This window comes from Eulemur rufifrons, chromosome 7 (assembly GCF_041146395.1).
Source record: "Eulemur rufifrons isolate Redbay chromosome 7, OSU_ERuf_1, whole genome shotgun sequence".
Classification (NCBI taxonomy): Eukaryota; Metazoa; Chordata; class Mammalia; order Primates; family Lemuridae; genus Eulemur; species Eulemur rufifrons.
This window is the reverse complement of record NC_090989.1, coordinates 238,774,431-238,846,519: the sequence shown is the minus strand read 5'-3', so window position 1 is coordinate 238,846,519 and position 72,089 is coordinate 238,774,431. Positions and strand designations below refer to the sequence as shown.

Below are 72,089 nucleotides of genomic sequence, written 5' to 3'. Positions count from 1 at the left end.
TGGAAGAGTTTTTGAAGAGCTGATGTTGTATAGAATTCACCATGAAGATATCTGTGCCTAGGCTTTTCTTTGAGGGAAGACTTTCCATTATCAATGAATTTTTTTTTACTTATTTGGTTTTAATTAGATTTTCTATGTCTTCTTCAGTAAGTTTCACTAATTTGTATCATTCTATGAATCTTCCTATTTCATCAAAATTTTCTAATTTGTTAGCTGAATGTTATTCATAGTATGCCCTTATTATCCTTTTAACTGATGTAAGGTTGGTAGTGATGTCTTATCTTCCTGATTTTGTCTTATATTCCTGATGTCTTATATTCCTGATTTTGCTAATTTGTGTCCTCTCTCTCTCTCTCTATTTTTTTTTTTTTTTTTTTTTTGGTGCTTGTTGGTGGTCAGTCTAGATCAGGTTTCTCGAACTCAGTACTATTGATATTTTGGCCCAATAATTTTTGATATGGAGGGGCTGTCTTGCATTGTAGCATATGCAGCGGCAACCCTGCCCACTAGATGTCAGTTACACACACACATACACCTAAGGTATGACAATTAAAAATTCCTCCAGACATTAACAAATCTAGACATTGACAAATGTCTCTTGGAGGGCAAAATTACCACTGGCTCAGAACCACTGGTCTAGACAAAGTTTTGATTTTGTTGACCTTTTTAAAGAATCAACTTTTATTTTCATTGATTTTATCTAATTTTTTGTTTTTCATTTCATTGATATCTGCTCTTATCTTTATTATTTCCTACCTTCTGCTTGCTTTGATTTTACTTCACTCTTTTTTCATTTTCTTCAGTTGGCAGCTTAGGTTAATTTCAGGTATAAAAGATGATTTCAAGACAAATTGTATTTTAGGAAACCTAGCCTCTTAGCTACAAGAACTGTCTATATATTAACAACCAGCAAATGATAAAGGAAAGCTTTTCTCCAGTATTCAAGTTGACTTCCCTAAGCAACATACTGTAAAAGAAATTTAGCTGTGGAATCCTTCTAGTCTTCTCTCTTATCTATCAATCCTGTCCTCCTTAAATTATGGGAATCCTCTGTTTTTACTTGAAACTTCTTTTCCACCTCTCATCCACATCCTGACTTATGGCTCCTTTTTGCATTCACTCACACTGATAGATTAGCTAATCTGATTGAACAATTGTTCCTGGTAATATAAGAGAATATTATCTTTTCTAAGTGCTATAAATAATGAATGGGGCATGTTAGCAATGAATAAACAATAGCTAATTTAATCATTGTCAATGTGGTAGTGATGTAGGTGATAAAGGAAGTATCTTTTTGAAAAATTAGACTTTAAACCAAGGATATTTTCAAGTCATGGAAAGACAGAGGAATTATGGTTGGGCACACCAGAAAGGAAAGCTTAGTTTAGTCAGGCAGATGGTCAACCTCCAGGCCATGAGCAGGTGCTAAAGCAAGGATGGGGCTACCCTCGGGAGCTAGACAGAGAGAGGACATGAAGCCCCCTTAATAAGCAGAAGAGACAACCCATGGAAATCAAATTCAGTTAGTGGGCACCAAGGTCAGGAACAGAGCTGACAACAGACAACTGGACAAAGATGAGGAATAGGGCAGAAAAGGAATATTTGGGGCACAGAAAAGAGGGTCTTGGGTGGAGAATACATCAGTCTGAGTGTTTGAGGTGGGTCTTCAGGGAGAACAAGTGGTCTGTGCTAACCTTGGGTGGTGAGAGGCAGTAGGGACAGTATTTCTCTCATTAAGGTGCTCTCCCCTAGAAGAAGTTCATTAACAGTCTGGAGCAGGAGAGACACAGCCTCCTCAGCATCGCCATGGATGCTCTGGAAAAGGACATTTTGCTGGCAGGTGGGCTGTTTGCAGCTGGAGCAAAGCAGGCTGTGTAGTCAAGGTGTGGGATTCCTGGGACAGTCTAGCCAGGCGGCAACCAGCATCAGGCCCAGATATCAGCACCAGCTGGGGCTGCAGACACCAGAGGACCTGCTTCAGGGCAGTTTCAGGGCTCAGGCTAAAAAGAGAGTTAGCCTTAGCCCGAGTGCAGTTCCTGCCTGAAACAGAGTTAATTGACTCTGGTGAACATGGACATGGACACGACCAGGAGTCCAGGGGAAGCAGTAGTCACGGCAAGAGCCACAGGACCACCATGACTCAAGCAGGTGCAGAGACTCTGGGCCCAGGCCTTGCAGCAGCAGTTATAATCACTAGAAGATGGGGGGAGAACACAGGGCAAAGAGAGAGGATGTGCCAGCAGTGACAGCCAGAGACACAGCTCCCCCAAACACGCACAGACAGCACAGCCTTGGCACAGCTCTTACAAGGATATCCTGTGAGTTTCTGGTTATGTTTATTGGTTATGAGTGTTTTTATGACCATAGACTTTGATTTTTACCCTTTCATGTTGGTAGGGCTAGCAAGTAAACCTGTTAATATTCTCAGACTATTCAGAAAAGCTACCATATTTCATAGAACCTAAGAGACCACATATTGTAAGAAGCACTATTATTTTATATACTACTAATATGGCATAATACTGCTGATTAATTTTAAGATACAACCAATTGTAAGACATTTAGTTGTCATCTGTCTCATTGCCAAATCTCTCCCTGTCTCCCTCCATACTAGGTACATGGTGGGACTGCACCTCCTGACCACTCTGGTTGGGTAAAGTCATATGACTAATTCCCACTAATGAGCTATGAGTGGAAGTGACTCACTACTTGTGGGTTTGAGACCTTCTAGGCTCCTTCATCTAATTCACACAAAGTTACCATGTGGGCTACTGGCAGCCATGGAAATGGTGTCCAAGGTGCATGACTCATGGAGGTCACACAGTGCGATCCAGCCCGAGCTAGGAGTCAGCTCTGACAAGACTTCTTTGTGCTTCTGCCTTTGCATACATTGGAAAAGACCACGGTTGCTGAGGTTAATGAAAAGTACTATCACTCTAGGAAGATGTTTCAGGATATACAACTGTCATCAACTAACACAAGTTTTTAAACAGAGAAGAGCTATGTGTTTTGAAATGAAATGGTAACAAAGCACAACTGTGAGACATAATAAACACACCAGAGTTGTCCAGGGAAAACTTTCAGGACTATGAAAATGAAAGTCACACATTATGTTAGTTACTTTTCCTGTCTACCTTCACTCTCTGTGTTAGGTTTTCTTTTGGAGGGTTGATATTTAGAGCATTTGGGAATTCACATGGAGAGCAAATGCTTTGACAGGGGACTAATGCAGTCCTGAGATACTCAGAATAAGAGACAGCAAGAGAACGCGTAAGTGCATGGAAGCAGAATTTATGAACGTTATTATTGAGAATTAAAGAAGCATAAAAAGTTTAGAAATGTGAACCCTACCCACGTTTGCCATTTCATTTCCTCATGTCTGTGCCCCATTTAAAGAGTGAGGTCTTTGTACTTGTTGATGGATATATTAATAATTTCTAGAAATGCCCTCATTTCAAATATCTAGTTTCATTCTACCCATAAGTATGTTTATGTTTGGGTGGTCATGCATTGCAGTTGCCTAGTCTTGGGTTCAGAACACCTGGTCGCTCTATGCATTATTGGAAAGAAGGGCTGTGGGGAGCTTGCAACCAACTTTGTAGCCACAGGGGGAACAGATATCACTACAAAGATGAGAGCAAATAGGTAGAAGCTTCTTCCTGGAAGACAGGAGGCAGCACATGGGTCCGGACTGGGGTTGGAAAAGTGGACCTTGGGTCTTATGTAGCAGAAAGGCCCAGAAAATTTTCAAGAAGTGATGAAACCAGGGCTTATAAAAGTATCATTTGGAACATCCCAGCAAAAACAAGCAAACATTAACACCCAGATCTTGGTTTCTAAATACTGCTGTCCACTAAAAGGAATCAAGTTTCCTTGAAGAACTGGCTGATTCCAGTAGATCTGGGAAAGTACAAGATAAGCCTGGAATACCTTGCTAGGCCAGAGGATAGAGATGTGGTCAAAGAATGTGGGGATATGTCGAAAGAAAAAAGAGTTAGTTGAAGGTACTCAAACAGGGGCAATCTGAGCTTCAAAACAGATATTGATAGTATAGATTATAGCTCACAGAATACAATAAGGACCCAGGGGTCCATACTTATGTAAATATATAAATAAATAAAGGAGAAAGAAGAGAAATCACTTCCTTGCAGTAGAATGGCAACTGATAGATACAGAAGAAATGATGTAAATGGAATTAGGGAAAAAAATTGCCATTTGGCAACAGCCATAGTAGTAACTATTTTAGGCAGGAATCACTAACTGATGCTAAAACTAAAGTAAAAGAAAGGATTTTTAGATAGTCTGGAAGTATCTTCCCATAAGACTTTTATTAATTACAAATGAAAAATAAAATAATAACTTTACAGTGTAGAAACCTCACTGACTCCACTTGATCCAAGGGTTCAAAGTTGACATAACTTATAAAGCACAATCAATATCCTTTGCCTTCTGAGACAATGCGCCAAGAAAAACACATCATGATTTCTGTGCATAGCTTCCAAAGGGCATGACATCAATCTAATTCTGGGGAAGCATCAGACAAACCAAAATGCAAGACATGCTACAAATTAACTAGCCAGTGCTCTTCAAAGATGTCTAGGTCATGAAGAAGACTGAGGAACTGAAAGGAGACAGAAGAGACATGACAACCAAATGCATCATGTGATCCTAGATTGGAGCCCACCCAGAAAAATATATTATTCTTTTGCTATAAAGCATATTAGAGTGACGATTGGTGAAATTTGAATAGGTCTGTAGATTGGATAATAGCTGTGTGAATGTTAATTTCCTGGTTTTGATAATTGTGCTATGGTTATGTAAGAGAGTACCCTTGTTTCAAGAAATGCACACTGATGAATTTAAGCATAAAGAGGCATTGTATCTTCAATGTATTTTCAAATAATTCAGAGAGAAAATGATAAATCATCCCTGCGAAATGTTAATATGTTGGGCATCTGGGCTAAAAGTATATAGGAATCCATCACAATATTTTTCCAACTTTGCTGTAAGTCTGAAATTATTCCAAAATAAAAGATTTTTTTTTAATATTTAAAAATAAATCGCAAATAATTAAATAAAAAGTGTCCACGGGGTTTCTTCTGAACAACAACAACAAAAGTTTCACAGAATCCCATTTGGAAGGATGGGAGTAAGGCTGGAGGTAGGAAAAGATTTCTTCTCCTTATACCCCTTGTGGGTCCAGAGTGGTGATTTTGCCCAGCCACATTTCCTGTTTCCTCATGTTTCCTGGTCTGACTCCCAGGTACAACAGCCCAGAAACACTGGTTCTCCACCTCCATCCACATAGGCACCCACATACGCAGTGCCCAGATGGCACACCTGGAACCACCTCCGAGCATCCCTGAGATCCCATTACCTAAAAGGCAGAAAAAACAACACTTACCTCTAACTAAAGGCTCTGATTATTTTGCTGAGAGCATTACCTCTCCAACTTCCAACTTCTCCCCACCCCAAGAACCTAACCAGAGTTCTACAAGGTTTCAATTAGGCCAATGCACAACCTTTTCTGAGTTTTAATCATAATCTAATGGGAAAAAAATACTAAATTGGGAGAAACCACATGCTATTGTGGGGAGAGCATTGAACTGGGAGTCTGACCTCTACCACTTAGTAGCTGTGTGAGCTTGAGTGACATCTATAAAATCAGAAATATTAACCAAATCTTCTTAAAAATGATCTCTTCAACCCATTGATGATTATTTAAGAAAAGGTCTCTGTGGCTTTAGATAGGCTGCACCACCATGAGAACAAAACTTTTCTTTCTGTAGTAAAGAGATGCTCAAGGTTGACCCTGGTTTCAGTTCACAGCACTGACACTGCTTGCCCAAGGGAAGGATTACAGTTGAGAGGCAGCATTCCCACACCCAAGTTCTATTTTATAACAAACCCTGCCAGCTTTGCTATGTTTAGCATAAACTATTTCTGGATGCACAACAGTTAATCACCTCCTCCAGTGAAAAATTAAAGGAGGGAAAAAAAGCAAAAATTAAAAAGTCCTATAATCAGTCCTAAATGCCCCTAAGTCTTCTTCTGGATCCCTGTCTCCCATACCCTTCATCTCTAAGATTTCTCTGCTGTCACTGCAGCAGTGTGCACACGAGCTGTCCCCTGTGTCTGGTGTGCTCAGCTATCTATTCCTTTAGTCCTGGCTCAGATTCAGCAACTCCACATTGCCAGGGAGTTGGGAGAGAGAGCCTGGCTGTGCCCAGTTTTACATGAAAGCAGGACTTGGACATCCACATTTTAGAATCATTCTCCAGGCTTTGCCTCTCCATCTGGGCTAGTCATCCATGCTAAAGTCTTTGGCTCTTTTTTCCAAACTTCCAGAACATCGTCTCTTCTCTCAGTGACTTAAACACAATTCCATTTATTTTTTCAGATTTCACTTTGATCTGATTGTTCCTTCACTTAAAGAAAAAAAAAAAATCCAAATTAGCGAGAGAAAGTTATGCTCAATTTCCCTTATGAGGCCAGACAAGGGAATACAATGGGAGTCTTATATCCTGGAGGAATGCAAAGAATCCCAAAGATGGGCACAGTCTGCCTGAGCTGAGTGCTTTTTATAACAGAAAACACAAGAGCAATGAGAGAGTGGACTATATCCAGTTGGCGCAAGCAAGATAGATAGACACTGAGACTCAGGGGGCCGGCTGAGGTCATGAAATTTCTATACAGGTGAAAATATTTTAAGTCCTCTAACATGTCAATTTTGTAAAGTCATAAAAATAACAAAATATGAAAAATGCCAAACACACAAAAAAGTAAAAAGGTTAGTATAATGAACACCCACAGCATTTTTCCATATTTGCTTTCTCATATTTTCATATATATTTCCATATTTGCTCTATTCTTATACATCTATGTATATATGTATGTATATTTATATTGCTGAAGCATTTTAAAGGAAATTACAGACTTCAGGATACATGATTTCTACATACTTAAGCTTTTATTTCCCCAAAAAGGACATTTTATGATTTAACATCAATATTACTACTCTTAAAATTAACAATAATTTCATAGTATCATGTAACAACCTGGTGTGTAGTCAATTGCCCAGTCATACTAAAAATGTGTTTTATAGTTGGCTTCTTCAAAATAGGACTCAATCAGAACAAGCCAGTTGCCTGCATTTATCTAATTGTTTCCTCTTGGTGTCACTTAACTTATCTGCCTCCCGCTTTTCTTTACCATGGCCATAAAGGCTTGGCTACATTCAGATTCGAGATAGTTGGTAAGAACTCTTCCTAGGTGATACTGTATAGTTCCTATTACAACATATTGGGAGGCACATAGTTTCTGACTGGGACGCTAAATTTGACCACTTGGTAAAGTGCAGTCAGTTCTGGTCTAATGTCACATATACATTCTTAAAAATCACTGTGCTATGCACAATTGCACAGTATAAACCGCAGGCTTATGAGGACAATGGGATTAGGGGTACAAGATTCAAAAACTTTGTCAGTGACACATAAAAATAAAAAGAGATACGGACCTATTAAAAATAGCACTACAGTTTTACATAAGTAAAGTGGTTAAGAAACACATAAATACAACAACAAATATGACCCCTTGCCTTTAAAAGACCTGAAGTTTGCTTGTGGAAGTGGGAATCAGAATTGTTGCAGCCTGTGAGTTATTGTGAGGTGGTGGAAGGAGAGTCGTCTGAAATTGGATGCAAAGTTCCAACACTCCATGTGGGTGGGTGTGGCTCACCACACATGCAGTGAATGGGGGTAGCTGGTACATGTCTAAGGTGTGCACATGTGTGCATTTTGTGTATTCCTACATGGCTTGGTTCAGCTGGGTATAGTTTTCTGCACTTGGTGTTTCTTGTGTACAAAATTACACATAACCATACATAAAAATATATTATGCTGAAAGTGTTCCCTAGTATATCAATTGTGCTGGAAAGAATTTACATTTCAAAACAAATATTATATGAGAACTGACTTATTTGGTAATTTACATCTTCTGTCTTTTTTTCTTGATCAGTCTAGCTTGAAGTTTATTACTTTTGTTGATCTTGTCAAAGAATGAACCCTACTTGTTTCATTGAATTTTTCTATTCTTTTGTTCCCTGGTTCATTTATTATGCTCTTATCTTTATTATCTCCTTCTTTCTAGTTACTATGGGTTTACTTTGCTTTTTCCCCCTAGTTTTCTAAGGTGGAGGTTTAGATTACCAATTATAGAGTATTTTTTTGTAAGTTTTTAGGAGATATATTTCTCATGAAATGCTGCTTTATCTGCATCTCACAAATCCTGATAGGTTGTGTTTTCAGCAGCATTGAGTTCAAATATTTTCTAAGATTTTCACATCTGAAAAGATAGAGTGGACATAGTTTTTTCTATTCTTTCTGTCAATTACAGCTAAAATTCCTGGGCATTATATATAAAAGAAACATAAGAAGACTCTGAAGGGTAGAGAGCAAAAGGCAGACAGGCTAGGGACCTTGATAGCTGAGGAAGGACATGGCATCACAGCGATACCCATGATGTCAGCAGAGGCTTGGTGGGGATGCTGAATTCCCACCTCTGCCCAGAAGTAATGAGGAGGCACCTGCCCCCTGCTGCCCAGCAATGAAGGCCAAATGGGAAACCTGGACTTTCATCCCCACGTGTCAGCAACAAGCCAGGCTGTCTTCCCCACTGGAGCAGTGTCAAAGGAAACCTGCTAAATAAAATAGATTATTTAAGTAAGATCCAGAAGCTCATAATATAATACCCAAATGTTCAGGTTTCAATTGAAAAGCACTTGCCTTACCAAGAACCAGGAAAATGATGACTTGAATGAGAAAAGACAATAAATAGATGCCAACAACAAGATAACACAGATGTTAGAATTCTCTGACAAGGACTTTAAAGCACCAGTCATGAAAATGCTTTAACAAGAAATTATGCTCTTGAAACAAAAGAAAAAAAAAGAAAGACTCTGCAAAGAAAGAGAAAGCCTCAGCAAAACATATATAGAACTAAAGATACAATGAGTGAAATAAAGAACTCAATAAATGAGCTCAACAAAAGAACAGACCAGAGAAAATCATAAGTGAACTCAAAGATAGAAAAATAAAATTATCCCATATAAACAACAGAGAAAAATAGAGTGGGGAAAAAAAAAAAAAGGAAACAGACCCAGGGGACTTATAGCACTATGACAAAAGATCTAATATTCATGCCACTGGAGTTCCAGAAGGAGAGGAGAAAGATGATAGGGCTGAAAAGTATTTAAAGAAATAATGGCTGAAGGTATAAACCTACAGATTCAAGAAGCTGAATGAGTCCCAAACAGGGTAAACCCAAAGAATTTTATGCCAACACACTTTGCGGTCAAACTTCTGCAAACTAAAGACAAAGAAAAGTTCTTGAAAGTAGTGAGAAGGGAATGACACCTTACCAATTGGAGGATAACCATTCAAATGACAGTAGATTTCTCTTCAGAACCATGGAAGTCAGAAGGAAGTTATACACAATTTTCAAGTGCTGAAAGGAAGTGGCTGTCAGCCAAGAATTCTGTATCCAGTAAAAAATACCTTCCAGGAATGAAGGGGAAATCAAGACACACTCAGCTGAAGGAAGACCGAGAGGATTTGTTACCAGTAGACCTACCCTAAAATAACAGCTAAAGGAATTTCACTAAACAGAAAAAAATGATAAAAGAGGAATCTTGAAACATCAGGCAAAAAGAAAGAACAATGGAAAGAGCAAAAATATGGGTAAACAGAACTTTGCTTCTCTCGAGTTTTCTAAATTATGTTTGACAGTTGAAGCAAAAATTGAAACACTCTGTGATTTGGTTCTCAATGTATGTAGAGGAATTTTTAATTTAATATTTATTTTAGATGATTGTATTATAAATGGAAGAGGGTAAACAGATGTAAAGTGAGGTAAGCTTTCTACACTTCATTGTAACTGGTAAAATACTGACAACAGTAGAATGTGATAAGGGGGTGTGTGTGTGTGTGTGTGTGTGTATTCTCTTTAGCAATAGACATATTCCAGGTAGACTCAAAGCTGAAGCATTTAACATTTACCAATTTACAGTCCTGTAAAAAAAAAAAAAGCTGATGTACATTAAATAGCTGTTGTGTGGTCATTAATCTTCTGAAGATCTAAAGAGTTATACACTTGATTGCCTCCAGGTCTGGGAAAACCAGATTTATTCACTGCAAAAGAGGACTAAGAATATAAGTAATGAATAGATTATGTAAGCGCTCAGAAATTAGAGAGTACTTTGCTTGATCAGGTGTTCAGAGAAGACTTCATCAAATATAAGAGACATAAAATGGGCCTAAAGAATAGTTGGGATATAGAACGGAACATGGAGAAAGGCCTGGCAGAGCACAGCGCAGTTCTCATGCCTGGCTAACATCAGAAGGACCTAGTAACTGTGACAACTACAGATTTCCAAGCATCAACCAGAAAGCTCCCCAGGTGTCTGCAGTGATTAGCCAGGTTTGGGCAGCCACAGCAGTGACACGTGTTCACTGCTTCAATAACTGTAGAACAACATTTGGCTGTTTCCATACAATTATTTGATTCCTATATAGCATATTTCATCAAAAACTACACAGTCCATTACGAATATAATGCCAACTATAGAAATAATTGATGTGGTAATATGAATTATTTTTCCTATTTACAAGTAAGCCCAGGAACAGCACCATTTTTTAGGAAAAAGCTTTGTATGAAGAAACAATTATTATTTTTGTTGGCTTGCTTTCCAGTGCCATTTTTTTGCTTCCTTTTTTGTTTCCATCAGCTCCCACCACCCTGGCAGCCCTATGGACTTCCTGCCTCAACAGCCTCCTTCAGATGATTGAGGATCTCTTGCTTATAAAGCTTCCCACAGCATTCAGCTTCTTCTCTTTCTTGGGATACTTTTCCTTGGGCTTTCCTCCTCTTCACTGTGAAAGGTAAGCTTCAGAGATCCAGGATTTCACTGTGGACTTGGGAAAATGGAGTCCAGGAAGTCTCCTCTTCTGCTGTGGAACTAGATGTTAGGCTACCGCACTCCAGGTGAGAGACATTCTCCGAGTCCATGGCAGCTGGCTGAGCCAGATGCCAGGTTAGACCCTTTGCTGTCCTCATCCTCTCCTCCCTCAGGTTCAGGGGGATCAGAGGCTGTGGCAAGATGGGATCTGAAGTTTCTGGGTCATCTAACCACCTATAAATCTCTCTTTACAAGATGCAAGATATTTTGTAGAAGCTTAGATGTTAGAGACTTGCAAACCTCATAGAAACCTTAATCACCATAATTAAATCATTGAAATCTAATTACTTTTAAAGTAATTTAGCATAGTAGGGTAATTGTGGAGTGCTGAAAAACAGCTGTAGACTAAGACAATTCCACCCTAGCACATGCTAAAATAACTACAGCATGGTAAAATGTTCTCATCATTCTGGAATCAGAAGAACTTGTCAACTAATTTATAATTATCCTAGAAATAAGAGTTAGGGTGTGTGTGTGTGTGTGTGTGTGTGTGTGTGTGTTTAACAGAGGTCCCATTCAGGGATTTTCTAAAGTCCATCTGTAGGAGTAAGTTATCTCCAAGTTACTCAGGAAACATAAGGATGCTTAGCACACAAATACGCTTCTCCCAAGCTCTCTTCCTTTGGTTTCCAACCACATGGATACTGGGTCTGAATGTATAAACTATGTCCACAACTTTCTGTTCCTGTACACTATTATGTGCTTGTCTGTATTCGGGGTTTGCTTATATGAAACCTAAATTGTGCTCACAAATGTTTTGATGATGGTGATGATGAAGAACACAAGCTTATGATGAAAAAAAGCAAACAAAACAAAAAATACAACAGTCCTCTGCATAATCTGTACTGAATTTCAGATAGATACAGTCACCTGCATAATCTGTACTGAATTTCAGATAGATACCCATGGGTCTCCCAACAGGCATTCCCTCATGCTCTCTTTGGCCCCTCTATTCCCAGAGCCTGAAAATCATATAACTATTGGATGAAAGAGTAGGATCAGAGGTGGCGGTGCCTTGATCCAGTATCAGAGCTGTGGGAGGCTGGGCTGAATGTGCAGGGGGCATCTGATGGCACGAGTCAAAAAACAGTCTGTCTCGTGCCCACTGAAATGGCCTGTCAACCATGAATTAGGACCTTTCTAGCCCCACCTGAAAAGATACGCAATTATTCTTAATCCTGCACCTTTAAAATGCAGAGGATTACACTAGCGGTAAGCTTTCTCAGAGATCACAGAAATAACCTTTTAGAAAGCAGCATATGGAGTCAGACTTCAGTGGCAGAGAGAGGGCCAAACCACGTCTTGATTCATCTGCTGATCAATTCATAAATTCATTCACTCACCAGGATTTGTTGATAAACCAGCAAGCCAGGTTCTGAGTCAGGTTCTACAGGTATAAAAATGCATAATTCATGCTTCTTTCTCCCGAGTAGTTCACAGTCTAGCAAGAGATGTAGACACACAAACAACAAATCACAATACAACACAGAACAGCCCAGGAAATGCTTCCGCTACACCCTCTCCCAATGCTGCACGCACCAGATCAGTCAACACGACCCAAGTCTAGGCAAGATGGGCAGCACACCTTATGGATAAGTTTTTCAGTGTGTTGTGTTTTTATGCATTTCCTATGCTTCCTTAATCTTTAAATAAGAAACCTATGTCTAGCTTCCCTTGGAAACCAGTAAAATGAGTAGAAGTCTAAGCCCCCTGAAGCTCCTCTCACCGTAGGTTGGTCCCATTTCACTGCCCCCAAAGTGGCCATTGAGAGGCTCCTGGTACCACTGGGGAGCAGCTGCTCATGCTCTTCCACCACCACTTTCCCATTCTGGAGTGGGCGGGGAAGGCTTCCTCGTGCACCAAGCTTTGTGGCTCCTAATTAGGCTCCCGGATAGGAATATGCCCCTGCTGGTACTTTAGTCTCCTGTCTTGAATTTAGGTCCACATTTCCTGGGGTTTGTCTATAAGACATTTGAATGGTACTACCTGTATCTAGCTTTACATTAAAAATTACTCCCTCCCACCCCCAACCCTGAACTAGATCATACTAGATCATAGCACTCTGGCTGTCAGCCCAGAGGAAGGCATTAATTGTGAACTCCTAACATTGTTTAAGAGTCTTAATCTGGGTACCGAAGGGCTTGACTATATATCTATCAATCAATTTATCATCTAACTACCTACATTTTTCTTTTGCCTTCTCCTTCTCTCATGAAAAGAATATTTCTTCACACCCCAGGGCTCCCATGGTAGCATTTAGATTAGACTCTTCCCCCTGAAGATACAGGACCAAGCAGGTGTTTGCAGATGTTACACCCTTCTGGGTCCAAAGCAGCATGAGAAGAAAGCTGAATCCATGCAATGCTCTATATTTGTAACTTTCTTAATTCAAACAGAGTGTATAGAAAATGCTTCACTTCCTTTCTATTTTTATACCAGAACTCTCAAAACATTTTAAATTGCACAAGGGAGAAGGGGAAGGTAAGACAAAAATGGAGTTCTTTATTTAGCACATATGTGACTAGAACTTTACAACACATTGGGTAAATTAATTACATTTAATCTTATTCATCTTATCCAAAACATGTTAAATCTACAATTAATGCCAGAAAGTTCGAAGTGCTCTTGATAGGAGAGACGGGCAATTTGATTTACTGTCTGTGGTGAATTGGGGCATAGCCCATGGTTTATAAAGTGAGGTGTCCCCAAACCTCATCCCAGTGAAAAGGGACATTTAGTCATTCCTAACATTACAGGAACTCTTACAATCATCAGGAGGTGCTTGAGGACCAACAAAGTCAAAAACAAAATCTTTGGGTCTTTACTGATGAATGATGCATAAGCATGAATTATGCCTCTGGTACATAACTCACCCCTGACATGTGACAGGAGGTAAACAAAACCTGATCCTCGAGTAGTCTCGTATGCAAGACATATATTCATATCATCGTAAATAGAAGAGGGTTAAAGGCATCCTGGCACACAGAAATCCCTTAACAAATAAAAGCTTTGGTTATTAGCTGCACTATAACAGGGGCACATGAGGTCTTAAAGATCGCTGTGGCAGCAGAGAGGATCGGATGTGGGGAGGCTGCGTGCGCTCTTACAGAGGAGGTGCTTTCAGATGAGATTGACAGATCAGTAAGGAGTTTCCCAGGGAAAAAAAGAAAGAGAATTCCAGAAAGGAGGAGCAGCACAGAGAAAAGCAAAGGCTTGAATTTACATTTGTACTAAAGGAATCCCGAGTGTGTCCAATGTCAGTAGAACACAGGGTTGAAAAGACAAGACGGGGTGGGGAGAAAATGCAAATGTAAAGGCATGTTGGGCCCAGATTATGAAGGACGTTAAAGTTCACGCTTTATTCTGTAGACAGTGGGAGCAAAAACTTTGAGGGGGAGAGTGGTATTATCAAACCTGTGATTTAGAAAGATCACCGTGGGGTTTAAAAAAAGAAAGAAGGACTGGGTGACAGAGGTGAGGGTCAGGGACTGCAATTAGGAGGCTCCTCTTGAGGAGGGAGACATGGGGCGGGGGTACCCCAAACAGGCAGCGCAGCAGAGAAGGTGAGAGACGCAGGAAACATCGAAATGACAGGCTTTTTCATTATGAATTCCTATGCAAATACTCTTTCCAAGTTATTAGGCATAATTCTTAATGAAGTTCATAGCCATAAACTGCAAGTTCTTTTTATATAAAAGACGTGACTGGATTTTGCATTCTACTCCTGCCAGCTCTGTTACCCAAGCCTGGGCGGCTAGCTGTTGTGCTTTGCAGGCGCCGCTTGGTGGCAGCTCACTGAAGTACAGGCACAGGACCCAAAAGCAGCAGCATCAGCCCAGACCAAGGGGTTTTGCCAACCTGTCTTGAAGTAAGAACAAATGCCACACTGAGGTTTCATTGCACTTTCTCGGAAGGGACAGAAAATTTTCTTTAATGCTTCAGCTAACAAAATAAAGTGCTGTCATTCCAGATAAAAGAGTAGAAACAAAGTGGAGGTAGGAGGCGGACACAGGACACTAAAAGCATGAGCAGGTGCCTGGTGCTTGTGTTGCACCTGCAGATCACCTGAAGCTGACTAACGGACACTGTCAATCACAGGGCAGTGAAGGAAGCCTCCATTCTGTAGTCCTGCTGTTTGAAATCACAGGTCCTCATTGTTAACAGCGTAAACAACATTTGTTCAGTGCTAGGCTTAGTGTTAGGAGTCAAAAGAGTGTCAGGTGGATGGCTGGTTCAGCCTCTGTTTCAACTGCACCCTCAGGAAAGAAAAACAATTGAAGCTCTGGATTTGGCAACTCCCTTTCTCTCATGCCCTTTGTATAATCCATTGAAAATCCTGGCAACTCAATCTTTAAAATCTTTCCAGTGAAGCCTCATTTGAGCACTACGTGCCACTTCTCTACTTCCTACAAACATGAAGCGGCGTTATATTCAAATCCTCTTACGGCCGGGGCACCAGTGCCTGTGGCCTGGACCCTGCACTAGCCACCTGGCCACGCAGCCTGCGTCCACGGCTGACCACCCTCTCCCACAGTCAACGGGATTTTCTTTTTAAATAAATTAGATCAAGTCAGTCTCTGCTCACAGTCCTCCCACAGCTTCCTAGCACACCGAGAAGAAAACCCCATTCCTCACCAGGACCATCCAGGCCCCCCTCATCCACTGCGCTACTTCTCCCGCCTTACCTGCCACCCGCCCACCCCATGCCCCTGCTCCAGCTCCTGGAGCCCTCTGTGATCCCTTGAACATGCCAGGCACTCTCTTGGTTTGGGTCTTTGCACTTGCTGAACCCTCTGCCTAGAACATTCTTCCTTCTGTGGCACGTATCTGAAACAGCACCCTCCCCATACCCCCAACCCCTTATTATGCCTTAGTTTTTTTCAGAGGAGTTTTCCTGTTATTATATATTTATTTGTCTCCTTTCCTGGAATGTAAGCTCCGTGAAGTCATAGACTTAATGTTTAATTTCACTGCTGTGACCCAATACCTAGAATAGTACCAGCACATGATAGGTTCTCAAATATTTATCAAATGCATGAAAGACTAAACCAGTGAGTGAATGATACACTATCCTCACTTCCTAATCCCAGATTCATTCCCTCTCCATTTCTGAAATAACACTCCTCTTTCCCCTCCAACTTCCGAGGCCAAACTGTCCTGATTTCCCACACAGTGAGGAAATAACAGGCTTTGAAGCAGGTGAAAAGTTAGTATTTTCAAGACACCAGATTATGCTCTTCAGAGCAACCACTTTAGCGCCTTTCAAGAACTCAGCAGCTGCAGCCACTCTGCCTACGGAGGGGAATTTACAGTCTGCATCATTTTAGCAACAAACTTCAGAAGACTAAGTGGAGGTACGCCCCAACTCTGAATGAGCTCAATATATTCCTTGGATGCATTATACAAACAAAATATAACTTTAAATAACTAATGCATGAGTTCAGTCCTTTGATTAAAATACTCAAAATCAGTACTTCTTTCGAAGCAAGTAAAAATAAACGCAGACAATGCTACAGGAACCAAACTGCCTCCAAAGGGCACTGTAGCCAAAGGCCAGAGTGCCCTCTACTGGCCATTGGTAGCTAACAAAACCATGGGGAAAAACATCACAGAGAGGAAGCAGCTTTATATTCTAATCTATTAATGCACTTACTAAAAAGAAATAGTCCCTTCAAAGAAAATGGTCTGTGGCTATCATAGGGGAAAGACTCAGTTTCTATTTTCAAGGGGGTTGAAGATTAATATGAGAAACAGATATGTGGCATTACAATAGAGTAGGATAAACAATGCAATCTAGAACACAAGATGGACATGTAGTCCAGCACGTCGGGGTCTGGGGTAATGCCTGCGCTGAGGCTTGACAAAGCGGAAGGAGTCAGCCAGGTGAAAGGAGGGGTGTGTACATGGGGAGTTACATTCCAGGTGATGGGTCCACAGACAGAGAGGCATAGATGTGAGAGAGACTGTGTTTAGGGACTCCAGGAGCTGAAATTTAGGACAATTACTTTTGGCTGCCTACACAGCAACCATTCCCTGACTTGTTTTTCCTTCTGGTCTGCTTTCATGTTAGTGGCTAAAGTACCAGGTACAGATTTTCTCAGCTGCTTTATGGCGAGAGATAGCCATGTGACCCAATCCTGGCCAAACAGAGAGAAGGGGACATTTGCTAGGAAGGTGGCCAAAATAGAGTTTCTTTGATGATACAAGAGGAGACACCCATGAAGAGAACCCACCACTTTCAATGTGCTTGTCAAAGCTGTCACGTAAAGATGTGGTCCTTGTTGCTGTTGCAGCTATCTGGTGACCATGAAACGGAGCATTGCACACCCTGTGAAGATGGCAGTCCTTGATGACATCCCAGAGCTACTGAACCACACCTGGAACCACCTGTCTCTGGACTTCTTTTTATGAGAGAAAAAAAATAACCCTTATGGCTTAAGTCACTCTTGGTTAATTAAGCATTCTGGTATTTGTAGCCAAACACACTCATTGATATGCTCACATTCTATGACATGAGGAACCAGTGGGTGACTTTGAGGAAGGTTGTAATGCAATGGAATTTGCATTTCAGAAAGATCAGGCTGAAAACAATCAGATAATGAATCAAAAGAGAGCAAGACAAGAGGCAAGAAGACCAAATAGATACTTATAATGGCGTAAGGAGGCATGGAGGGAGACAGGGAGAGATTAGAGCCTGACCTACGAATGAAACAGAAGGGAGAAATAAATATTTAGAGAGTAAGATGGACAAGGTTTGGTCATTCTGGGGGAAACTGGAAGATGAGATGAAGGGAGGAGACAAGAATGAATCCCAAGTTTGGGGCGTGAATAACGAGGTAGGCGGATGGGCCACTTCTTGATATACAGAATTTAGGAGAAACAACAGATTTAGAATGGGATGGAAATGATGAATTCTGTTTACACACTGGGTTTGAGGAGCCACATGGAGATGTCCAGTGGGCACTTGAATTTTATACATGGAAACCAGAAAATCTGGACTTAAGACAAAGATTTTTGATATAGCAATATGAACAAGGTAACTAAAGATATGAAAGTAGATCTGGTTAGCCTTTTTGGAATACACATATATAAATGACAGAGAGAGAGAGAGAGAGAGAGAGAGAAGAAAAGAGGGTTAGGGAAAGCCCTCACATCACAATGACCAAGACTCATGGACAGACAGGAAGAAAAGCCACATAGAGATGATGAAATAGCAAAGGGAGAAAGCAAAGGATGAAATATCTCCAATGGCAAAAAAAAAAAAAAAAACACCCCACAAAGTTTCCAGAGGGAAACTTCCTACTTCAGAGGAGATGAGTGAAATAGGGTCGGAAAAGGACACCCTGGTGATCTTAACCAAGTGATTCTGCAGAGCTCTGAGTACAGAAGTCAGAGTCAGTTAAGTTGAAGAGATGAAGTGGATATGACAAAAGTAGATTCTTCTTGCAAGAAGATGCCTGAGAAAGGAAGGAGGAAGACTGAAGGATAGGTAGGGAGTGCATGGGGCAGTGTATCTTTTCAAGATACGAGACATTTGAATATATTTACACTACACATTGCAGGGAAAGAACCAGCAGAGGCAGCGGGTCAGAGGGATGAGAGGGGAGACGGGTGACAACTGGTGGATGAGATCCCTGAGGTTTCAGGGACAGTTGTAGGCATGGTCCTTGCAAATAAATTCAGATCACAGTTCCTTCAAAAACAAATTAAATCCAGATTTTTGGTGGAAAATTCAATCCCCATTAATACTGGGGTTCTCGTACCTCCCAAGGATCATGCAAAGGTCCTAGCGCAGAACTAAAACATCTGGTTGGACACTCCGGTGTTACCACAGAGATGCTCTGTCTTCCAGCCTGCAAGGACTGACCTGCTCTGGGGGAGAGTGGGAGCCCACGGCCTGGGGAGTCAGCATTATGAGACTCACATGTCACCCCAGCACCCCCGGGTACTACCACTGAGTCCCCATTAGTGGTCAGAATTCCCCTTTCCTTTCCACCTCTAACCCCCTCCTACAGAAACTCATTCCACTCCTACAAATGGTGGCCTAATTGTATCACTTTTTAACCCAAATAAACTCCCTCTCCACCATAGAGGAGAAGTGAAAGAAAGTTCTGTGTTCCTCCAGAGACAAAAGCCTGTAGCCAAACTCCTCAGTAAAAAATATCACACAGATATGCCTTCTCATGCTTGTACTTGCTAGAGAGACTTTAAAACATGATATTGGCACCACTTAAGATTTGCATTGCTTTAATATTAGCCAGAAAATGACACAATGTCACACTATCTCAGGGTCAGACCACCAATTGGATTTAGTCACTCCATATCCTTAGCCTTATCTGATGATCAGATACGCAAACATGCAACTGTAATCTATTGTTCTCACCCAGCAATCAGCTCTGTGAGTCAGGTGTTCCTTCTGACTGAATATTCCACTGCCCATCTTTAAGTTGGAATGAAGTGCATCAACTTTGGAAACCAAAGTCAACAAACCTCTTCAGATGTGTGGACAAGGCTAAAGTCTTCATGCATTTAAACAAATGCTGAGTGCAAAGCAAGCAAGAATTCCTTCAGCTAAATATTCTAGGACCCTCTAGTTGACTTGCATCATAAAAACGCATAAAACACCATATTTCTAAGACAGCAGGGGAGGTGGTGGTGTTAACTCATTTATAAAGAGGAGTCGTGCTCTTTACACAACCTGGAGGGTCTCCAGCCATGTCCAGGGAAGGGGGAGCTTGACTAGTGCAAAAGTGCATTCCAGACCTCCTGGTAGGAATGCCCCCATGGTGGAAATAATCATATCTAGCTCTCCCAGCATGGTGAAGCTGAACGTTATGATTAACAACTAGCTGAACTGAGATAAAGCACACTGAGCTTTAAATTGAGTTTTCTGCGCAGCTCACCTGCACTAAGAACATGCAGATTGGATGATAGGGCCTTTTCAGCCTATGTGATAGTTTTCCCACCAGCTGGCATCCCACATTGCTTGGGTGAATGTTTAACCTTCATTAAATAAATAAATCCTCGCTGCTAGTTCTCCGGAGGCCTATTATAATACATAGGGCTGCCCATGTGAGAAACAGCTTGCTCACACAAATCAATGACCGACATTTGAAGCATCTGGCCCAGTGACTTCAATTTTAGGCTTATATTTGAAAGCACAGTTTGATTTCTCTGTTCATTTAGCATATCTCACGTGAAAGCAGTTCCCCAGGCCTTTTGTTGGATCTCAGCCTCAGCTCCTAAGAGGAGATAAGGAGGGGCAGGGGGGGTGGGGAGTCCACAAAACTATTTAAACATATCTATGTTGCCAAACATACCGTGAAAATTTTCTGAAAATTCATACAGCCTTTTCATGGAATTAGTAAATCAGAGATTATATATTACTTTTATAGATTATAATTGAATATATTAGCATTCCTATAAATTCAGAAAATAAAATAACCCCCTAGCACCTAGGGTATGGTCTTAAAATTCTATCTCCTGCCTAACAGAACCAGAACTCCATGAAGAAATGTCCGATTCCAGTTCTGGGACAAGAAACCTACCAGAGGAGGCTGGTACCTCTCATCTCACCAGAAAGCAAGGAAGTTAGAAGAGACACATAGAGTTGTATCCAAAGGGCTTATAATTCAACTTGAATGGATTCACACTGGCCAAACAGGGACAATTTGAATATCAATCAGGAGGACTCCAATGGAGAAAAACATATTAGATATGTTTACACCCATGAGTTCATAATGATACTTTAAGAAAATTATTGGTCACCATTGGAGATGCTAGTGAATTAATTCTGTTTTGAAAATAGGAAAATTGAAGAAAAAAATCATGATTTTATCTTGCCTTTCCTATATAGATTGTACCACTGAAAAACAAGTAGCAGACAAAAGGAAGTTTCTCTGTATACAAGTATTTTAGCCAATAAATGAAGGAATGATAAAATTAAAATATAATTACTTTGTAACTCCTAACAAATTAATGCATCTAAGGAATGACCATCAATGGCTGCCAAAATCACAAAAAGATACATTATCAAAGATTAAACGCCTCCTGATGGAAGAACACACTATGAAAGAGGTAAAAACTTGCTAAAAACTCAAGGCACTTCCCTAGATCTAACTATCAAACTATTGGAAACAGAGAGAACGTTAGGAACAAGTAAAACAATACCATGGGGATACAATAAGTGGCACAATAAGTGTGCCAGACTGTGGCACATTCTACAGAATGAATAATCTTGTATCTTCAACAAATTGCAAGAAAAAAAGAAAGACATGGAGAAGCAACCAATAGATTCTTAAGAGACATATCAACCCTTCCCCACATAAAAGGAAATTAAAGATGCCCCATGTTTCTGATTGACCCTGGAGTGATCCTGCTCCCTTTAACCTCAAAGCCCAACAGTTTCCCAGGACTTGAGCTATAGCAATGCTCTTACTCTGATACACTGTTTGTCCTCAGGTCCTACCTCCTACTCCAATGCTTCTCCTCCTTCTACTCTAATATTCTTGAGATCCCACCTCTCAGTTCTTTCAGTGCATTTATATAAACTGGAGCCTTACTACTTACTACTGGCGACATAAGCTCTAAATACAACCCTGATGTCACACAACATCTCTAGTTCTGTGAAGCTCAAGGAGACTGGAAAGGTGAAACTGGTGCTAGGAGTTGGGTCTTTAGGGCTGGGTAGTCGTCCAAAGCAGAAAGAGTGGTAGAGCATATCTGAACCGCAATCCTTGAGGTGCAGCAAAGAGTCAAGAGTCAGGGGATCATGTATATAAACATTAAGTCTAAGGACAGATGCTATTGTAAAAGATAAACCAAAAGCCAGAAGCCAGTTTGTACCTAGACTGGAGGGGAAAGAGGAGGAGAACAATTGAGAGAGCCTGAGATTGGATACAAGGGGCAGGATGGACATCAATTGATTATTGTCTGTCCAGCAGTCCTCTTTCAATGTGGGAGCTGCTGTGTCTCCAGCCTAAAGCCTTGCGTCTCTTACTGACCAAGGCTGGGACTGTCATGAGGCCCTGTCCACCTAACCATAGTGACGGGCCCAAGGACACAGATCCAAGCAGGGCTAATTGGGCTTCTTCCATGAGATTTTCCTATTGGGATATTGGAGAGAAAGGGCCCCTCTTCCTATAAGGATAAAGACTTGCATCTGTCAGCAATCATCTTTCCCATGATGTGCAAAGAGTTGTCTGTGGCAGGACAGAATTAAGCCAAAACATTAAGACAAGTGGAAACAAGCACAGCTGAGATTTTTTTTTTTTTTTTTTTAAAGAGCAATAAGCTCCAATGACTTTGCTTGAGCCCCTAGATCTAGTCTTGCCTGAAGTGAGCTCCATCCTTGAGCTTGCCCATTACATGTACCAACTCATTCTTTTTTTTTGTTTTTGTTTTAGTGTGTTAGGTCACTGTCATTTACAACCAGGATGTTCACTACTATACTATGCAGGACAGTTATGAGCTGGACCCATTACTAAGCCTCATAGGCTTGTCTTGCTCGGTCTCCATTTATTTGGTCTCCCCAGTTTACCTCTTCCAATCTTTAAAGTCCCTTTGGCTCCAACCTTATGAGCTCCTGCTCTTTCCCTGGTCTGAATTTGAATTATTCTATAATAAATGAATTTGCATTATTCTACATTGGTTGCAGTCTCCGAATTTTAGAAAGCCACAAATTGTCACTATTCAATGCTATCATTGCTGAAAAGAGCATTTTGGAAAATGCAACCCATTTTCCCACTGACTTAAATGACCATTTCAGAAATGTCCCAGACTTTGGAGCAGGAGTCTGTGAACCCACTGTGTCTTATGCTATTGTAAACATTTCTCATATATTAACTTATTTAATTCCTAACAACCTGCCATAACAATTAGGTAGGTACTATTATATCCCCATTTTTACAGTTAAAGAAAAGGAAGCACAGAGAGTTAAATAATTTACCCAACATAACAGAAATATTTAATGGTGGGGAGAGGGGAGGGTCATGTGTTTTGAACTTGGGGACTTGTGTTCCTCATCCACCAATATTAGTTATTTGAAATGCTATCTACTATAGTGCAAAGAGAGCATGAGTTTTGGAGTCAAAAAAAGGTGCTAGAATTCTGAGCCTCAGTTCCTTTGCATATAAAATCGACATCTTTCTCTTGGGTTTGTTGTGTGGATTAAATGAGATAATATAGGTCAAGCAGCTATGAAAACCCTTGGGAATATCTCTTCCTCCGGTGAAGCAAATGGGATTAACAGACTGTTGCCTATAGATTTTTAAGCAAGATACTTGAAGCATTCGAGTCCTTTCCTGGGACAGGGAGCTATGTGCCACAAATGAGGTAAGAGAGTGACAATTAGATAGCACCAGGGGCCTTTAATTTCTACCCTGAGGAAAAATAGTAGAAGATGTCAGAACACGTACTCCTTCTCCCGCAAAATACTCACCTGGTGGCCACCGCAGAGGCTTTAGCTGTGTGTGCAGACAAAACAGCTCTGTGTCCACAGTCATCAAGGGTGCCTCACCAGCTTTGGGGGTGGGATTGTGAAGATGATGGACACATCCTGGCTTCAGCAGGAGGCTACAATCAACAGAGCGGATATCTGAATAGTGTTTGGCCTTGAGTGGACAGGAACAGAGAGGAGAGTAAAACCTTCTGACTTGTCTCTCCCAACACTTCCATCTCCTTGTGATTAAAAGGATTGGAGTAGGAATTCTGGTAAGAACATGGCAGCATGACAGAAATTTCCCACTTCTCTTCTAGGATGTCATACAAAACAAGATTAATAGAAACAAAATCAGAAGGGACAATGCCATTTTGAGCAAAGCTAGGAGAGCGAGAAAAAATCTTCAGGCTCAAAAAACTTCTAAGGGCTACCCAAAGTAGCCAAATGAGGTGCAGCAGCTACACAGGAAGAAGCTGTGCAAGGGGGAAGCTCAGTGAGCTGGCTCAGGAGCTCACAAGATGCCTGTAAAAATACACTTCCTCCAGGTGAGGGGTTCCCCCTGATGTGATAAACATCCTTGACTATAACAGGAGCTGCAAAATCTGGGGAGAGAAAGGCAGAAAGGGACTGTGCAGAAGCTGCATGGTGAAGGGGAGTGCACAGTGTGCGTTACTTCAACGTCCTCTTGGCCCTACTTCTTGCTCCAGCCAAAACTTCAGCACCCACATCCATGCACATTTTGACTTGCTTGCGCAGATGCAGTTAGACAGTGCTTTGCTCTGGGTTAAGGCTTCCTACCTCACTTCCTGGGAATCCACTCATGTATGCAGCCACGTGAAACCCAGAAGTGTGTGGGACGGGAGTCAGTAGATGAATGCTTCCCCCTTCCATTCCCCAAGTGCATACGCATTTCTCCTCAGTAGATTCCAGTAGGGAGAAGTACTATTTGCAAAGCAGGAGGATACCTCAAAAATGTTCCTTTGTTGGCTATTTGGCTTCCCTGTGCCAATTATCTCCTTCTTGGGGTCAGTTAAAAAAAAAAAAAAAATCTACTCACATGCAAGCCTTTATCTCAGCTCTGCCTGTTGGGGGCCCAAACTAAGAAAGTACTGAAAATGGCCCTAAAACGCAAATACTCAGAATGGGTTTTGGGGCTGGTTACCAACCAGTAACATGGCAATAAGAACACCATTTACGGTGGCCATTGAGGGACACAGCATCACAATGATCAACTTTTTCCTGTGGTGGTTAGGATTAGGTGCAGGTGGGAGGTGAAGAGTGAGACATGGAACTCGGACAGTACAGGACAGTAGTAATTATAAGGTTTGTGACGTTGACCAATTTGATAATTGCTTTATCTTGAAAAAAGAAAATGATAGCTATAGGTCAGTCCACCATAAGCTGTGAAAACCAAAAGACCTCTAGGGAAGTGCTAGGAGACCCTTACTTTCTGCAGCTGCAGGAAAGACTATGTTAGAAATCAAGCTCAGAACCTGTCAAGGAGGCAATAAAATGTATAAAATGGAATACACAGTCTTGACAGTTCTCTGTCAGAGTCAGGAAGAATGGGACACAGAAAACAGTGATGGAGCTGTCTAGGGGGACGAGGCTAAGAATCTTGAAGTCTTGGATTCCCCGGGAACATCCCATCTGAAAGGGGCAAAACTTTCCTCCACTTTGCTGGAGAACAGCTTCCCCTTGCTTGGAGACTGCAGAGACTTCACCTGCCTCTTGGCTGATAAAGTGTCACAGCTCCAGACACCCAGGGCAGGGGCACACACTGCCTGCTCTGGAGAAATGGTCTATGCACTGAAGGAAGAGTAGGTGAACACGTACCACCAGGAACTGAGGGAGACTACTGGGAGTGACCCCCAAGTGCTAAAATGGGGATGGATGTGAGGAATGTAAGGCTGAATCAGGGAAGAATTCCTGACACGGGAGGACTCTCCTGTGACTCAGCACTCAACACCTGGAGCCAGGCCTGACATGTTGCTGGGAGAGTTCCTTGAAGCTTGGATGTGGTGATAGCCCGAAGTAAACAAGCCAGAGATGCTGGCGCTACCTTGCACAGCACTAAGGAAGTGTTGAGAAGATTCATGGAAGTGAGCATGTTAAATATTTTTCCAGTTGGATATCCAATTATGCCAGTACCATTTATCAACTAAACCATTAGATTTTCCACTTAACTAAAATGTCTCCATTTTTGTACTTTAAAACATTACTTACAAATTAGTGGCTGCCTGGAGACGCAGGTAGAAGCAGGGACTGACTGCAAATCGGCACACTGTGTGTATGGGCCAGGGGCGGGGGGAGGGGGGGGTGATGAAAATGTTCTAACCACTGGATTTCAGTGATGATTGCACAATTCTATATATTGACTGAAAACCATTAAACTGTACATTTCTTTTTTTTTTTTTTTTTTTTTTTTTTTTTTTGAGACAGAGTCTCACTCTGTTGCCCAGGCTGGAGTGAGTGCCGTGGCGTAGCTCACAGCAACCTCAAACTTCTGAGCTCAAAGGATCCTCCTGTCTCAGCCTCCCGAGTAGCTGGGACTACAGGCATGTGCCACCATGCCCGGCTAATTTTTTCTACATATATTTTTAGCTGTCTATATAATTTCTTTCTATTTTTAGTAGAGATGGGGTCTCGCTCTTGCTCAGGCTGGTCTCGAACTCCTGAGCTCAAACGATCCACCCACCTCGGCCTCCCAGAGTGCTAGGATTACAGGCGTGAGCCACCGCGCCCGGCCTTAAACTGTACATTTCAAATGAGCAAACTTTATCGTATGTAAATTGTACCTGAAAAAATTACTGGTAAGAACACTGTTAATACTTTGTAACTTTTATCACTGTCTCTGAAGATGGCTGCTGTCCAAGGTGAAATCCTGTGACCGAGAATGTCCTTTTTAGCTTAGTTTCTGAAAGCTGAGTGAGACTGCAGAGCTACACTGCATCAGGCAACTCAGTCCGGGTAATTCTTATACTGCGTACACACAGCCATTCCAACTTGCCGGTCACTTGTGTCTGAACTGGGCAACTGTACCAGATGATCCCTAATCGTGTTTTCTTATTAGAAGAGCAGAAACTTGGTTCTCTTCCTTAAGATCACATATTATCAACCTGACACCCAGACTTGCTAAAGATGACTGTTTAGAAGAGGAGTGGCCAGAGCAGCATGCCATGGGACAAAGGGGGATCTTATGCTCTGCTTAGGTGCATGATTATAAAATAACCATGCAAATCTGTCCGATTTTTAACTGATTAAAAAATATATATTTTTTGACCAGCAGAGGGCAATCCAGGTCCCATGAAACTAGGAAAAAGAAAAAGAAAAAAGAACATAAAAGGCAATATACAACAGATGGCACCAACATTTTGACGATTGGGCATGGTGAAGCAGTCAGTCCAGGTTTCCCCAGACTCATGAACAGTCTTCCTCCTCCCATCCCTACTTCGTATGTAACAAACTCAGATCTTCTGATATTCCGGAAAAGAAGAATCAAGAGAAAAGGCTGTGTTACCGCTGATGCCAGGTGTTAACCTGCACATTCTGCAATACTTTTAACTGCCTGTTTCTTCAAGGGAAGCATTACAAGGCGGGAGGAAGCTGGTTCCTCCTTTCCCCTTGCTGGTTGCCAACCTATGTCTATTAACGGATCCTCTTCTGTGGTAGTCACAAATCAAGAACTCCCAAGTCTGAACTCAGAATGTGGCCTTCAAGATGCAAAGAACTATGGGGTGGGCAGGATGCCTGTTAAACACACAGATCCTGGCCCCACTCTAGACAACAGTATCCTAATCTCTGGTGTCGGGACCCAGGAATCTGCACTTCAGTACGTGCCCCTCGGGATTCTGATAGGAACTCAAGTGTGAAACCCGTTGATCTAAGAAAAGCAAAAGCTCTTAGAGCAGCCTCATCTGAGGAGTTTGGGTCTAACTGTAGACACTCCTCTCTGATTCCCTCACAAGACATAAGTGAGCAGCAAAACATAAATGACCAGGATGAAGGTGGGAATTCCAAGTCAGCGCATTTAATGTGTCTTTTATGTCATCAGCAAAGTTGGAAAAAACACCAGGATGTCCTGGATTTTCAAGATCTTGCTGAGAGTGGAAACACATGTGTCAAATGTTATTGAATCAATCAGTAAATGTCTTAAAGCAAAAATAGTAAATAAGAAAAAGTTGGTGAGCAGTTGGCTGCTTATTTAAGACAAATTAATATATATAGACAAGTGCTTCCCCAACTTGTCTGAATCTGGGAGTCGCTTGGGAAGTTTGCTACCAATACTGATGCAGACTCTCCAGGGCATGTTTTACGCAGCCACCAGAGCACAACCCAAGTGGGACTTCTCTAGTCTGCAAAAATGCCTGGCTTTCCCCAAGCCATCGTTCTCCACAAGCTCTATTCAATGAGTGCAAAGAACAATTTAGTTGGGGAAAATAACCGAACGATGTGCCTATGCTCTCTCATCATTCTCAAGACCAAAGGCAGGGTCTAAACATCGGAAACAGCTGGCTCTTCCTAAGAAATTTACTTGCTGGAGCAGCAATACTCCAAGTGTGGTCCAGGGACCAGCAACATCATTATGGAACTTGTCAGAAATGCACATTCTTGGGCCCCGCTCCAGACCTATTGAATGAGAATACCTGGACTGGTGCCCAGGCATCTGTTTTAACAAGACCCAGGCGATTCTGATGCATTGCAGAATTTTAGATGCACTGTAGATTTTTTCTTAAACTTTTCTGATGGTAAATAACAACTTTTAGGCCTGTGGGCAATTCTGATTGAGCCGCTGGAATGAGAGCCTCAAAATGCAATTTGTGCAGTTATCCCAGGTGACTGTTATCATCAGGTAAGTTTAGGAGACTCTAAGTCCCTTCCTGATTTCTTATCTCCATGAATCCTGATAGACGCAGATGTTTTGATAAGAGATGCACATAAAAATCACTGGTGGAGCTTTTTAAAAATGGATTCTCTGGCCTTTTCCCAAACTCTAGTGAATCACTGTCTTCACTTTCCTTTCTGAGAAAATGGTATTGAGATGCTCTTCTCCACTCTTTTGCTTCCAAAGCTGACAACGTGCTCCATTCCTGTCAAGAATTACAGTTGTCCCCTGCCCTAAGTGGAAGGCTGCCATCACTTAGACGCATGTGATAGCTGAGTGACATTCAACTGCCTGATCTTTAAGTGGTTAACATTCAATGGGCCCTTAAAAAATAGCTTTGTTCTTCTCCTTGACAGCTCCTTTAACCTGGGTGCTTATAACAGGTCCCCAATAGGTGGGCCTAGAAATCGCTGGTATGTCCTGGCAGCACCACAAGTCTTCACCAGCCACCACCCAGACCTAATGGGGCTTTGGCTGCCTCCTTGTTCAGCATGAAGTCCCTCCTACATCCCCTCCCCATCCCCGTGGCAGGAAAGGCAGCCTGCGAGTGAAGCAGTAACTCTTAACCTGGCTAATGAAACTCAGGCTCGAATAGCGCCCACGCAGCATTTCCTGCTATCTCAGTGGGGAAAAAAGTGCCCACATAGTTCCATCCAGAACACTAGAAGCTGTCTTGAAAACAAAGCCTTAGGATGATCCTGATTCCTAAACAATGTATGCAGAATAGGACTTAGCACAGTCCAGAATATATGTTGTATACTATACACAGTCCCAGGGAAATTTCCATTCTTGGTCATATCACTCTTAGTGTCTACTTCCTTATAGCCCAACGAAACTAAGCGAAAACAACTATTTTCCTAGAATATTCTCTTTAAGATCTATTGAACCTATTAGAAAAATAAAAAGAAACAATTGCCCCACTGAACTTATTTACCATTTTAGTTCCGTTTAATTTAGTTCTGCTTCTGTTTCCACTTCAGACAGTTTGTTCCTGTGATTAGACTCAGAAGAACAAGTTGGGTAAGGTCAACTTTCAGTGATGGTCCACGGAGTTCCATGTTTTTGTATATTTAAGGTTTTGTAATAAGGTATTTACTGTATGTCAACAGAAATAAAAGAATTCAAATGGTACTGAATCTGGTAAGTGCATTAGTAATGGTCTCCAAAAGACTCCTTTAAATAAAGTTCTTCCTGGAATCTGTGGTCATGACACTTCTGTTTCATTTGATATTGACTCATAATGAGATTACGGTACTGGTGCAGGGTCTTGATGTTAGTTTTCCTTTGGGGTTATGGAACTAATATTAAACAGATATGGTTGATAGGAATGATAATGGAATTAAAGATAATGGAATACTTTTGGTTCAAATAGGCTGAATGCCTGTATGTCTCTTTCCAGACTTGCTATTCTATACAGATCATCTATTCTATCAGAGCATCAATAGTATACTTAAAAATTTTTTTTCTTGTTTTTAGAGACAGGGTCTTGCTCTACCATCCAGGCTGGAGCATAGTAGCCCAACCATTCTCACTGTAACCTCAAACTCCTGGGCTCAAGAGATCCTCCCATCTCACAGTCTCTCACATAGCTGGGATTATAGGTGTATGCCACCATGCGTGGCTAATTTTTGTAAAGTTTTTTGTAGAGACGGTATCTCACTCTTGCTCAGGCTGGTCTTAAACTCTTGGCCTCAAGCGATCCTCCCACCTCGGCCTCCCAAAGAGCTGGAATCATAGGTGTGAGCCACAGCGCCGTGCCAATAGCATACTATCTTAATTACTATAACTTTATAATGTTTTATCTATAGAAAGAGTTTTTATTCTTCAAATAAAAATAACCCTTTGCTTTTCCACATAAATTTTACAATAGGCTTAGAAAACTGAACTTGTGAATTCCTAAACCCATACAGAAATAAACTTCCTGAGATTTTGGTTCAAACTGCACTGACTTGACAGCTAATTTTGGGGAAAAAAATGATACCTTTACAAGACTGAGTTTTCTGATCCGTAAATAAACAACATCTATTCACTTACTAAGATCTCGTTTTCTCAAACATGTTTTACAATTTACTATGGAGAGATATTGTACAATCTTGCTAGATTTATATCTATGGGTTTGAGTTTTTGATGTCTTTGTAAACATTTTTTAAAAATTGCATTTTCTAGTTATTGGTATACAGAAATAAAAGATTTTTATATATTCATCTTATATCTAGTAATCCCATTAAATTCACTTATTTATTCTAATAGCTTACCTTTGGATTCTTGATTTTCTACATTCACAATGTCATTGGTAATTTATTTTTAAAACTGGTTTAAAGAATTGATCTGTAATACTCTAGAGCTCATGCAGCTAGCAAAATTATTCTCATGTTAGACTAGTTCACATATAAAACTTAGTATATTAAAACTATTCATGTTAGATTAGAAAATCTGAACTACTGTCATTAGCATAAAAGAATAGAAAGGTACCTAATACAGAAACAGCGTGTTTACCCTCTTACTTAGGAGCTTGGGAAATACACTGAGTGTGCGCTGCTCCTCTGCTCCCACCCACCACCCGCACCCCCCACACACACATCACGAGAAAGGAATGCTGGCTTTTGACCGAACTGTATTTCCACGTCTATTGCTTCCTCTTCAAGTATGAAAGAAAACAAAAGACTGGTTGAAATGATATGTTTTATTCACTCCTCCTAATGTTATATTCTCTGATGTTATCACCGTTGCGATCTCATTTAACTTTTAGAAGACCTCTTCTCCCCACTTTCTTATCTTCTTTCCCAAATTCTCCTCCTTCCTGGGGTTACCAAGAAGTTGCCACTGTCCAGGCTAGCTCGCTCCTTGCTGTTTGGACTTTTCCTACGTACAGAGAGAGAGAGAGGTCTGGTTTGGTTGCATCAGAAGGCAATGGAGACGGAAATGAATCCTAATCCACCCATCGTCAGACCCAAAGAACTGACACAAAATGAAGGAGCGGAGCCTTTGGTTCTGTCTTTAGCAATGTTTATTGGAAACAGCGATGCTTCCCATGGTAAGAGTTTATACAATAAGCAGTAAGATTTGCCTTTCACTCCACAGGATCCACTACTGCAGGTGGCACATCGGAAGCAGCACATTACACCTCTGAAAGAGCCTGTACAGCTAGATAAATAGAACTCTGAATACCTAACAGGACTTTCATGGCTCATACAAAAAAACAAAACAAAACAAAACAAAACAAAACAAAAAAAAACACTGGTAAGTATACACACGGCACTGTACACACAAAATGAAGATGGAAGAGAAGGGAGTGAAGAAAAAGTAACGACCGAATTGGGAAAGAGTTTTGCATATGCAGCCACATATCTTAAGCTGCTAAGCACAAAAATCATCTTTATTTGGTCCTCATTGAGGGCAGAATATGCACAAACGATGTTCAAAGAACACAAAGTAAAAGTGGAAAGAAAAGATACTGTTTCTTGGTCTGTGAACTAGTGGGAAAATGGTTACTAGTGTTTTTCCCCTTGCGTCTCTGCCAAATGGATTCATGAAACATGTAACTTACAAATAATACTAAAGTGAAGATATCTGTTCCCCTTCGCTGAACCCCTCAGAAATGGCCTAAGCACATACATAGTTTCTATACAGCAAGAAATTTAAGCTTAGACACCAGATTTCGTCCCGATTCCACATAACGGAGAATTTCCTCTTTTCAGCCCCTCCCACAACGTGCTGATTGCTGTCTTACTTAAAAATCAGTTGGAATCGCCCCTCTGGCTTTAATAGCAAGGAGGGAAGAAAACTGGCTGGACCTCAGAAATAGGTATGAGGGTGGGGAACAAATATGACTGTTTTCAGAGAATGCTTTCAACCCACAGTCAACATTTTTCTATTGATAGCATCAAGAGACAAATTCATTCAGACCAGAAGACAATTTGCTGGTGAGGGAGGCTTTCTTTGACAATTCTGTGACTCACATATTTGGGAAGGGGCAGTGGGAAAGCAAGCACTTTCTCCTCTTTGCATGGAGACCTTGGGACGGCCCCTGGGTGATAGACGCTATCTTCGGTAGGATGGTTTCTCTGTGATGTGGCTCAAGGTCATATTCTAAGAAGCCACAGCCTCCTGAGAACTGTGCAAACAGCAGTTCTGGGACTACTGGCTGGTCTCAGAGGGTGTTTAAAAAGCATATGTCATGTCCACCAGGCTAGGAAGATACCATCCATCACCATGACCCTTGCAGGTACACACAAGTCAACCAAAGACACTTGGTGGGGCTTGATGACGTGGACCACTGCAGCCTGCACTTGGGATGTGTTGTAAGCAGCGTTACCAAAGCAGTGGTTTAACCATAACTATCTGGGCCAAGAGGAGATGAGCCAGCCAGCGTAACACCCTAATGGGGCAGGGCAACCAGAATCTCCACATAATTGATGGGGAAGAAGCCTGACTGGCCACGAAGCATCCCCTCATACCAGTTCTCATCAATTTGGTTAGTGAGAGTGATGATATCACCCTCTTTAAAACCCAACTCCCCTTCATTTTCAGGTTCAAAGTCGTACAGGGCTCGGCAGCAGGGCTGATCCATTGGGGCACCTGGGAGCAAGAGTAGGAGAGACACAAAAGGACAAGGAGCATTTAACTCACAGCATCACTGCCTGTGGCACCCCCTCCTTTCCTCCCTCATTCCTCTTCCTGCTGCAGCTTCCTCTTGCGGCGAGGCCCCAGCGTGTGTGGCCACGGGCACCTTGCCCAATACCAGTCTTCGGGAGCTGTCTCAGGTTTTTGGAAGTTGTTGGATATTCCTGTTTCTGTGTCCAGTGTGAAAAATGGTCACATCTATTCTTGTGATACATACAACAGAGTTCATTAAGGTTTGCCTTCCTGAGAATGCCCAGATATGGGAGACCCAATGCTTAGATGTTTATGATGATTTAGGTTATTAACACAGCATGGCCAGAGTTCTTTCATGTTAGCACTTTAACATCTCTGTATATTTGAAATAACACAGTTAATTACAGGGACAATGCTTTGCAACCTCAGAATAGCAGCTCACTATCAGAAAAGCAGTTTTCACTCTTTGAAACAATAAATCTAGCCTCTGGAAAACTTCTGTAATGTGGTGAAAACAAAATACTGTAAAACACTGGGTTCAAGTTCTAAACTCTACATAACCTTGCACAAGGCACTTACTCCTCAGTTTCTTTATTTGACATTGGAAGTAACCACAGAATAACTTACTTTGCATTCCTATTTTGTGGTTATTAAATGAGATTATGTAAAAAATTATATAATTTATACTTGGTAAGTTGTTACATATATCAGTAGTGCATTGGAGCTATGTCATATAAAAAATAATGTACTCTACCTTGAGTAAAATAACAAAGGATGGAATCATATCTTAAAAGGGTTATACTTTAAATGACCAAATATATTAATATAACATGCATACACATTTATATAGACTCAGACAAGTGTACACAGCTCCTATGCCATTTTTAGGTGGCTTGGAGGGAAAACAATATGATTTATTTTTTGATTTAGAGACAGCAGCAAATTAATGAGTCTCCAGATGAAAAGTGAAATATATGGATGGTTTCTGGGCAAGGAGAAGCACAGTTATACATAATTTAGATGACTAGTCCTGGTCGCCAGCTAACTTCAGAGAGCCACTGTTTTTTATGCCACACACAGAGGCTCTGAGCACAAAAGACAGAGAGCTCCACCTGCTGGCTCAGACCTCACTTTTTTTCTTCCTATTTTCCTGAGAGCATCTGGTAAAAAATTTTCTACTGTAGAGCATCAAGCACTGAAGATATAAAAGGTAAAGAAGACTGCATATCTTTAAAATCCATATCCAGGATAAGACAGTTCCCACCTTTTTGACCAAATAAATGTTAAAGTTGGAAATGTCTCAAACATAGGCTGTTGTCTAATCTGCATGTAGGGGGTGGAGAATAATCATGACACCAGAAAGAATGCATTATTAGGTATGCAGCAATATTCCTGAGAGAAAATAAAATTTAGCTTTTATTATACCAACCTCAGTACCACAGCATGATGAACTGGTCAGGGACTTGGGGGGTGGTTGGGAAAGGAAACCTAGCAGGTGTTGTAATTCAAAATATATTCTTCTGCAACGATATACTTCTGTGACTGAAGAAATCCAACTCCACATGTTCCTGAAGCTGCCTGCTGTCTGTGGGTTGTATGTGAATTGCACACGGGCACACATCGCCCAGCGCCATTCATTCTCGTGCACGCTGGATCCATGGAAGGGAAAAACCAGGAAAAAGGATGCCACTTCCAGCACCAAACTGACAAGTAAAAGGGATCTATGACCACAAAGGAGAATCAAAACCAAATCTGGGTGTTAGGAAGTTAGTGTGTGCTGATGACTGAGTGTGAGAAAAAGGGACACACAAAGAAAGTCTTATGGAAAAGGAGGGAAAGATAAGGTGGATGAGAAAAGTGAAAAGGGTTCCTTTAACAGAGTTTCAACCTGACAAACTATCCTGGAAGACATGTATCACTGTATGTTTCCTGTGCAGCCAGACTAGATTGCTCCTAGAATTGATGGAGAAGCGTCCACAGACGTGTCCAAGGCCCTTGTAATGGGATCTGCAGGTCTGAGTTCCTTACCTGAAGGTTTGGGAGTGCCCGTGTGGGAGAGACCCCCGTTGGGCTGAGTACTGTCTCCAGTTGGGAACTCCAGGCTCATTCGTGGTTTAGGCTGATACTCCCTCCTGGGCTGAGATGAAGCTTGTCTTATTCTGTATTGAAAAGAAAAGGGGGGAAAAACTATGTATCCAATTAAGAAGGGGAAAGAGAAGCAGTAGGATTCAGGAAATGCCTGGATCGCCCACCTATCTACCATGATGAAGAGTGGAAAATCAGAATAGGACCCTTAGTTTTCTTATATGTGTATGTCCTTGCTATTGGAGACGTCCATCTACAGCCATGTCCTCACTATCTTCATTCTTTCTCTCAACCCCTTCTCTCCCTCCCTCATTTTTTCAGAGCTCTTTATGCAAATATGCATAGTGCTAAGTTCCAGGAACACAAAGATGAATTAAGACACAGTCCTTGCCCTCAAGCAGCTTATGTTCTGTAGGGGAGACAGAACACAAACAACAGATTACCATAAATTCTAGGAAGTGCTCTTATAGAGAAACCTACAAAGTGCCACCGGAATACGGGCTGGGACTGAGGGGGAGGAGTCTACCTCTCCTTGGGGAAACTGAGGAAGGTTTAAAGAAAGAGGTAAAAGATATGTAGGAGTTGTTTCCAGATGAACATGTGCAAGAAGGCAATTTCATGTGAACGTGAGGAGATCTGGAAGGAGGGAAGGAGGTAATATGTGCTCTGAGAAAAGTGAGCAGTTTGAGATTGGAAGGGGGGAGCAAGGGGCAAGGAACGAGGGAAGACAGGAGGAAAGGCGGAAAGGTATGGTCAATAAATGCATTCTACACACCCCCAACTATGTCCCACAGTTTCAGGTATTCAATAAGCAAAACGTACAATAGATTTACAAGAGCGGGCAGGGTTTAGGATATGGTGATTTGAATGATACTGACTTTAAAAAAGAAAATTTATTGCCTGTTTTCTTTTAGTGAATTGACACGTTTGACAACGAAACACCTTTACATTTGTGACCTGAACCACCTGCTGCAAAAACATGTTTCTTTGCCTACTGGTAACTATAAGGTGAAGTTGAATATCTGGCTCTAATACACAAATGAAAGCATACTTGTCAAAAGATGCCTCATTATCTGATTTCTGATACTGACTTTGAACATATTTCAGAGGAAAAAGGAAAGTGGCTCCTTTATGCTCAACAGATGCATAAAGACATACTATTTCTTGAGTATTTTGAAGTATATGGTTTTAAAATCTTTCTGGAGGCTTCAGTGTTACGCACATTTCCACAAGGGTGTGCCGAAGGAAGATCTCAATCCAAGCACTAATCAAAGACGACACTGAGAAGAGGAGACCAGCCAGACGGAAACAATGGAAATGGGTGGCATTTCCAGTAGTGTGGCATCGTAGGACTGGAGTCTGCATTACGAATGCAGCCATCCGATCCCCTGTGAGCGTCTGACCTGGCCATGATCTAAGAGTAAAGGCTGCTAAGGTGGGTAGATCCTCTGAGGTATATATGTTTATCAAAAATCACCCTGCTTAATCTGGCCAAATAAAATAACACGTATTATAATGCAGGGCCACCGCAGAGCTGTGCAGGCTGTGCCCACAACTCCAGGGGCACCATTCACCCAGGAAACCCCTGCAGCCCCACTGGGAGGTGCATCTCGAGGCTGAACAGGCACATGAAAGCAGCTCTCTCTCAGGGTGGAGGACTTTACCACCATTCAGAGAAACACAATGTGTGAATAGAAACAGGCTTTCAAATAGGTGATGCTTGGTTGTGCATCCCAGTCACAGCAATGAGTGACCCTGGGCTAGTCACTTCACCTCCCTGAGCCAGTCACTTCAACTCCCTGAGCCTCAGTCTGCTCATCTGTGAGCTAGGGCTAAGAATACGTGGCTTACAGGGATGTTAAAAGATTGAGGATGACATGCATTTAGCACCCACACACCATATGTGGTCAGCAAATCGCATCCACTATCGTCAGAAGTATCCTGGTGTCCCATCTGCAGCAGCCAAAATATAATCCGAGTATCAACCTCTTGTAAACATTAGATGAGATTCAACAGAACAATGTAAAAAAAAAGCACAAGACAAAATAAAATCAAAACATATAATCCACAAGGTGCCTGTGTAGGATAAGCAGGAATTCTGGCAGATGTTTGTCTCCAAATGTAGTCTATTATTTCCACTTCTTTATGTATCATTTTATAGCAAGAAAATGCATGCATGAAATGCAGGGAACTGTAAAATACCTTTCTTCCAATCTGACAGTGACTTGCTGCAGGATCTGGACTGCCTGCTTGTGGTACTCCAGCTGGGCTTGCACCAGCGCAGAGAGCTGGCTCACTTGTTCAATCTGCAGATGGATGGGGAAATTGTGCCTTAGTTACCAAGCTACTGGCCTTAAGCAGCTACCACCGCCCTGTACATACAGCAGAGCTGCCCTCCACACACAGCCCGGGGCTTGGGGAAGCTGTGCATGGGGTAAGCCAGGCCAAGACAGACAGTCCTTCAGGTTTCACATCGGTTAAGGATAAGAAAGCATCCTTAGGTGTGGAAGTGTGCCTGTCAGTGTCGTGAGGAGAGGGGCATCAGTAAGGCTCCTCGTGGAGATCACACAGCTCTCTAATTAAACAACTCACGTTTAGCTACAAACTGGCATTTACGATTTGGCTTCTTTTATTGATTTCCTGTAGAAAAAAGGAATACTGACCAAAGGACTCATTGTTCCTTTTACTTTCCTTGCTAAGAAAATAAAAATGTCAATATTGACTTCTCACGTAAGGCACCAGGAGAGGCAGCATGCTATGATGGAAATTCTTTTGTCCTCTCTGAGCCTCATCTATAACAAACAGGGGTTGAATCAGGAGACGTCTGGAGTTCATTCCAGCTCTATTATTCTAGGCATCCTTGACTGCTCTTCATTTTGTGTCTCCTATTGTGACCTAGCTGAGTAGCAGCTTCCAAGTCAACAGAGCCTATGGTCCTCTGAGTCTAGGGGTGGAGTGTGCCCTGGGTGCAGGGAAGCAGCACAGTGATTCAGATCACCCCTCATGTCCATAGCCTTCCTCTCGAGCAGTTACGTGGATACAAATGTCTTACGCAAACACAAACCTACGCTATTTCTGGGTGGTGGGAAAGTCTGGATATGTTCAACATGCCTCCCTTGCCACAGTCAGGAGTAAGGCAATTAAGCAATGTATTGGTTAATTTTAGCCGTCAACTGGACTAGATTAAGGGATACCCAGGCAGCTGGTAGAGCATTATTTCTGGGTAGGTCAGTGAGGGTGTTTCTGGAAGGGACTGGCATTTGAATCAGTGGGCTGAGTAAGGCAGATATGCCCTTAGCCAGTGTGGACAGACACCATCCAACAGGCTGAGGGCAGGGATAGAACAAAAAGGCAGAGGAAAGGCAAATTCTCCCTCTCTCCCCACCATTTTCTCTGTCTCTCTCCTGGGGCTGGGACACCCATCTTCTCCTGCCCTTGGATATCAGAGCTCCAGGTTCTCCAGCACTCAGACTTCAGGACTTGCGTAAGTGGTTCCCTTGCCCACACCGGGTTCTCAGGCTTCCACCCTCAGACTGAGAGCTACACCTGCAGCTCCCCTGGTTCTCAGGCCTTCAGACTGGGCCTCAGCCATGCTCCTGACTCCCCTGGTTCTCCAGCTTGGAGACTGGAGATGACATATTGTGGGACTTCCCATCCTCCATAATCACATGAGCCAATCCCCCTAATAAATTGCCTCTCATATGTCTACATCTATACCCTACTGGCTTTGTTTCTCTGGAGAACTCCAATACAAGCAATAAGCACATAAAGACTCTATAAACATGTTGGCAGAAGTTGATCATCCACTGATGGGGTATAAGGTGGAGATGCATAAGGACAGGGAAGATGGTTTGACAGGTCTCACTACTTAAGTGGCCAGAAGGAGGGACTGTCCTCATGGCTTTGAAGGTAAAAGGACACAGCAAAATGTGATCTCTAAAGCCATAAATAATAATTTAGTGCTCTGGAAACATGAACGTAATTTTTAACATCTATTCTCAAAATGTAGTACCTATGCTACAATCATCAATCTCAATAAAAATTACTTTTTCAATGAAAATGTCAACTTGACTTCAAAATACAGAACACCTTAATCTACGCTGGGCACTCAGTTTTGAGTGTATTTTAGTTGATATTCATTTATAATCTGAAGTCAATCTGCCCTATATTTCAACAGACTATTTTTTAAAGCTATTGCATTTATACACAGATCATCAGAAACATTCTTTATCTTCCTCCTATTGGTAAGACAGACCGTCCCCAACTTAAGCTGGTTCAATTTAGGATTTTTCGACTTTATGACGGCGCAAAAGTGATATGCATTCAGTAGAAACTGTACTTTGAGTACTCATATAACCATTCTGCTTTTTCCTGTCAGTGAAGTATTCAATAAATGAGATACTCAACACTTTATTATAAAATCAGCTTTGTGGTAGATGATTTTGGCCAACTGTAGGCTAATGTAAGTGTTCTGAGCATGTTTAAGGTAGGCAAGGCTAAGCCATGATGCTTGGTAGGTTAGGTGTATTAAATATATTTTTGACTTAACAATATTTTGAACTTACAATGGATTATCGGGCCATAACCCACCCCATAGTCAGTTGAGAAGCATGTGTACTTTAAGATTCATTAGTAGACAAAAACCCGGTTAAAACAAACGATGAGAATGCAGGAAAAATGTTACCATTTCTCAACCTATTTTATCACTTAAAATTACTTAAAAGAAACAACTATCTACTGAAGTTCTTACCATACAGTTTAATCAGATACTAACACTTTTAATGACATACCCTTTATTACATTAATTTTGTGCCTCAATGATTAAATTAAAAAGCACAAGGGAATCACTTACATCCATCTCTAAGAGATTGAACATGCTTGACTCAGCAATTTCTTTAGATTCATCAAATTTCTCCAGAGCTTGACGAAGCTCTTCATCTGGAATCTTGCCTTGTCGTTTCTTCTTATAATCAAAATCCAGGCGTCGACCTTCCAACTTCTTTAGATGATGCTGAAAAAGTCAAGGGCAGGAATATGCTTTGAAAGGACTTATGGAAAAGGCCTGTTTGCAGCTTACTTCTCTATCACATCTACTAGCTTCCAAAACAGAGATAGGCTAAGTTTTGAAATATGTCACCAGAGAAATAAGGAACATGCATAAGCAGAGCAAGCACTTCTAATGGCTAACTGTGGGGAAGTATCTTTAAAAATAAGAACAAGAAAGAAACTGTGGGAAACACCAGTGCCCTTTATTTTGGCCTTGCCAGGCCAAAGCCAAGCTGGACTACGCCTGTCCATCCCATGAAGACAGCAGGGAGGCACGTACACACCCTACACACGCTGAAAGGACACACTCACGGGGCCCACCAGTCCTCACATGCAAGAGAAATCATGAGAAGGTAGATGAAAAGCACTTTCCTTGCGATCAAGCGAGACAGAATGGCATTCTTGCTTTTTGAATCACCCGGGCTGTTAGAATCACCTAAGCTGCTTATTAAAAATATGCATTTCTGATTACTGGAATCAGAATGTGCAGGGCTGGGGCCTAGGAATCTATACCTTAGCACTCGTCCTGGTTGACTGACGCAGCTTTTGGGGAGTCACTGATTTAGGTTAAACCTCTTACTTAATGATGAAACCCAAGCACAGAGACCCCCCGGGAAGCAAGCGCAGAAGGGATTCCACCTAATGCTCCACACGGAGCTTCAGTCCCTCCGTGCACCACCCCCAGCAGGTGGCTGCCCGGCCTCTGGCCAACATCGCCAGTGACCAGGTAGGAAAGTAGCTTTCCAAAGCTACAAAGTATTTTTTTTCCTGATAGCCACAGTCTTCCACTACTAATGGGTAGGATAAAATGCTGAATTCTCCCTTGGTCCTGGTGTGTATGGCAGGGAAAGGAAAGGGATTAAAACAGAGTTGGCAGTGGTAAAGAAATGAGAAGGAAAGGAGGGAGAATAATATCCTAGATCTTCCCACACGCACAGCTTCACCAAGCACTGGGCATCTCTGCCCCCAACCCATGCCCGGATCCAAACCAAATGTTTGCTCCTTTGGAAGGATTATTCTTTTAAGATGTTTGAACTTACAGTCAGCTGTAGGGCAGAGCACTGGAGTCAGAGTTATATTTTGGATTTAAGGTGAGTGTGCCACTTACTGTCTGTGTCATCTTTAGCGGTCAGGCTGAAGGGGACTTAAGCTGGGGTAAGCAGAACTAGGAGGCCTCAGTTCAAGCCATAGCAGTCCACTTTTCAGTCAACAAAATTAAATTTCAAACAGGTTCAACAAATGTTTGCTGAATGAACGAATGAGCAAACATTACGCACAGAGACAAAGCCTGTTGAACTTTTTTTTTTATTAGAAATAACTCAACTGTCCTACATGTTTTAGAAAGAGGACAGCTGGGTATTCTTCCTCAATCCTAATGGTCATTATGAAAATACAAAAACATATGTTTACAGAGTGATAGAATATTTATTTAAGCTAAGAACTAATACAACTAGCATTTTAGGTGCTGAAATCAGCCCAGCAAACCATGGAATAATTAATAAAATTGTGTGTTCTCAGAGAAAGAACGTTATCCTTCTTTTTCTGGGAGAGAAAAAGTTTGAGAAAACTATTCAATGTGGAAATTGAATGCAGAGAAATCAAATATAATACTCATGAGTGGCACAGTCCTAACAGCAGGCAGAAAGGCATCACATTTCTTGTTTCTCTCAATTTGTCTTGCTGGGTGGTTTTGCAATTCATGTGCCCAGCACTGACAACATGCACAGTAAGCTACAAAGGAATTTCTAAAGGAAATGGGCATCTGTACTTGTATGATTTCAACTGCCCACTTTCCAGAGAATGAGTTGCACATACTTGAATTTCCCTGAGATCTTTGTCATGAAGATTCTGAAGAGGGTCAATGAAGTTTTGCTTCACTTCCATGTCCAAAGAGTCTTTCACCTCTGAGAGTTCTCGCATGGCCTCCCCCACCTCACCAAGAGCTGGCCCTGGAAGGGGAGAATGAAGCTCTTTTATACTAAAGAATAAAGATGACTTCATCATTTGCAGTAATAGGGCCCTTCACAGATGAAAACCCAAGGATTACTCTGTCTTCTGAAGGCAACACCGATAAGAGAGAATACATGATGCTGTCCAGGGAATAGTGACTTTTCCACTTAACAACAGTTAATTCTGGGCAACTGACTCAGTGCCCCCCAAGGGCATTCTTTTATCAAGAATATGAGATTATGCTTTCCCTTTAAAAAGCCATTTGGGAGGGTCCCTTGGGAAGGTGAGTGTCCCTCCCCTTCTTTCTAAGTACTATCATTCCCTAATATGGCACCAGCTTAAGAGCATTGCATTTAGCAGAAGCAAATACCAGGGATAGAGAACATGGTTCAACAAGGAAGGACAGTCATTTGCTGAGACCCCACATGACAAAGGGGTGAAAACAGAAGGTGTTTAGTGTGGTATCCGAATGTCACAGGAGAGGGGATGAAGGAATATACCGTACCTCATCTGGGGCAGGAGAATTCGGTACCACATACAAATAAGCAAAAGATCTAAGAGAAAGCTCATGTGGCAGGGAGTTGAATCATGCCCACTGTGACTGTTCACTCCGTGTCAATACTCAGCTACTGCCAGACACACCCAACAGAAAGTGCAGAGGCATCTAGATAGGTCAACCAAAACTGTTGTAAAGACTGGGGTCTCACGGGAGGGATGAAACTCCTAAGACAAACTACCTTAAAAATGATTAAACAATTCTGAAAATGAATTTGTGGCCAATATAGACAAGATTTAAAACTGAGAATCAAAATACCAAATGGTTTGCCTGACTTCCTGCAGAGCTTCTCACTGGACTGAAATCCCCGGGCAGATGCAGGAACTACGGGGTGCGGAAGCACTCTTACCGAAGTTGCAGTCGTCTCCCAGCTCTCTTCCAAACTTGAGCATGGCCTCTGCCAGCAGCGCCTCCGCCTGCGGGTAGCCTGGGCCCTTCTCCTGGCCGCGGATTTTTGACATGGTGTTGATCATGCTGAGCTTAGCTCTGGAGGCTGAAGGCAAAGAGAGAAGAGGCTTTCAGAGCAAGCAATGTGACACGGTGGAGACAGGACTGGATGCAAGACCCAGCTGCAAGCCAGCCTGCAAACCAGCCCGACCGCTGGAAACTGGGCCTTCTCTTCCCAGGCTTCAGTGTCCTCACCTTAAATACACATATAAACTCTCCCTGTCCCTCAAACTGTTATGAGGAATTATACAGAAAAGGCACAGCTGTCCTGGGGGAAGCATGTATAGGGGGCGCACAGAGCCCATCCCGGTGTGCTCTTCTGTGTCCCCCTTCATTCTGGTGGCCCTGGCAGTCTCTCTGTGGAGCTGGATGGTTCCACGGAAAGCAGTTTAGAAACTCCTGGATTCCACGGTGATCTCTAAGTTTTATTCTAGTTGTTTATTTCAGTTCTAGGAGTCTGTGGATTAAGCTAAGGAATCAATGGTAAATTCTTACAGTGTGGGCCTTATGCCATGTTTCACTTATACTATGTATGAAACAGAACTATTTTCAAAATCATGTCTCAACTGAGATTCTGACGGTAAAGACCCATGAAGAACAAAAATAATGTGTTCATTAAAAAGACTTAATCATTTCTCTAGCACCTAACTGCATCGGCAAATTAGTTTGTGCCTCAAAGATAGCATCTCAATTTCTTTTTTGCTTTTGTTTTTATAAAAGAAGATGCCTAGAAAGGAATTAAAGTTTTAGTGGAAGAAACAATTTTATTAACAAATTGATAAAGCCTATGAATTAATGGATGCTACTATACCTGGGTTCCTCTGGTTCAAAATTAGAGTTGGGGTTTCACATTAACCTGGGACTATGCCCAAGATCCCATCTGCATGTGCACCCCTGATAGAATCACAGCTTAAAGTATGTCTAGCACTTAATGACTGACATTTCATCTGAACATCTATTTCAAATTAGCTTTTTTTAAACTTTAAGCCTCAAAGGGATAGACTAGAGATGAAGAGAGTTATCAGGAGAGGACCCCGACCCACCACCGCCAACCCTGTCCTAGGGATATTATAATGAGCAAGACAATTATAGTTCCTGTTTTCACAAAGTTTATAACAAACTGACAGCAGAGTCTATTTTAAAAGCAATTAGAGCAAAGCATATATACTAAGTGGCATGATGGGGGATTGCAGCAAGTCACAGAAATATGGCACTGGGCTGTCTGTGAGGGTAGGGTATTACAAAAGAAAACATTCCTGAAGGGAAGTATCTTTACACTTAGAACCATATAGTAGAACTTAGGCTAACAGCAGATGCAAAAGCTGGTAGTGACTGGACCAAATGTCTGTTTTTGTTTTAATTTTTAATTATTATGGATACATAATAGCAGTATACATTTATTTTCACAGAAAAGTATATCATATATGTTAAATTTCAAAAATTGAAAATGCCACATAATCATTTAGGTGACAATATTGTTTTCTGCAGTAAGTCGTATCTGAGATCCAGGAAAGGCACAATCCCTGCTTTCCAGGTCCTCACAGTATAGTGAGGAGTCAGATAAACAGACAACGGCCACAAACATGGTAAATATTATAATGGCTAATATGCACGAGGTACTAGGGGAACACAGAGAAGTAACACCAGCACAAATCAAACGAGCAAACACCAGACAAAAAGTACGGAATAAATATAACGAAAGGAGATAAATGGAGATCAAAGAAATAATGAAACCATACCTGGTAGGTAATCCCTTCAAATCTTATTCTGACCATTTTACTTTTAAAGATATGTTCCTTTTATAAAAGCTGGTATTGGTGTGTGCTTTTATCTCTGTTAAGAGTTGTCTACTGAGTGTGTAATTTTAAACAGTCTAATATACTGTGGCTGATTTTCAAATTCATCATTTTGAATGTTCAATTATGAAGAGCTTTACTCTCTTACTAATTACTGAAGAACATCTTTTCATGAGATGGAAGAAGAAAGCTATATTATATTAGCTTATCTATTTCTTCCAACGATTCAGAAAAACCTATTAATTCTCATATTTGAAGAGACTGTTTTTTAAATTCATTCACAAATTCATTAAGTTTTTATTAAGACTCTTGGGTTACTAAAACTTCTGTGTTCTTGAAAAATATCATCAGGCCTCTGAATTAACCATCTATAAATGTGAACACAATTCGTTTAAAATGACTGTTTAAAGCAGTACTTTAAGAAACTAAAGGTGAACCTGGAAAATACAAATTTAAGACACTCAAATTCCTATAACAATATGGGGTCTCAGCCTGGATTGCCTTACCAAGTTGTATGTGCCCTTAGAGCCCTAAATTCCTTCTCCTCTAAAAAGACCTAACTCCTCTCCTTCAAACTCTTTTTTTCTCCATAGTTTTGCTCTTTCTTACAAATCGTCATCTCTCTGAATATGACCCCGTCTTTACTCTCCCACCATCACTATCCCAGCTCAAGCTGCCCCCACTTGGTTGACTGCAGATAAAGCAATAAAGAGCAATCTCTGCTCCCCAGAGGGATCAAGCCACAGGTGCCCACCACTGGACCTTGCTTTACACAATGCACCTTTTATTGGCTTCCTCACCTCCCAAATCATCCACTATGCTCAAATCCTTGCTTCACTGTTGGTTTCTAGGGGAATCCAAACTAAGACAGCAACCAATCCAGAATGCGTTATCGGATGTCCCAAAGGGGGTAAACACCTGACATGTTTCAATGCAATGAGAAGAAATTCTTATGTGTGGCGGAGGGTTTGGGAAAGAATTAGTGGAAGTTACACAAAACTTTAAAAAATAAAAAACAAGACAAAGATTAACTCCAGGAAAAACAAAAAGGTTATACAAGAAAGGAAACATAATCACACTATCTTACCTGTGTCATCTTTGCACAAAGTTTACCAGAACATAAAATATAAACACTGAATACTGACTTAACAAAAACTATGTTGCAAACATACTGGGAAAATGAGAGAAGGGAAGTATGTCGAAGAATGGGAAGATAGGAAAAGAGCAAACAATTTCCATCTTCCAAATCGGGGATCAAACAGAGAACACCTAAAACAGGAAAACCAAGCAGGAGCAATAAAAGGATATTGTTTCAAGACTGGAAGCAAAAACCAAGGAAACAGCCCAAGGGTCTCGGAGGTAGAAATGAGGCAGGGGAAGCAACCTGGGGGGTCTGCTATTTATTGTAAAACACTTTACAAAACTATTTGTTTTTTTATAATGTGTTCATATATTATGTCCATTATTAAAAAAAAACTAAATTTAAAATATTTCCCACTTCTTCTTTCCTCAGGAGAAAAGATGTTTAAAATAAGACCTAACCTTATGGCAGATGCGATAAAAAATACTCCTAGTGTCCATCAATACATGAATGGATTAGTAAACTGTGGTATATGTATACCATGGAATATTACTCAGCTATAAGAAATAACGGAGATACGACATCTCTATGGTTCTCCTGGAGAGAGTTGGAACCCATTGTATTAAGCGAAGTATCCCAAGAATGGAAAAACAAGCATCACATGTACTCACCAGAAAATTGGTTTCCCTGATCATCACCTAAATTCACATCTGGGAACGATACCAATCGGATATCACACTGAGGTGGGGGGTTGGGGAGGGGATGGGTGTATACCTACATGATGAGTGCGTTGCGCACAATCTGGGGAATGATCATGCTTGAAGGTGCTGACTCGGGGAGGGGGGGAATGTGAGGAGGGGATGGGATATATACCTACATGATGGGTGCAATGCGCACTATCTGGGGAACGGATACGCCTGGAGCTTTGACTTGGGGGAACAGGCGGTACATGGGCAACGTATGTAACCTGAAATTCTGTATCCCCCATAAGAAGATGAAATAAACAAAAAAAATACTCCTAGTGTCTTGATAATCTGCCCATTGCCCTAACCTTTAGGATCTTTCAACCTGAAAGTTTTACTAAGAAATGTGTTCACTGGTATGAAGAGAATAGGCCAGGAAAAGTTAATGAGGATTAACAGGTGAAATGCTATCAGAAAACGCCACAAAAGAAAAGGGTTTGATCAATCTATATCTAGGTGATTTCTGGAAGGAAATTTATTAGGTGAACGGAAACAGCAAGAAGTGAAACTAGGATGACCATAAAAAGCTGATCTATTCTCCAAAGGGCTCCCACTGTTTTGTCCTCTAACAAAAAGAAGTTTCTTTTTTTTGAGACAGAGTCTTGCTCTGTTGCTCTGGCTAGAGTGCAGTGGCATCATCATAGCTCACTGCAACCTCAAAGTGCTGGTCTCAAGCAATCCTCCTACCCTAGCCTCCCAAGTAGCTGAGACTACAAGTGTGCACCACCATGCCTAGCTACTTTTTTCTATTTTTAGTAGAGACAGGGTCTCACTCTTGCTCAGGCTGGTCTCGAACTCCTGAGATCTCAAGCAATCCTCCTGCCTTTGCCTCCCAAAGTGCCAGGATTACAGGTGTGAGCCACCATGCCTGGCCTTATGCTCTCTTTTAAGGGAGAAAAATGCAGCCAAGGCTGAATCTTAATGAACTCCCAAATCTAAAGCATAATCTGTAGCATCCCTGGCAAAGTTTCCAATTCTGGGAACAGCCAAAGGGAAGTCCAAGCTTTGCTGAGGATAAAACAGAAGCTCTAAATTCACACCTAATGGGTACAATGCACACTATCTGGGTGATGGACACCCTTAGAACTTTGACTCAAACTGTACAAAAGTAATTCATGTAACCAAAATGTTTATACCCCCATAATATTCTGAAATTTAAAAAAAGCCTAAAATGGTAAATTTTATGGTATATATATTTTACCACTAAGAAAAGATATCATTTAAAAGAGAAACAAAAATTTTAAAATACCTAACAGGAAATTTAAGATGAAAAAAAATTATAAAATCAATTGAAAATCATTAAAGTAGAGAAAATAAATAGAAAGATACATCATATTCACGATAAGGGAGAGGTTCAATAAAGATATCAGTTATTCCCAAATTAATCTGCAGATTTCATGAAAATGCAATTAAAACTCAAACAGGCAAAAAAAAAAAAAAAATAGGCAAAACAAAACAAAACAAATGAACAAACCAGAAGCGCTGCTAGCCATGCCCTAGTTACTTTCCTCTGACATAAAAGCAGTGTCCATGTGAGTCACTGCTTAGTCTCTCCCAAGGCTGCTCATCTAGTGTGGCAACTAGCTGGAAATGCTGCAAACTCAGTACTTCCGGTCAGTCTTAGTTTTTTACATTTTTTATTTCTAAATCCAAACAAACAGAAAAATAAACCATCAGGTCTTGCCTTTCACAGAAAGCAACAGAGTGCATTAAAGTAAACATGAGCTTTGAGCTCACATGGACATAGGTAAAAATCCAGGCTGTAAGTCTTGCCAGCCAGCTGTGCACCCCTGAGAACTAAATCATTTATAAGACTGTCAGTCAGCCTCAGTGATAACCTGCAACAAGAGTAACCAGCACAGATGACATGCCAGGCACTGGACACAGGCTGGAGCCTCCTTCCTTCCCTCTTCCAGGCTCTGTTTTCTGAGTGTGTGTTCTGGAATGCTCTACTGACAACTTGGTTGTGCAGGGAACTTCATTTCCTAGAGTCCCTTCCCTGTCTGTTCCCATGGACCAAGGTAGAAGTGGTCCCAAGGGAGGCTGGGCAAGATCTGGGCGGGAAAGGGGACGCAGCAGCCTCCACATTCTGAAAGCTGCGCTGTTAGAGGGGTGAGGGGCAGACGCAGAGGTGCTGGTGGACTCCCGCCTGCCTGACTCCTGCCCACGGTGGCTGGATTATTCCATTAGAAGTTTTAATTTTTTACAAAATGCTTACATATACATCATTTTTTCTAATCCTTACATAAAACTTCTCTGTTTGAAAGCACGAAGACCTCCCTCTGTGATCTGCAAAGGCGCTAGAGGCTGCTGATAAAATCTGCTCACACCACTCACTGTGGGGTCTGATGGGAGAGAGCAGGTCATGCTGCTGGTGGCCGCCTGCTTTGCCCCTACACTAATTAAATGTTCAGGAGTCCGAGGCTGCTGGGCCTTTTCACTCCTGACTCCATTTCGTAAAGAGCAGAAGGGTACAGTCCCACTTCTCAGGTGGTCCAAGGGGCTGTGATCTGCCCCCCATTCACTCCAATCTCCCTCAGTAACCTGGCACCTTGGAGGCACTGCATAAGTGCGAAAACCTGCATTATGTGAGAATGACAGAAACTGATCGCCTCTCCCAGCATCAGGAAATCGCTTCTCATTTTCCTCAACAAAAGAGGGTTCCCTAAGCTAAACTATGAGCCCTAGCTAAAGAGTTACAAAAAGATCAAATTAATGAAAATCAATAAGTAGGTTACATTGCAAACAATTATGTATTCCCTGTACCAAAAAATTTTAAAGTTCCAGTGCCTGATTCAATTGTTATTTACCAAAATTCTATTTAATCTGTTTTTAAAAGATTTCCTATGTGGTAAAATGAACAAAACAAATATGTATTAAGCACTTATGTGAAAGGGAATGCTAGGGAGGCTCTGGAAGAAGTAAGACCCAGCCTTTGTATGTTACAGATCAATAAAAACATTCAGAAAAAAGTGTTAATACCTGTGTCCCACTCCCAGGGATTGTGATATAATTGGTTTGGCATGTGGCCTGGACACTGATGGTTTTTAAAGTCCCTTAGGTGATTCTAAGGTGCAGCCAAGGTTGAGGACGACTGTGTTAAAGTGTCTAGACTACCTGGGAGGTGATGATGTCAGTCTGAGAGGAAGAACACAGGACGAAGAGAAGGTTTTGGAAAGGAGTGAGGACTTCAATTTCAGCAAACACAGTCTAACAGCATATCCGTGCAGTTGTACAGCAGATAACTAAGCAGATGGGTCTTCAGCACAAAAGGGGGGGCTAGATAAAGGGAGGTGGCTTATCTGACAACATCTGGACTCCTGAAAGCTAGGCCATTAGATAACAGAAAGGAAAAGAAAACCCCCTGAAATAGAGATGAAACAAAATTCTAGAACAGTTTTGTCTTCAGGTGGTTTTATATTTAGCAGGTGAGATTAACCTTTAACTAGTGTCTACCATAAACCAGGAACTTTACATAAACAATTTAACTTAATCTTTACAACAACTCTGTCGTATTGTTCATATTTGTAGAAAGAGGATGGGCTGTATCCATAAAGGGAGGATATGGAGGCTCAGAGAGGCTGAGAGACCTGTCCAAGTTTTCATAAGTTACTAACAGGCAAACACAGATTCAGACTCTGGTCTGAGTCACTCTAAAGCCCATTCTCTTCCCTACTCCATCAAATTTTCCATGTGACTAAAAGTTGCAGGTGGAAAGTCTTCACAAGGCTCAAAGAAAAAATAAAACAACCTCATGCATGTAAGAATTACTCAGAAAACTTTCTAAAACCATTGATTTAAGGACCCCATCTCCGTCTTGCTGATTTAGAATATCTAGCAGATTAGGCCAAAGAACATGTCTCTGAGGGTACTCGGACATACGAGCAAGTCTGGGTATTGGGGTCCCTCCTCTTATTGGCTACCCGATCCCAGAATCTCCCTGAGGTCGTAAGCGGGTGATTCTCAAATGCACCTCTCCAGACCAGCCCTTTCCACCATACTACAGACTCATGTAGTGCAATACCCACTCGCCTGCACTAGGATATGTAGGCATGTCAAACTTAACATTTGCAAACTAAACTTCAGATTTCCCACCATCATCCCATACCTGCTCCTCCTATAGTACTCTCGATATTAATGAACACAATTCCACTCATTCTTCTATTTGCTCAGCCCCTAACTTTACAGTCATCTTTGCTGCCTCTCTGTCTCACACTCCATATCCAATTAGTCAGTGAATTCAGCACTACATTCAAAACTTACCCAAGAGCAGACCACTTCTCACTCTGGTCCCAGCCACCATCATCTCTAGCCTGGATTACTAAAATAGGCTCCTACTGGCCTCCCTGCTTCCACTCCTGTCCCCTAAAATCTATTCTCCTTGTCAGCGTCAGGGAAGTCCTATTCAATTTAAGTTAGATCATGTCACTCTGCTCCTCAAAGCCCTTGATATGTTCCCATGTCATCCAGAGTAGGAGCCAAAGTCCCAACAATGGTGACAAGGTCCTGTGTGCTCTGGCCCCTCTGACCTCCCCTTGCTGTCGTGGCTCTTGCTGTTCCCTGAACACACCGAGCATATTATCTTCCCAGACCCAGTCACTCTCCCCTCCCAACCCCCCGCTTACTCTTCATTTCCCTTCACTGCACTGGTCACTGCCTGACATTAGGCGATTATTCTCCATCAATCTCTTTCCGCTAGAGCATCAGCTCCAGGAGGGCAGGGGCTCTGTCCACTCCATTCATTGACGTAGTAATAATAATATATCCAGGGCTTAGAACACTGCCTTAGAAGAAATGTGGCAGATAATTGGGGAAAAAAAATGAATGGGCTTCTTACCTACAGAACGGATAAAACCAAAGCTACCTTGCTGGATTATATGAGAATTAGAAATGTTATTTGTAGAATACCTGGCACTGTGCTTGGCACTTACAGAAATAATAAAATGGAGGCTATGAACAATATGATAAATTATTTGTATTATGGAAGTAGGTTAACCAAGAGGTATACTGAATGAATACATATGGCATTCCCAGATTATCATGGCCAAGAGCAAAGTTTCTCAGAGTTTGTGAGCAGAGATATAAATATCTAATGTTGCCCCTAGTATAACACTAAGGATGAGATAAGAGAGTCCAATTTAGGCCAAAGGAATAGAAGTAGTAAGTGATGAAGGTAAAAAAAGTAAGAAGACTGCTATGGATTGAATTATGGCCCCCCACCCCAATTCATATGTTGAAGCCCTAATCCCCAATGTGACCGACTGTATTTGGAAATAACGCTGTTAGGAGGTAATCAAGGTTAAATAAGGCCATAAGGTTGGGGTCCTAATCCAACAGGACTAGTGGCCTTATGAGAAGAGGGAGGTAAGATCTCTCTCTCTACACACACATGCACCAAGAAAAGGCTACGTGAGGACACAGTGAGAAGGTGGCCACCTGCAAGCCAGGAAGAAAGCCCTCATCAGAAATTAAATTGGCCAGCACCTTGATCTGGGACTGCCTAGCCTTCCAATCTGCAAGAAAATTAATTTCTGTTGTTTAAGCCACCCAATCTATGGTATTTTGTTATGGCAGCCCAAGATGACAGAGGTCACATTCTGAGGTTCTGAGGGGACAAGAGTTTTGACATTATTCAACCCCTTATCTTGTCTTTTTATATCTGATTATTTTAACAAACTTTATATCAAAGTAATTTTTACAAACTAGTTGAATTCCTACATTTATGAGCAAATCATTTATTAAATACTTTTCATTTCACATGGATTTCTGAAGCTTTTATCTTTATAAAGATTTCATCTGGGTTTATTCTTCCTGAATAAGGTTACTTAGAAAAATAACTCTGAAAGAAGCCTCATAGAAATACACGATTTCTTGACTGCATGATTTACTGAATGCTTGCATGATGGTATTTTATTGACACAGTGCTTTATATTGACAAGACAAAAGGATGAGATCAACTGATCAATGTATAATCTTAGATGTTCAGAAATAAAGAAGAGGCAGGTTCCTAACATCCTCCATCCTACAAAGGTCTCGCTGCCTCCATCTACAGGTATTTGCTGAGCACTCACTGCCTGCCTACCTGTTGGAGCTACTCTTTCTTGGCAGTTTCACCCAGTGATGTGCCAGATTCAGCCAGCACTGCTCATGGGAGCAAAACGTGAGCTGCTTTCTGCAAGTTTAAGTTCAGTGACGTCACATTGGTAGCTTGAAAATGGCCACGAGAGATTTTGCAACACAAAAATTGGCAAACGTTATAAGTTAAGGTTTTCCTTCCAGAGCGACAGCTGCTAAACCTTCAGCAGCACAATGCTGGTTAACCTCCCAGCTCAGGGGGAACTTCACTGCACTCCAATTCTCATCTGTGGTGGCTAAGTAAAGTACTATTATACTTCTTGGCTTAAAAAAGATGAAACAACTTGAACATCTGAAGAAGTATAGAGCATAACGTAGCACACTGATACATATACCATTCAGATTTCTCGTTGTTGAATACAATGTTCCTGATAATCTCTGGGTGGGTACTTCTGAGCTACCGTTTCTGTCCAATGTGTCTATATAACAGGGATGCAGCACACCACCAAAGTGGATATTGATGTTTTGACAGACATTTGTAGGAAAACCCTTGAGATTCTTGTTCTAGAAAGGTTCTGTGAAATGTCAGGACCTATATAGCTCACAGACCTCTGAAGACCCGACAAAAGGTGTTTTTTTGAGGGGGTTTGGTCCCAAGGACAATGAGTCCAGAACATGGAGCGTTCCTTTTCCTAAGGAAAAAAATAGGGGGTTTCAATGTCATTTTTTTAAATTTAGTTTCATATACAATAATTCAAAATCAAGGTTTGTAACAAATGGGATTTCTGTAACTCTGGAAACCAGCAGTCGCTGTGGAGGAGGAAGCTGGAGTGGAGAGGCCTGAGCACGGCTGGGGGTGGGGGTGGGGGCTAGGGGAGGTGAGAATGAGTGTTCACTGCTAGAGGGGCAGCGAGGGGGAGTAAATCTGCCCTTCTTCACGCCATTTTCCTCCCCACCCTCAATGATTATGACAGGAGTGTTTGGGGTAAATAAAAGAAAAAATGCAATCTGACTGAAACTGCTATGTTATGTTCTCAAGAGTGGCTTCCTTCCTTCTTTAAATAAGGAAACATATTGACAGGGCATCTGTCTGTCACAACAGGGAAGAAGAAAATCCAGCCCCCACCCTGGGTTGGTGTTGATGAACACAGTTGACACACTGAGGCAGAACAGGTGGCCACAGTATTCCAAGTCATGCTCATGTCCTTTTAGGGGAAACCTAATGTATTTAGCATCCATGAGGGAAAATCACAGACATGAAACAGGTGTTTTGGAAGCTTTTCACTGCTTTTAGCGACTTAATTCCTTTGTTATCTCTACCCACCTCATAGAAACCAAACCTCGCTGCCCAAGAGAACGGAGATCTTTAGCAGGACAAATGCTGAATGATTTGTACTAGTATTCACAATTGCTACTATCTGGTCTGAAAACACAGAAAGAGTCCTGAAATGTTTTTGAAAAACTAAAGATCAGAACCACATTTCATCCTACAGCTATCATTTCAGAAGTATCTATTATATACAATTCACATACATTATCTCTTTAATCCTTGCAGTAACAAAAGGACAGATTTTGTTCCTCCATCTTACAGATAAGGAAAATGAACCAAAGAAAAATGAGGTAACTTGCCCAAGGACACATAGCAACAAAAAGCTGAGCCAGAATTTGAATCATAGTTGTGTCTCAAAAGCCCGTTCTCTTCCCAGAATGCTACACTGGCTCTCGCTGCTTTATCACATCCTTCATTAAAATAGGTCAAATTAGTACTTCTCAGCAGCAAAATGTAAAGCTTTAGCTATATTTACACCGGTTAGGTGTTTAAGAATACAGAGGTGAGGCAGTGTGGATGACTCAGGAAACAGGATGGGCACTACACTGTGAGGTAGGAGTTTGGAGATCGTTCCACGTCCATGACCTTGGATGAGCTGTCTAACCTCTTGAACCTCTGCTTCCTCACTCAACATAAGAAGAGTGATTTACCCAATTTCTGCAATGCCTTTCAAATCTAAAAATCTCGGATGCATGCATTAGAATCCACTAGGACAAGTGAATTAGATCTTTTGCAAATGAGTAAACGGTATCTATTGCAGAGTACACAGAATTTTAATGTACATTTTCAAAACCAAAGAAACTCACTCTTTTACAAAACCATTACTGAAATCAAAACCAATAGGTCTTACTTTAAAATACCAATGAAAAGATTTTATTTTTTTTTAATCCTTCCTCTTTTTTTATTTCTACAAAAATGTATACTACAGCTAGATCATGTCCTAATGATCTGATTTCTGTTTATGGGTCTGTGCAAAAATAAGAATTTTTTTAAAAGATCAAATGAATATTTCAAGGAAAACAAAAAAGTAAGTTATTCTCCCTTCTTGCAGAAAATTGTCAAATTTCATTAAGTATTATTAATTCTTAAACACAACTAACAGAGGATCAACAACACTTAAATTTGAAACCAGAACTTCTTTTTGAAGATTAAAAAAATTAGAACTGTATTCTGCTGTGACAGAATCCATTATAATTTCCTACTAATTAAGGCAAGGATACATGGTAACAAAGGAATAACACAGGGCAGGGTTCAAAATGTCGTGATGGTGAAATGAGATGATGTGTAAAATCAAAGTAGGTACTAGACAAATATCAGCTTCTTTCTCTTCTTTCCTATTTTGGCTGGAGAAAATTGTAGGTGATATCCATTTCATTGAAATGGCCACCAACAGCTAAAAAATACTCACCTCTTTATCACCTATCAAGGCTCAATCACGTCTTTAGTTGATGGGAAAAATTAAAAGTTGGCTCTTGGAAAAGATCAGCAACATTAACAAACATTTAGCTACATGAACTAAAGAAAACCGAGAAGACTCAAATTACTAAAGTCAGAAATGAAAATAGGGACATGACTACTGATTCCACAGAAATAAAAAAGATTATTAAGAGAGTACTCTGAACAACTATATACCAACAAACTGTATAACCTAGATAAAACGGACAAACTCTTAGAAACATGAAACATACCAAGACTAACTGAAGAAGAAAGAGACCTATAACTAGTAAGGAGACTGAATCAATAATGAAAAGATCTCCCAACAAAAACAAGCCCTGGATCAGATGGCTTCACCAGTGAAATCCACCAAACACACACCAGTCCTTCCTCAAACTTTTCCGAAAAACTGAAGAAAAAGAAATAGTTCCTAAATCATTTTACAAGGATAGCATCACCCTGATACCGAAGCCAGACAAAGAGACTATGAGAAAACTACAGATCGATAACCCTTATAAATACTGTTGTAAAAATTCTCAGCAAACACTAGCAAGCAGAATTCAATACCATATTTAAAAAAATTATACCCCATGACCAAGTAGGATTTATTTCCAGCATACAAGGATATTGTTCAACATATAAAAATTGATCAATATAACATACCACATTAACAAAATGAAGTTTAAAAAACTACTGATCATCTCAATTGATACAGAAAAAACATTCGACAAAATTCAACACCTTTTCATGAAAAAAAAAAAAAAACTCAACAAACTAGGAATAGGAAGAAACTAGCTCAACATAAGATAAGCCATGTATGAAAACCCTACAATGGACATCATACTCAATGGTGAAAGACTGAAAGCTTTTCCTCTAAGATCAGAAACAAGGCAACAATGCCCACTTTCACCATTTCTATTCATCACAGTACTGAAAGTTCTAGCCTAGGCAAATGAGGCAAGAAAAAGGAATCTAAATTGGATATGAAGAGGTAAAATCATCTCTGTTCATAGATGATATGATTTTATGTGTAGAAAACTCTAAGGATTCTACACACAAAAAAACCGTGTTAGAACTAATAAACGAATTCAGCAAAGTAGTAGGATACAGAGTCAACACAGAAAAATCAGCTGCACCTCTACACACTGAAAATGAACAATCCGAAGAGGAAATTAAGAAATGAATTCCATTTGCAATAGCATTAAAAAGAATAAATACTTAGGAATTAACTTAACCAAGGAGGTGAAAGATGTGTACAACAAAAACTATAAAACAGTACTGAAAGAAATTAAAGATGACAAATAAATGGAAAGACATCCCATGTTCATGAATTGGAAGACAATACTGTTAAGATGTCATTATTACTAAAGGCAATCTAAAGATTCAATTCAATGCCTATCAAAATTTCAATGACATTTTTTGCAGGAATAGAAAAACCCATCCTAAAATTCATATGGAATCTCAAGAGACCCCAAATAGCAAAGCAATCTTGAGAAAGAACAAAGCTAGAGGATTCATACCTCCTCATTTTAAACTTACTACAAAGCTATGGTAATCAAAATAGGGTGAGACTGGCATCAAGTCAAACATAAAAAACAATGGAATAGAATAGACAGCCCAGAAATAAACCCTTGCATACATGGTCAAAAGATTCTGACAAAGACACCAAGACCATTCAAGGAAAAGGATAGTCTTTTCAGCCAATGGTCCTGGGAAAACTGGATATCTATCTACATGCAAAAGAATGAACTTGGACCCTTTTCTAACACGATATACAAAAATTTACTACAAATGGATCAAAGGTCTATTTGTAAGACCTAAAACTATAAAACCCTTAGAAGAAAATATAGGCAAAAGCTTCAAGACATTGGACATGGCAATGATTTCTTGAATATAACACCAAGGCATAGGCAAAAAAAGAAAAAATAGATACTTGGACTTTATGAAAATTAAACAATTTTGTGTATCAAAAGGCACTATAAACAGAGTAAAAGGTCAACCTAAAGAATGGGAGAAAGTATTTGCCTATCTGATAAGGGATTAACATCCAGAATATACAGAGAACTCTTAAAACTCAACAAAAAACCAAACAACCTGATTCAAAAATGGGCAAAGGACTTGAATAGACATTTCTCCAAAGATACACAAACGGACAATAAACATAAAAATACTCAATATCACTAATCATTAGGTTAATGAAAATCAAAACCACAATGACATACCACCTCATACCCACCAGGATGGCAACCATCAAAAACCAGAAAATTACAAGTGTTGTTGAAGATGTAATTAGAACTCTCGTGCATTGTTGGAGAGAATATAAAATGGTATTGCCGTTGTGGAAAACAGTTTGGCAATTCCTCAAAAAATTAAAAATACAATTACCATAGTATCCAGCAATTCCATTTCTGGGTACATACTCAAAAGAACTAAAAGGAGGGTCTAAAAGGGATATTTGTATACCTATAATCATAGCAGAATTATTCACAGTAGCTAATATGTGGAAGCAACCCAAGTGTTCATTGACAGATGAAATATATATACAAAATGTACTATTTGCATACAATGGAATATTATTCAGCCTTTAAAAGAAAGGAAATTATGACATATTCTATCACATAAATAAACTTTGTGGGCATTATGCTAAGTGAAATAAGCCAGTCACCATTACTGTACGATTCCATTTATATGAGGTACTTAGTGTAGTCAAAATCATAGAGATAAGAAGTAGAACGGTGATTGCCAGGGCCTGGGGAGCAGAAGGGAATGGAGAGTTACTGTTTAATGGGAATAGAATTTTACTTTTACAAGATGAAAAAGTTATGAAGATGGATGATGGCAATGATTTCACATTAGGAATGTGTTATGAATGTACCACTGAAACGTACACTTAAAATGATTAAGATAGTTAATTTCATGTTATATGCATTTTACCACAATAAAAAATTAGAAAAAAATCTGAATTATTTTAACTAAATTTATAAAGCCTAGTTCAGAGATTATAATTGAAATATAATTATAAACCCTCAAAGCACACTAAATTAGATTCAGGCCTTAATACTTGCAACAAAATGTATGTAATAAATAGCACTTGAGTATGTATGTCATGTTGCCAACATGCGATGACTGTGCATAATGGCCTAATTTTCCTGGGTGAAATCTCCGAACACCTACAAGTCTGAAATGTGGCCCTATGATGCTCTGTGCACGGTAAGCAATGTGTTTCCCTGCCTTGCACACTAACAATTAATAAAGGACACGAAAGATTTATATGGCAATAAGGACTTAAGTAAACATCCTCACACCTATGCAGTTTCTTTTCAAGTATTAGAAGAGATTGAGGAAAGGGAAGAGGAAGATTTGCCTGCTGACTTACACAAATTGGTAACTCTAGCACTGGATCATGCTACTCTCAGCCCAAATAACGGTATTTATGTAACACCTCTCTCCAAGGCGACAGAGCTCTCTCATGCCCCTGAGTGGGAAGCGGCAGGGAGGTATTTTAAGTGCTGTGGTAGTCAGCATCCCTAAGAAATTGTGACATGGGACAGCAAACATCTCCCACCTCAAGTTGTGGTTCTGCAAGGCACCAACATAGGCCTTGCAGCACATCCTGGGAAAGCAGGCAACTGGACCCCAGATGCATAAAACTGTTTGTGCGGTTTGAAAAACACACTCTCTCACTGTAGTGACATCACTACGATGAGCCTTTGCCCCTTCGGGTTTTCAGAGCACATGGAGGACACGCTCAACACTGAAGTTGCTCTGGGGAGGGTCCTGCAGTGGCCTGAGAAGCCTTGCCTGGGGAGGATTTGCTGGGTAAGCATCTGAGACGCCCTTAGGCAGAGCTGCAGGCCCCTGAGAAGGGACAGTGATTGACATTTCTTGAGCCACTGTTAAGTGTTAGGCACTGTGCCAAGTACTTTGTGCTATCATGTTTCAAAACACAGAGATATCTTCAGTCTTAGCTGGAGTGGACAATCCTGGCAGGGATGGGGAACGCCCAGCCTTGGGGCCACACATGGCCTTCTAAATCCTTGAGTGCAGCCCCTCGACCAAATCCAAACTTCACAAAACAAAGCCTTTTAATCAATTGTAAAATTTGGATTTGGTCAAAAGGCCACACTGAGGGATCCAAAGGATCATAAAAGCTGGAAAGATAGTGACAGGTGTTCCCAAGCCAGGGAACCTACAGCAAAGGGCAATGGCTGCATGGCCCCAGCAGACTGGTATGCTTGAAATGAGGGCACTGGTGGGGCACAAACAGCCACACAGCATTAGCTTCTATGCTGCATAACAAAGCACCACAAACTTAGTGGTTTCAAACAACACAGGTTTATTATCTCACAATCTTTGCAGGTTAGAAGTCTGAGCACGACTTCACTAAGTCCCCTGCTCAGGTCTCTCAAGGCTGCAAACACGGTGTGAGCCAGGCTGTCCTATCATTTTGGAGCTTGGGTGGGGAAGAACCTGCAAGCCAGGCTCACCCAGGTGGTTGTCCTCCCGAGCCACGGCTGATCACCTACCGGGGCTGCATGACGCAGAGCCCGGGCTTCTCACTGGCTGTTGGCTAGTGCCCCCCTGAGGTTCTAGAGACCACTCCCAGTTCCCTCTGACACGGAGCCCTCTCCTTAGGTAGCCACAATATGGCATTTTCCTGCTTTTAGACCAGCAGAAGTACATCTCTCACATTAGCCTGCTTTGCCAGTCTTCCATAATGTGACATGATCAGGGGAGTGACACCCCCTCAATTTCGTCATAAAATGTAACCTAATCAAGGGAGTGTTGAGAGGTTAGTCCTAGTACCTTTGGGCTCCATCCACATTCAAAGGGAAGGGATTATGCAAGGATGTGAATCATCAGGGGTCACCCAGGACTGTATTTGCCACAGACACCAAGACTGAAAATATCTTCATATTGTGCAGCATAACACATTTTGAAAACAAAATGTCTTTTGGAGATAATCATATCTGAATACAGATTCTGACTCTTCTCTTCAAAGATAATGACTTTGGGCAAATTACTTAATCTATTTTATCACTTCAGTTTTCTCACCAAAAAATAGGAACAACTATTATCTAGATCTGTAAATATGAACGGTCTGTAAATAGCTTTAGCCCAATGATCTTACACATGAGAGTACGCACATCCACACTTTCTCCAAAGCAACTGTGAAATGTATGAATGGTGCCTGACACCAACTAGATACTATACAGAGTAACAGCTCTGATCCTGGCCTGTGCACGTCTGCAGACCAGGACTCTACCTGAAAGGTGAGCTTCTTCTGTACGACAGAGCTTAAATATGCTTAATGTAAGAATTGATTCATACATTCAGCAAATTAAGCAACTGCTAGAACCAAACACCGTGCTAGGCACTGGGCATATATAAATGAGGAAAACAGACACAGTCTTTGTCTTCAACGGGTTTACAGTACACAGGAGAGATAAACCGCAATCATTCAACAAATATTTACTGAGGGCACTGTTTCTACATTAGGAATTGTAAACAAGATAGACAAGTTCCTAGTCATGTGGAGATTACATGTTAAATGTGAAATATGGGTGATAGGAAGACAATACATAAAAAGATAAAAAAATAGAATTTCAAGTGGTGACAGGAAGTACAGAAGGGGGTATGAGAGGGGCAGGGAGAGGCTAATGCAAACAGGGTGGCCAGGGAAGGACTATGCAGGGAGACGGCGTCTGACCGGAAGCAGCATGACGGGCAGCAGCAGCCATGACAGGAGCTGGGAGGAGACTGTTCCAGGCACAGGAACTGCCTGTGCCAAGACCCTGAGGCAGGAACACGGCTGAGGATCTACTCTCAGTCTCTTCTCAGTTCAATGGAAGCCACTATAGAGTTAAAAGCAGAGGAGTGACAAGATTTATACCTTCAATGGACAGAACTGGCTGCTATGTGGAGAATGTAAAGGAGAGTAAGAGTGGAAAAAGGCAGTGTATTGAACAAATAAAAAACATATGAAGTAAATAGTATGAAAAGTACAATAAAATAACAGAATTGGGCGGGCTCTCTGCAATGTACAAATAATACTACACCCAGGCCACTGCACTGTGGTGGCAGAGACAAGCAGCACTTTAACAAGTAAACATACAGTAAAGGTTTAAGTGCTATGAAGAAAAATAAAACAAGAAAAGGGTGTAGGGAGTGATAAGGGTTGGTGTCTTAAACAAGAAGATCAGGAAAGCCGCACAAAGTGACATTTGAGCAGAGACCCGAAAGAAGCTTTGAGAAGCTCTGGAGAGGACGTGGTTCAGTCAGAGGGGCTGACAAGGCCTGGTGAAGGAGGTGACTGTGGGTTTGAGGACAGCTGGCAAGGCTGGCACAGAGGACGCAAGATGGAGATTGCTGGGAATGCAGGGCATGAAGTCGGAGCCTCAAGACCTCATAACCCACGGTAAGTACTTTTAATTTTCTTCTGAGGAACCACTCTAGATATTTCTGGAGGGGGACTCATGTGACATGAAGGTGTCATGAGAATGCAAAACTGGAGTGCACCTGATAGGGGGCCCAGGAGATGCCTCTCAGAGGAGGAGATATTTAAGGTGAGACAGAAAAGATGGTAAGAAAACAGGTGGCAAATCAGGGGCAGGTGGGGCATTCCAGGAAGAGGGAACAGCCACTGCAAAATCCTCATGCAGGAAAGAGCCTGGAGCACTAGAGAAAGTAAATGCCAGTGAGCCTGCAGTATGGTGAACAAGAGGGGACTGAGTACAGGGGCCACCACAGGCCGACCTTAAAGGTCAGGCCGAGGATTTATACTCTATAGTGTATCAGTACCTCAGGACTATCCAAGCGAGACTCCCAATTTTCCATATAAGTCCACACACATAGTTTAAATGTATATTTGTTATGATTAATAATATTTTAAATAAGGCCTGGCTTTAGCATTCTTTAGAGACACAGGAATGAATATCATTAATCCATCCATTCCAGCTGACTTAAAACTCTGGATTACTTGAACTGTCTCAAATATACTAGGGGCCAGTTAATTTTTCAATATTTCCCCCAAAGATGTAGTAAAAATAGGAAAATCCCTCCAGCCTTTTCGATACATACTGTACATGAATTATACCACTTACTGCCTGACTTACACTTTCCTTTTTAATATGTTTATCCTTAGAAGATCCTATTCCTGTGAAGTGTAATGACAGTTTTCTCACAATTGCATGTGTAATCTGCCCTTTATGCATTTTGATTATTTTTCAGTGTCAGGATTTGGAAAAGTAAAAGCTCTGGCTGCTAGAGTCAGCACACATCCCTATTCTTTAAGGGAAGGACAGATATATTCATTCATGCACCTGCTCGTAAGACATACTGAGGGCAACGTGCCAGGCACATGCTCAGGGCCCTGAAAGACACAAGATGAATACAACTCTCCCTGCCCTCCAGGAAAGGTAGCGCATTCGGTCTGTCGTGAAAGGATTTGGGTACATGAATGCCAAGTATTAATACATCCATTAATTTCCAGTTCCACTACTACAAAACACCTTATAATCACTGTATTTATTCATCTTTGGAAGGAGATGATTAAGAGGACAGTCTGTGAGAAAGAAGTATACTAATTTTGATGCAGTATCTTTGCAGAGACTAATGAGACGTTTCAAAACTAATCCAGCTAACTTTTATTTCCACAGGCAATCTTCCACAAATGAGATTTGAAGTAATTATTAAAAAATTCTAAATAGACATCTAATGGCCCCAATCGAACACCCCGATCTCAGGCATGCTGGGAAAAGCTAGACCACGTAGGCATTCAAGGGAAACGCATTTCCGCAGAGAACCAAACCTGTACCGCGCACGGTGTTTCTCATGCTCAAACTGCTTTTTATCTAAGCAGCTCGGACATTCGTATTGGATTATGACATCAGGGTCAGATTAACTTCTCAGTGCAAACTGAAAATATCTCTGTCTTAATAAGTCTGCCACGGCTGGAAAGGACACACAGTCTAATTTGGCCACGTCTATTACTCCATTTGAGGGAAAATCTCCACAATAGTGTCATGAAACAGATTCTTAGAAGATTAAAAAAAAAAAAAACCCACCAGACTTAAAGATAGTCTGATCCTAAATCAAGAGTCCATTTCTCTATTGAAAAAAAAAAAAAAAAACAAAACCACTAATATAGATGAAAACCAAAGAGCTAAACATTATACATATATCAAACATTATAGTTTCATCTTTTAATAGTTTAAAGGGCAAACTGTCTGTTGCTGAGCTATTATGGGAACCACTGGCCGCAGGGAGCTACTGGGCACTTGAAATGTGGCGAGTCCAAATTAAGGTGTGCTGTCAGTATAAAATACACACCAAATTTCAAAAACTTAGAGAAGAATGTATAATATTTCTGTAATTTTCAATATGGATTAATATTGTGGATTACTAGGTTAAATAAAATATATTTTTAAAATCAATTTTACCTTTCTTTTTACTTTTTTAATATGGCTCCTAGAAAATTCAAAATGACATGTGGTTTGCATATTTCTAATGGACAACACTGATTTTGTGCCTTTTTCTTCCCCATAATGCATCAGAATACTTAAATAAGAAAATTGATTTATATCTTCTCTGATGATCTTTGCTCTCAAATACCATGAGAACAGGGACTTATAACCAGTAGAAAGAAATTTGTGCACAGTACTTTTCATATTCAAATTATTTCTTAGTTAAGCAGCTTAGAAATCTGTACTGGTTAAGGCTGCTCCTGTCAGAACAATTTCACAGTCCAAGCTGGAAGACTTTATAGCTGTTCCATGTTCTCGAAAGCCCCGCTTTGCAGGGCAGACCCTTAGGCTTGCAACCCCAATCACCCTTCCCCGCCTCCTCAATCATCTGGCATTTCTAGAAGGAATTTGCTGTGAAGTTTTCTGGGCTACTCTCCTTAGAGTATGTGTAATTTATGCAGTTAGACCGTGAGGTTCCAGAGGGCAGGGGCCCCAACTTGGTCTTATTTCTACCCCAAAGCACCTTAGAATTGGTCTTTGCATAACCATAAACACATGTGATAAATGCTGGTTACCTGGGAGGATCTGATGGTTTGCGGCAACATTTTTCCTTCTATCCCTTGTATGAGAGCAGTTTTATTCCATTAGCCACCAACTGTCAACTGTGCTTTATAACTGACTTATTCAAATATTCAAGTGCCTACTGGCTGCCTGGATTGAGCCGGGGATTGGAGATGCAGCAGTGAATGAGACGGGCACAGCTCTGTCCTCACAGGGCAGGGAAGACAAAGCCACAAACATCACACAATTTCAACAGCTGTGGGACTACGAGAGGGACACTGACGGGGGAACCTAATGTGTTCAGGAGCCAAGGAAGGCTTCCAAGTGACCTTCACGCTGGCCTAGCAAGGTGCAGGGGAAAGCACGAGATAGCCACGCACAGAGGGGCCTGTAAACCACATTGAACATTGGAAATGTAATCCTAAAAGCATAAAGAGCCATTGAAGGGTTTTACGCAAGATAGTGACATTATGAGATTTGCCTTTTTAAAATATCACTCTGAAGGTGGGCAAGAGTGGAGGTGAGGCCTTCACAGAGCACATATCCACAGACCTTTGAAAATTAATTAAACTCTCTGTGGTCATCATTTCAAAAGGAACTGAGTTTTAAGAACATAAAAGATGTGTAAGCTCCACAACCACAAGATCTGAAAGGCACAAGCACGCTCGAGTATTAATACAGGGCACTTTCAAAGTACCCACAAAACATCAACCTCCACTGATCCTACTGGCCGGTCCACATAAATTTGTAACTTGGCATCAGTCAGTCCTGTCCTGACCCAAGCCAGATCTTGCTCATTCAGAACCAGCATCGACTTGACCTATTACAGTTGTTTAAATACTAAGAAATAAATGTGCATTCAAGAGATCTTTGCATCTCTGTGGAATATAAAGTTTGCCAAGAAAGTTCTGGGTAAAAATTAGAAACTTGATTTTTGCTGCTTCAACTAATTTGCTAACCATTTGAAAACTTACCTAGTCCACTGTCAGTTAAATTCCTGGTTCCTATAGCTTACCTTATTTTCTCTGATGTTTTCCTCCCTCACACAGTCTCCTCTCTAATGTGTTTTAAGAAGGAAAAAAATTCAGAATGTTACTCCCAGATAGTTTATTCATCTTCAGAGCAGCAGCTGTGTTGGTCACAGGTAAATAAAGATGGAAGGAAAGCTGCAGCAGAGGCAATAGACTGCTGGCCAGCACGCACCACTGCACCCACCTGCTCCCTCTTACCCCAGGTCCTCCTCATCTCTTGCCCACTAATGCCCAGTATCCAAACCCACTGGGACTAAAGCACTTGCCTGTACCATCTTCCCTATAACCATAAAAGACACAGAACCCCAATCTGAAACTCCCAAATAAACTAGTTTCAAGACTAAGTTTTCCAAATATTCATATATCTCAATCAAATGCAGTCAGCCTTGCTTCAAGTTTCTACACCCTGCAGTTAGGAACTGACACACATGCAGTACAATGAGGAGGTCTACGAGGTAGGCTGCTTTGCTCTGCTACACCTGGTGCCTACACAGATTTCTACAATTCTATCTGGTTCTCTTATCAAGGCATAGGTCCATTATCTCTATTGCAACTCCTTTTTCCTACAGTGTAACAGGTTAGCAGGAACAAATGCTGATCTGTGATGCGCTTGGAGAAGAATCAGAATTAAGAACGACCCCCCCAAGACTTCAGTGATGTCATATGAACAGAAACACTCTGTATTTTACAAAACTATTAATGTTCCTACTTTTTTACATCTGCTGGGAATTTTTGTATATCTTGTCTTAAAACTATCCCAATTTTCTTTCTTACTATCTCTTGAAAATTAAAGGTCAACTAATAACACCTTATAGGTGCAGCTCCTCTGATATTATGTGACACCCAAGCTGTCCACACACACTGTTTGTTAAATACACCACAGAAGCTAAAATACCACAGATCCTCCAGTTACTTCAATGTGAACTTTACAAAGCCCCTCTCTCCAAAGTGCTGTATCTGAAGTCAAGGAAATTCCAGGAAAGTAGGCAGACTTAAAACATCTAGAAAACAGAACTTAAAACATCTACCAAAGAGAAACCAACCGTAACATGGAGGGATACTTCGAACAGATAGTAAGATCCCTTACCTGGATTGGGTTGAAGGTATTCAATTGTTTTAGTCATTATTTCCATCACAGCTCTGCTGGTGACATCCACTTTCTGAATTGAGAAAATACATAACAAAAATTATTCAAACTGTAGTTTTTGCTTGAGTCTGTACAAGCACCAGTGGTGCAACAGAGCAATGACAAGTCTCTCAGGATGTGAGGAATGCTGGGGACCATAGAAGTAATTGTACGGTCCGAATTGACACTGTATTCGGCAGAGTTCTATCAAGATTTGGAAAGCCCATTTATCCAAAAACGCAGCTGGTAATTTCGTAAAATTTGTTTCAAAATATAGTTCATTATCTTCTGGCAAAAATAAGGTGTACATAATAAACCATATTTTGCCCCAGAGGTATGATGGATGCCTATAGTGGGGTTAGGTGTGGTGGCAGATTTGTGGATATGTTGTAAACATGTAACTTAGAGCAAGCTTGTCATCACTGAATTTCAGGCTAGGCAGAAAGATATCTTTAAAGCTCATCTCATTTCAGGCTCTGGCCCTTCTTATAATTGCACACTGGGGGGTGGGTGTCTTAGAAGAGTGATCCCACCTCCTCCTCTCTTGCCATACCATGAAGGAGGCATCTGCGGGCATGGCAGACGTCCATGGCACACCCAGGGATATGTGTCACTCTGAGCATGCTGGCTGGAACTTGACTCCTATCGCTCCCATTTGAGAGAGATCACTGGAATCCAATAAGAGTGACATCATTAAAAAGTGGCATTATTTGTAACAAACTAACCATGAACCTTACAGGAGATGACTAGTGTTCTTTACGTGACAGCTGGGAACTGTGGGTCGGCTTCTCTTTGAACATGAGCAATGACAGGGAATCCAACAATTCCTGAGGCTTTTTTTTTTTTTAAACAGCCAAAATTTCTTTTTGTTATATTGAGCCAGAATCTATCTTCCCGGGGTTTCTACTCACTAATTCTAGTTCTGCCACGTGGGGTTTTTAGAAAGATCGAACCACTCACCACCCGGTGACTGAATGCATGACAATAATGACCATGGACATCTTCCTATTGGCTTCTCCCCACACCCCGCTCTGCCAACAATCCTCTCTCTCACCCTCATATGGAATGGCATTCCTTCTGTTCTTTCTCAACATCTTGCTCTTCTTAACACTTGAGGCTACCGCTTAAAAAGAATTCCATTTTTATTAAAGGGGCTATAACCACATTTCCAACCCTAAGATCCCTTCTGGTTTCAACAGAGGGAGCTCCCAGGACACTTTTCAGGCTGCAAAAAAAGATACTATACCCCTTGGCTGGGAATTCTGCATTACCCCAATATTCAGGGACAAGAGAAAATTTCAGAATTTAGCTCAGGCACTCTGTCTCCTACGAAGCTTCCACAGATCTACCCAGCTTGAGTTAGGCATCTCTCGTAGTTCTTCTACGGGAATCCTCCCCAGGGCACCAAGCACCATTTTCTGTAAGCTCCTGATTTATGTACCTATTTTTTCCCATCAAAACTGGAAGACCCTTGTAGGCAAGGACTGTGTCTTAATCATCTTTGTATTCGTAGTGCCTAGCACAATTCCTACCACATGAAGACATTTACAGATTTTCCAGGTGAATTAATGACTGTAACTACACCCCCCCCCCAGAATCACTGCAGCAGCTGATGGAAATTTAAGAAGGAACCAGAGGTCCCTCAAATTTCAGAATAGAAAAACTTGCAGCTCTTCAAAGAACAATTCCACTCAATGTCTGCACCATAGTAAGAAATTTAGCCTGTATTTTAAAAAACTTGTAAGCAACAGACAATATTTAAAACTAAAACAGAAACAATTCCCTGCAAGACATCTAAGAGAAGGACAGAAATCACTGTGGGCAGGGATCCTGCAGAGACAACACAGCCATAGGATCCGCCCAATCACTCAGGGAAGGAGGCTGCGGGGGGGGATTTTACTGCATCAAGGCAGGAGAGCACTAGGGCAGCTGATTACAGAAATACCTCTAGGAAAACCGACTTCTCTCTCCCAGCAGTACTGCTTGATGCAAACCTCTCATTTATTTATTTTGTTGTCTAATTGGACCTCTGAGAATACAACCAAACAAAGGGTCTCTCTATCCCAAATGCTTGATCAACAGAAAACCAACTATGGAAAGGTGATTGTTCTGTAGGCTTGGGAACACTGAGCAAAAATCTTTTTGTGAATAATAAATAATAGGAGAAAAAATATTTCAGAGTCTGAATCCAAAGCATAGTGCTTTTCAATTACTGCAGAAATCTTACACTATTAATGTAGATTTAGCACGGGTAGAGAGTACAAAATCTGCAAGAGTCAGCAACAAAACAAAAGATGTGTGAAATAAAATGGAATAAAACAATTTCTACACTGCAGTGAAATCTTAATCTCTCAATTGACTTAGGTATAAACTCACACACAGAACCGTAAGTATGTTCCTGAAACCATCAGAAGTTTACTTTATTGCAGGAATATCTGGATTTTCTAATAAAAGCTTCAGAAACTTTTCTATGAATTAGGAGAAATAAACTTTATACCTAACTTTCAGACTCAGAGGAATTTCTGTTGGTATTTGCCTAAAGCATAATGAAATCCTTGCAAGATCCTCTTTTACTTTAATTAGTTTGCCAGACTGGCATACATTCCATAGCAAAATTAGCCTCCAAAGCTCTAATTAGTTGCTCAGTGATCAACTACTCAGTTCTCCAAATTTCCTATTCTTTTAAGTTTCGTTTAAGAAACAGAAAGTTAGTTTGTCTTAGGTTAGACAGTGAGCTACCTAGCTTATTCCCTCTAGTCCTGACAGATGTTAAAAGCAGGAGCCAAATTCTGATTCCCCGTACTTAGTTCCAAATTCCTAAATACTTGTCTAATCTGTCATTAACGGCACGACTCTGGCCACATGGCATATTATAAATGCTCTCTTGGGGATGGGGGACGGAGCAGCCTCAAAGGATAAGGGGGCCCAAGTAAGACTGGGTGCAGACAGAGGCCGACGCAAACGAACAGACCCAAGGGGCTGTTCATGAGGGGTGAGGAACTCCAATATTACAGGGAGTGGAGGAGTCAGAGCCAAGTCATTCTGGGAATGTGTCTCAGTGTCTGGAGACCTGGATGCTGTAGCAGATGTGAAATACCATTTCCAGAAGTATGAATATCAGTGGCTACCAGCTTTAGTTGAAGGTCAGGTGGTATTTAGAACTATTCAGAGATGAGAAACAGGGACCAGAGCAGAATTCAGTCCAGTCAGGGCAAGTAGCTGCCTGCTGAGCATTAGGTTTAACAGGCTGGCTGCCTAGACTTCTGGCTGGGACCCAGGGCTCTAGTAAAAAATCTCTTCAGCAGTGGGTGCCCATCAGTAAAGCCAACCTCAAGATTGTAGCCACAATGACCAGCTGGGTCAACACCATGCAGTCTCATTTCACAAGACTCCTGCCTCTTGGCAACTCATGTTTTTTCAGGAACTCAAACGTTCTCTTCTTGCCTGCTTGCATGCTGTTTCCTTACCAGAAACATACTAGGTGTTGCTAATTCTTACACACCTTCACTTAACTATCAGGGGGGGCTTCCCTGACCACCTGCCAGTGAGCTTCCTCTGTGCCAGACTTCTCTAACACCACGTTTCATGAACCTTGGCCACTATAGTCATAACTTGTCCCAAGTGTGTCTTCCCCACTAGAACTTCATACACTCAGGAGCCTTGTCTATATCCTACATGCCTAGCTCATAGGAGGCACACAGCAAATACTTGTTGAATTCATCAATAAACTCATCAGGAGAAAAACTGAAAAAGGCAGAAAGCACCTAGGAATTTTCTTTGTCTGACCCTTTGCACAAACATAGCAAAAACAGCAAAATTGAGGCAGCCCCTGGAACTGATGTGGACTAAGAAAAATATTAGGCCCCTAAAAAACTTCTGGTAGAGTCAAAATTAGAATATAAAGAAAATAATTGCTTTGTTAAAATAATGTACAAAAAGCAATATTCTTAATAATGCTTAAATGTGGCTTCTAGGTATATCACAGGCTTGTGACATCCTCTTCCACCCAAGTACAGGATTTGTACTCCCTTCCTGATCCATTACCCACCAGCCACTTAACACCGAAAATATTTGCACAATTCCACGCACATTCTTCATCATAAGCCTAAATATCACTTGCTGTGAACAGCCTCAAAGTGAAAGAAAAGTGAAAAAAAATATGGCTTATGTCCCAAATGAAATGAGATATTTTGTTCACTACCTCCACCTTCATTTGTTGACAACCTGCTGTCTTTTGGGCAGAATGTTAAATGATTTACATTATTTCTAATCCTTAACAAAAATCCCCCAAGGGGCTATCAGTAGTTTCATTTTAAATTTATGAAAAAAATAGAGGCTCTGAGCAATAAAATGGACTTGCAACAGATGGCAGAAGTGGAGTTTAGGCCAAAGTTGAAAGACTCAAAAACTGCCCAGCTGCCTCTAGCTGACACTGTCCAATCAGGGCAGTCCTCTAAAGCCAAAGAGTGCCTCAAACTATCCTGAAAACATCTGGGACATCACCCTCCACCTTTTCCTCTTTTCTTCCCACCTCACCCTAATTCAAACACCAGATCCACAGGGTCCTTATTTGAAGAAGTGCAGTATGACATTTCACCTTCACTGACGTTTTGTTCTCGGGATAGTATAAAAGCAGGGCATTTTACATTTTCTGTTTTAAAAGACACACTAAAAGGAGGGAATTTTTTAAAATAATAAAATATATTCTCAGATACCAGTGGCGAACAGTTTACCTTTTTCTCTTGTCCTCTTAAGATAGTGGACAATCTTATGTTGAAAAGAACTCTAGGTGGTGAAGACTTACCCTCTCCATCTCTTTGAAGTCATCATCTAGCTTGGTTCCTTCAGCTCCCCCAACCTTCTCACTCACTTTCTGTAGAAAATAAGAAAAGGAGAATTACCATAAATCATTTCTTTTAAAAAGATGATGTGTTAAACATTTTAAGCACTGTCATACATCATGTAATGTAATCTCCAAACCATTCTCCGACTTGGGTGGAGACTCCCATTTTCAAAGGAGCAAACTGTGGCTCAGAGAGTTTAAACAACTTATCAAAGGCCCTGCGCCTCAGGGACACTGAAGCAAGAATTCAAACTTGTATCTTCTGATTTCAACCCCAGTGCTCTTTCTATTATATAAATCATTATATAACCACCTAATCACTAACATTTTCCTCGAGAGTTCTAAGGGACAACAGCATCACAGAACAATCGTTTCTGATAATGGATCTAAAACGCTATCTAGGTAGAAAATTGCTACTTCTTCAACCTATTCCTCAATGGGCTATTGAACAGATAATCACAAACATCTATCAAACTGTTAAGAAAAAAAAACACAGCCCAGCTCATCTTCAGATAAAAGGACTTGAATAGTAGTCTTATAAAGCTCCTTGTCTCATAAAGTTGTCTGCATCCTTATATATATACAA

General features: G+C 41.1%; 1 protein-coding gene across 1 annotated transcript; it reads right to left on the bottom strand.

Moving 5' to 3' along the window:
* Positions 1-32,716: 32,716 nt before the first annotated feature.
* Positions 32,717-71,488, bottom strand: SH3GL2 (SH3 domain containing GRB2 like 2, endophilin A1). The gene is made up of 8 exons (XM_069474225.1): positions 71,465-71,488; positions 66,622-66,694; positions 42,921-43,064; positions 41,881-42,014; positions 39,872-40,030; positions 37,222-37,325; positions 34,963-35,093; positions 32,717-32,916 (listed from the first exon to the last, which is right to left on the bottom strand). The coding sequence occupies exons 1-8, from the start codon at positions 71,471-71,473 to the stop codon at positions 32,717-32,719; spliced, it is 954 nt and encodes a 317-aa protein (XP_069330326.1). The 5' UTR covers positions 71,474-71,488.
* Positions 71,489-72,089: the final 601 nt, after the last annotated feature.

Bases quoted from the DNA above. Each gene is read 5' to 3' on its own strand.
- SH3GL2 (XM_069474225.1), bottom strand. The intron at 43,065-66,621 runs GTAAGGGATCTT...CTTTGCCTTCAG, and splicing joins ATACCTTCAACCCAATCCAG to CCTCCAGAGCTAAGCTCAGC. The intron at 42,015-42,920 runs GTAAGAGTGCTT...CTCCCCTTCCAG, and splicing joins GGGAGACGACTGCAACTTCG to GGCCAGCTCTTGGTGAGGTG.